This window comes from Elaeis guineensis, chromosome 3 (assembly GCF_000442705.2).
Source record: "Elaeis guineensis isolate ETL-2024a chromosome 3, EG11, whole genome shotgun sequence".
Classification (NCBI taxonomy): Eukaryota; Viridiplantae; Streptophyta; class Magnoliopsida; order Arecales; family Arecaceae; genus Elaeis; species Elaeis guineensis.
The window spans coordinates 6,802,586-6,874,674 of record NC_025995.2 but is presented as its reverse complement, the minus strand read 5'-3'; the positions used below and the strand labels follow the sequence as shown (position 1 = coordinate 6,874,674).

Sequence of the window (72,089 nt, the reverse complement as noted above, 5' to 3'; positions counted from 1 at the left end):
TAGATTTTAATAGATCCATGTTAACTTGTTCTTTATATTTTATTGTGTTACATATTCAAAATAAACATAAGAGGACTGAGTTATATACCGGGAGGTTAGAGAGTAGATGCTCTCTAAGTTAATTGTATAAAATGCTGAATGCAAAAGAAAAAGGTAAAAAAAGTGTAAAGAAATCAATTTCAGATGTCCAAATAAAGCTTCTACAGAAGACAATTTGCACACTTTCTTGATATCCCAGAGTTGTTTGGCTATTCGATAAGCAAAGAAGTGCATTCATCGCCGACGACGGCTTAGAGCCGAAGCTTGAAAAGGATAAACTCATCGTAATGCTTAGCCTCCCTCTTACCGGCCTATCGATGGAACTTGATGAGGGGGCACCCCCGAAAGGCAAAACATATAATGACTTACTTGGGGGTTCTCGAGATAGGGGACATAGAAATAATCTTGAGAATCTATTAAAGCTTTATGTTGGCTCTAAAAGAGAGAAAGAAGTGAAAGCTTTTGTTCGTATCTTCATTTTGGCTATGTAGAACACGATACTCGTCTCCTTGTGTATAAAAGGGATGCCACGATCCGTACACCAATATGTTGACCATGTTGACAAGTTGGGTGACTTCGACTGGAGAATGGCTGTTTATATATTGTTCATGGAGAACATCATATCTAGTCATCAAACGATATATAATTGAAAAAATAAGGCAAAGCCATCATCCGATTACTTAAATGGTTGTGCTATCGATTTATTGGTAAGTATCAAGTGCAATTATATTGTATTAATTTTATATTTTATAATGAATAACTTTATAGTAACAATAAGCTTGCTAATATCTTTTATTATTATTTGATGCAGGCTTGGTTTCTAGGGAGGGTTCCCTCCATCTTGACATCCTTAGGAGATAGAGCAGCAAGATCCTGTCTCTTCAAGTGGAAGGTAAAATGGTTGAAATGTATTAATAAAATTGAAGAGAAGATCAGCAAGATTACCATCGATAAGGTAATATTATCATATATTATTTTGTACTGAAAAACTCTGATATTATACTACCTTATAATATAATAATACTGCCTTATTGATATTTTATATTTCCATCAGATTAAAGAGTATCGGCTTACCTCCTTCGAGCATAAGTACCTTCAAAGTGGACATCTATTGATGCAAATGTTATTCAGGTGTATGCTGATAGGACTGCTAATATTGAGAGGGAGAAAAAGAAGAAACAAATGAATGTTGCTGGCACATCTTATGATGTGGATTTTCAGAATCTTGTGCGGAAGATTGAGATGCTTGAACAAAGCAATAAGAAAAAAGATGAAAAGATCTTGACTTTGAAAGCAAAAGTCAAGTCAATGAGAGGAATTGCAAAAAATTTTGCTGCATTCTGGAAAGAAAGAATCGTAGAGTGATGTTTTATGGTTTTGACTTATACGACTCTGGGTCTGAATCATATGCATCTATATCTGACATTGAGGATGATGATGATACCAAATCCAAGAAAAAATTTGGAGGAGAAGGAGAAGGGACAAAGGACAATGAGAAGAACGAGGGACAAGAAAAAAAACAAGAAGAAGAAGAAGAAAAAGAAGAGGCAAAGAAGGGAAATAAAAATGAGGAAGAAGAAGAGGAGGAAAATGAGAGCAAAAATGATCATCATCACGATGATCATGACCTTGGTGGAGGTCATGGAGGTAATGAGGATGCCAACACTGAGGAAAAGAATGATGAAGGCCCTTCTTCAATTATCAAAAGATTGAAGGGGAGGGTGGATAAAAAATCAACTTTAACCAAGATAGTAAAAGACTATCTGATTGGCAGAAAGTACAAAAGAAGATGCAAGAATCCTACGACAATCGTTGCTACTCCTAATGATATGGTGAACATTTGCCAAAATATTTTTTGATACTGCCTGTAGTAGTTTTATATGTTTCTGATACCATCATCTGATACTTCTCTAGTAATATATTGATACTGCTTTATAGTTAGTTCATATTTTTTTTAGCTATTTAATACTTTTTAATGCTAAGTGATACTTCCTTAGTTTTAATTTTTCTGATATTATTATGGTAGTTTTCTGATACTTTTCTAGTAGTATATTGATACTATTTTGTAGTTAGTTAATACTTTAATTAAATTATCTGATACATTTTAAGTACCAACTGATACTTCGTTGTATACAGAATGTTATGGTAATAGATGTGATACAGCTCAAAATAGTACGTATGAACGGTTGCAAGGTTTTATACTAATGATAAATATATTTGAAATTATTATTTTTTTTAGTATTTATAAATGAATTATCATTATTTTTAGAGATCTTATATGAAAGGAGCATACCACATATGACTCTATATGGGTTGAAGACTTAAGCCTATGCAAATTATTATCTTCAGAGATAATATCTCATGATGTAAGTGAATTATATTGTATGACAATTGTAAAATCTTCTTTTTAAAGTTTGTAAATTCTATTTATATGAATGAATAGATAATCAATTGTTGGATGCGCATAATGAAAACTATGCCCAATGAAAAAGGCTCCAATAGACAATGCAACATCTCCTACATGTACACAGAGTCCACGGTATGTATTATGTATTTTTTATTCTCAGTGTCACGTCTAAACTTTGTAAAATGATATTGAGCTACTAATATATTTTTCTTTTCAATTATTGGCAGTATGAAATGTTAAACCATTTCTAAAAACCAGGTGAACATCCAGATAAATATGCTATGAAAAAAATATAGAAGGAATGACAAACACCATGCATTTATCTTTCGACCATATTTCTCCTTACATACTTGCCATATGCGGCTACATAATGCTTCAGCTTAATACCACTGATAAGTGACACTGGCACCTTTTGGTATTTAATACCAAACATGAAAAATTTTTGCATCACGACTCTAAAAAGTTCAGTAGCAAAAAAAACTACCGAAACTATTATAAGTACAAAATCTCAATTTCATTAATCACTCTTTAATGTTTATGGCAATTCTGATAAGGGACACTGGCACCTTTTGATGTTTATGGTAATTAGCTGATTGGATTGCTCTTGTTCGCTTATTTTATGGTGCTGGCATCATTTTATCCCATAAAATATCTCAAGCTATGTGGATAGTAATAGAAGTTGGTTGATTTTTTCTTGAATCCTTTGCCGTACCGATGTTTTTTAAAAAAAAATTTATCTATTTGATGCAGATTTCAACTTATTTATCAAAATAATATAAAAATTAAAAAATATCATTTGAAATAATATTTTTTTTGAAAAAATATCATTCCAAATGACGCTTCTTTGATTCAGTCACCAATCCCCCAATCTACGTAGAATCCCACCAAAAAAAAAAAAATCAAAAAATACCATTCTAAATGACGCTTTTGAAAGCACTATTCTAAATGACAATTTTGAAAACACCATTCCAAATAACATTTCTAAAATAATTTTTTTTATTTCCTCCACCTTAACCTTTGATGCATGATATATCTTATTTATATTTTTTAAATCAATTTTTTTTAAATATGTGATATGTTTTTTTTTTTTATTTATATTTTTTTATGCATGATATTATTTTTTTAAACTAATTTCAATAGCTCTTTTAACGTGACATTTTTTTTTCCAACTTTTCAAGACACATTTGATAATCATTACAAAACATATAGCATCCTAAAACTTGAAATTAAACAAGCAAAATATATAAAATTTTGATAAAAATAATAATTAATAACATAAGATAGAATAAAAATATAAAGTTTACAAAAAAATCTCATAGTACTACAAATCCAAAAAATACTAAGTTCCACAAAAATGTCGTGATGCTCATGACCACTTGGACTTTCTCAAAAAAGTCCTCAACGATCCCTCCTGCTCCTGTGTCATCTATGATGGCCCCTCTTCTATATCAGTGGACGTCTCCTGAGCATACATATCAGGAATAACAGATACTACTAGAGCATCTACGAGATGAGTGACCCTCTCAACCCCTTCATCTGGATCCAATGATAGACCTGTAACAAAAATATCAGACCATTCAGATGAAGACTCATGATGCCAACTCAAATCCGATACCGACATCTAGAACATATACAAAGATGAAGTCCCTGACATCTGTGGATCAAAAAATAATGATATATATGCAGTATATGACAATGATATCTGTAGAATACATAATGATGACATATCTGAAACATGTGGTGATGGTATATATCTCACATTTGGTACATAGGATACTTCAATCACTGTCAATGACTCTAACATGATTTCTCCATCTTCCGCAGTATCTGGATCCACTCGTCCTCATCAATCGTAAATAAAGCTCGATGAATGTTCAACATAAGATCCAACAAACGATCAATCTACATAACAAAAAAAAATTAGCAATATATTATAAATCATAAAATAAAAATATAATATAATTATATAAAATATTTTACATTAACGATGAAAAATAAAATAAAGATTTAATGAATTAAAATTCAATATGAAATTAACATAAAACATACCAACATGTGCACAGTAAAATTCACTTTCATATCTTAAAACTGCATATCGAGATTGCCTGACAATCGATACTATAATGCTAAGAAATCAAAACATGTAGTCCTCGATACATAGATGACCTTCCAATATGTCATCATCATGAACTATATGATCTCGCTGTGCATTTCAAATGCTGATATACTCTGCATATCTGATACACCAATCAATATGAGCTCTTCCCCATCGATCAACACGATGAAGTCGCTTACTAGTATCAAACTACTATAGGATGTCCCGAATCCAACCAAACTGCTATAGCACACGATCTAAAAAGTATCACTCCGCCATATCAAAATAAATAAGTGACATCCTAACAGTCTATATATCATATCCATCCGTACAAATCTGTAGTAATATGAATAATTTCTATCTATGTATGACTCCTACAAAAACTGATAGAGTTAAGAATAAAATCGTATTAGTAAACTTATTTTTCAATAAATTATGAATATTATAAAATAATATTTATACATAAATTAAAATTATCCATTCACGTGCATCAATCAATATATCCAGCTGACATCTATAAATTCATACCATCTTTATCGACATACGGTGAACATTGAATGAAACATTTCATCTGCTTAACAGTATGTTCATATTAATTAAATTTTATTTGATTAAAAATATTAATAAATTATAAATAATAAAATTAATATTTGTATACCTATATCCCAATATGCGTTTAATCTGAATGAAACATCGAGATCATGCTGCTCTAATGGCATCTCAAACAACTGTCTCCGTAATAGACTGATAGTTAGCATCCTCTCCTATATTCATACCTATAAATTTTAAAAAAATCATATATGATATGTCCAATCAGAGCTACAATAAAATATAAAAAATTAAAATTTATATATCACATATTTTCAATAATACAAGATAATCATCGATTTCTAACTGATCGGCTGCAATATCCCGATACATAGCCCTATATAGGCAAACTAATACTGCACTGCCCCAACTGAATCTATAAGTAAAATTTAAATCCTCTAATAATGATAAAAACATCAACTTTACCTTATTAGATGAAGTATCAGATAAAAAAATTCCCTCTAGTAATCGCAATACATAACCTCTGACATATTGTTGCACAATCTCCTTTGATGCATCATCTTCAATGTGCAAATATCGATAATGATCATCCAAACACTCTATCCTCAATCATGAATGATCAAAGAACTGCGTCTCGAATTGAAATCCTAATAATCGGTAGCACATAGTCTGCCACTTTGGAATGTTAAAAATGAGATCAGCTCCTGTAACTGCCTTACCATGAATTGATAGTCTGATGAGAACACTAACATCCTACAACATGCTGATTGCCTCACCGAATGAAAGATGAAATATGTCTTTGAACACCATTTCTCAAATAAAACAGTAATAAAATTAACGTCCATTTATATCTGCCCAATTCAATACACTTTATAAAACTTCAGATATCGTAAATAATCTATAACTCTATCTGTGATGTCCTTCATCCTTCATATGTCAGCATCGACTCGTAATCGAAGGTGCCTAAGCTCCTACAATAAGATAAAATAATTAAATAATGTATATCTCTCAAATAAAATTCTCTTTACAAAAATATAAATAGTAAGACTAAGAATAGAATGCTTACATTGCCATCTAAGATAGCCTGTGAGCGATGAATTTTCTGTAATGTAAGAATACTACGGTCTCAAAGATCCGGATGCCATCCCTCGTAAGCCATAATACACTAATGACTCCAAAACAGTGACATACATCCCAAATATATTAGATCATGAAAAATATGATACTAATTTATTTCATAAGAAATATAACTCTACAATCATACACAGAATAATGGATAAAATAATATACAACTCTGGACATAAATTACACAACAGTTCAACTATCAAAAATATATAAAATAATATATAACTCTAAAAATACATAAAGCAATATATCTACTGCCTTTAATGTCTTCCACTACTTGAAGTTGGTGTGTATAGAAGTAACCTAGGACAGCGACGACGATCATGATCTTATTCTCTACAAATGTCACAATGATTCTTGCTTCTTATTTGCCTATCATCCATCTCATTTTGCAGCCTTATTGACTTTGACCTGCCTTTCTACTTATATCTCAAATGATGATGATCAGAAATATATGTGAATATATATGTAGACATCCAATAGTCTTCATGTGGTAATGGATAAAATTCGCCACTCCAAGCATTCATGTATGCTGTAACTATGTATGCATCATCCACGAATCTACTATAATGTACAATAATTTTTTGACAAAGCTAAAATGTGGGAATAAGGATATCTATAGATCCTCCACTTTTCATAAAAATATTTTTTGTTATTTAAAGTCACAGTTTGAGAATTTTCTCCACCTCTTAACCCTGCACTTGCTCTCCTCGTAAATACTTCATATATATACCTTGTTGGATATTAAATGTTGTAACAGTATGCTGGTTAGCTTTAACTTGATCTTCTGCAATCTTAATTACAACATGAGTAAAAAGACTATTTGAATTCTTCTGCATATATCTTAAAGATTGGACATGTCCCGTATTAAAATATTTCACAAGATGGTAAAAATCACTTGAACATAAGCTAAAATTGATATATTTCTAGCTCCTCGTACGATACTATTAAAATCTTTGATAAATTTATAGTTAAAACACCATAGTGCATACCGATATCATGTGCCAATATCCACTTTTCTAGTTCTAACTCAGACAACCAACTCTAAGCTTCTACATTCACTATCTTGATCCTACCCATGATACAATCGAGCTTGCGAACTTGATGTATGCTCCCGACTTGCCATACTACTTTTTTAAGCTGTGCATTTTTAAAATGTATTGAAATTACTGCAAATATGTCTGAAACAGTAACGATGATAAGTATGTGACAGATTTCATCCAATAGACTCATCTGTAATGACATTTAATATACCTGAATATCTGTCAAAAATTAGATATATTTCATTTCTATCTTGTGCGATATGTATTCTGAGTCGAAAAAGAAACCAACTCCAACTAGCAGTCATCTCCTCATCCATAATTGCATATGCTAAGGGATAAATCCCAATCTCTGCATCAATTTCTGTTGCAATTAGCATTCTATCTTTAAACTTTTTATACAAGTGCATGCCATCGATGCTTATCACAAGACGACAGTGCCTCCAATCCTGAATGGATGGTTGGAAAGTCAAAAAAATATAATTTAAAATTCGTACATCGAAATTTTCAGTAAGAAAAAAAATTTCATAAAATAACGGTGTCAGAATTTGCATTTTGAAGTGCAGTCATATAATAGAATAATTTTGCATAAGACGACTCCCATTCTTCATAAATATCAACCAATACTTTCTGTTTTCCATACCATGCTTTCCTATATGATATTGTGTATTGAAATTGCTCATTAACGATTGCCACAATAGCTTCAATTTTAACATCTAGATTTTTTTCAATCAAATATAAGACTAATATGCCAATCATCCTTCTACTGACATGTTTATGGTCTCGACTCAATCCCATAAATAAACAAGTGTAAGAACCCTCATATCTTATGATCTAAAAATATCCATACTTTTTCAAAATTGCACACAATCTTCATTTATATTTTTGTTCAATATATGATGATGCACATCATATGACCCATAATTTTGAATATAACTGAACTACATTATATATCTGATGCTTCCGAATATGATAAAGATCAACAGTTCTTTTTAGCTCATTTTTACTCTGAAACATCATATCTATAAAAAATTCAATCATCGAAAAATTTCAAAATTGATGTTAGAGTTCAATCTTCGACCAGCACTAACACCACCATCATAATCTAAATTTAAGTTACTAAAAAATTATGAAGGTTCATGCAAACGAAGTTCAAATTCTCCTACATTATCATCTTCATATAAACGAGATTCAAGTTCTCCTATAATATCAAGCTGATTATCTTCATCACCATCTTCATATTCATCATTGTTACTATCCTCATCAAGCCATTCTTCATCAACCTCATTCTCATTTGAATTAAAACTTCGATTATTAGAATTTGTTTCAGTACTGATCCAATCATCGTCCTCCCAATTGAGTGTCGTATCCTACACTTACTGCTACTTCCAACATAAGAGAAGTCACCATAGGAGAAATCACTATAGGAGAAGTCACTATAGGACTTTGAATAATTGGACAATTCGAGCCAATAGTATTATAATGCTGTTCTGCAAACATGACCTCAACACCAACGTTTCGCACCATTGGACTTGTGAAAGATAAAGAAGGTCCAGGAGTATTACCTCCTTGAATTAAAAGCCTACTAAAGTATCCAAACTTCGGTACCATCATTTGAGTAGTGTTTTCAGTAGAGGATATATTTTTTTTCAATATATAATTCAATATATTGATATTCTAAAAATTTTAAAAAAAATATCCGTACTTTTTAAGCATCTTCATCATCATCAATTGAAGCTAAGATATACTTGCTCTGCATTAACTATCCCGATAAATTAGAAGATCACCACCTCAATTTGATTTTATATTTTTCTATCTATAGGAATACCACTATATAGATGGTCTAATAATTTTTGACATGATAATGATGAAAACAATCTAACTATCCTGCTTGTAGGCTGACTGTACTGTACGCCATCTTTGTCATTTTCGATTGTGCTATTATAATACAATAGACGAACCCGAGCATTGGTATTATTTTAATAAATAAGTTGAAACCTGTACTAAATTGGTAAAAAAAAATTTTAAATACATAATACGGTAAAGGACTCATTTTTTTTCTTGCTCTGTCACTCTGTTCATAATAATTCACTGGTTTGACACTAACGAATATAAAATGATTTGACATAAGCAAGCTTCTTCAAGCTATGGTTGAAACATTGTCAGGATATTGTGCTTGAAAACTACTCTGTGGAGCACATATCAGATTATCAAGATCAAAAAGGAGACATTAATTATGGGGTCTATGTTTGCCTATGAGTTGAGTCCTCCAAGAGTAAGTGAAAAATTTTGGACAGCAGCGAAGACATACAATATGGATTGGTACAGGACTCATATGGCACACCATATTCTGATGGATCACAGAAGCATTCGAAGGGAGAGCATTGAGAAATACATAGCTGAGCAACATAAGGATTAAGCATTATTTTATTATCAAACATTTTGGACATTTGATGTGTGGATATTATTTTGGACATATTCAATTACTTCGGTACTACTTTAAGTTACAATACTATGATACGTTCTTTTGGATATGTAATAATTTGATTTTTGATGAATTTGAAAAAATTATCATTTTTCATACCATTGCAATATTGCTTTAGCACAATACGGTACTATTTTATCATAGTAAAATATTACTTTACTATATTAAAATATTATTTTATACTAATGTGGTATTGTACGAAACATAAAATTATTTCGTATAAAAATATTTGAGCAATCGCAAGTTCAAATATTACTCGAGCACGCTCAACTCACTTAATGATCTTTCTAATTCAACATATTTGCTCCTAGTAATTTTAAATTGAAATGAAGAGTTGCCTTATCATAGTGCATCACAATATTATTTTATCATAGTATGATATTATTTTATCATAATAAAATATTATTTGATTATATTAAAATATTATTTTATATTAGTACGATATTATATGGAGCATACCATACTTTCGTATAAAAATAATGTATCTGAAGCCTCTCCACCCACCTCTTCATCTTCCATATCAGCTGAAGCCTCAAACTTAGCATAATTAATCCATACCTTCAAGTGCTTTATTCGATTAAATAATCTCTCATAAAGTTATCTTGTTTTATTGTATTCACCCTATGATATCTTGAAATCAATGTAAGCCTTTCACAATGACTTTGACATGTCCAATGCAAATTGAGCAATCGTAAGTTTAAATATTACTCGAGCATACTCTCTCACTTAATGATCTTTCCAATTCAGTATACTTGCTCCAAGCATAACAATTTTAAACTCAAATAGAGAATTGCTTTATCATAGTACATCGCAGTATTCTTTTATCATAGCACGATATTATTTTATCATAATAAAGTATTGCTTGATTATATGAAAGTATTATTTTATACTAGTGCGGTATTGTATGGAGCATACCATACATTCGTATAAGAATACTGTATCTGGAGCCTCCCCATCCACCTCTTCATTCTATACCAGCTGAAGTTTCAAACTTGACATAACTAATCTATACCTCAAGTACTTTGTTCAATCAAATAACCTCTCACAGAGTTGCCTTGTTCAGTCGTATTCACCTCCTGATATCTCAAAATCAATATAAATCTTCTATAACAGCTCTGACATATCTAATGCAAATTTAGCAATCGCAAGTTCAAATATTACTGAAGCATGCCCTCATTTAATGATCTTTTCAAATCAGCATACTTGCTCCAAGCATAGCAATTTTAAACTCAAGTAAAAAGTTGTTTTATTATAGTATAGCATGGTATTATTTTATCACAGTGCGGTATTATTTTATCATAATAAAATATTACTTTATTATATTAAAATATTATTTTATATTAGTGCGGTATTGTACGGAGCATAGCATACTCTTCACGCATATTCTTCTACAATAAAATATTATTAGTGGTACAACAGTATCATAAAATAATTATTGATACATAGTGCTACAGCCATATTCAAAAAGTGATCCTAGCCTTTTTTTATTGCTTTGTATACTCTTGACGTCCTACCCCTCTTCAGTTTATTACACTCGTCATGGTTGTAGGACAATGAAATACTTGAAAAAAATATCGATCAGATAAATAAAACAATAACTAGAGGTCATAACACAAAATGATAAATAATTCACTAAAATAGTATCAAATGCCTTCATTATAATAAAATAAAACAATAATATAATATCAAATGCTTTTATTGCGGTATAATAAAACAACACAAAATTGATTTTGATGAGCAGACCAAAATAGCAATTTCATCGAGTTGGAGGTCAAAACAATGCATTTTTTAAGCCTCAAGTGTTTTAGAAAAGAATTCAGGATCTTTGGAGGCCATTTGAAAAGTTTTGGAAGTCAAAAAAAAGAAAAAAAGAAAAATGAGTTTGGGCAAAAAAGGTCGATCCCTTTTGAAACGGACTAACAGGCACGCTATTTTTGTGTGGCACGCACAAAAGAATCGACCCCTAATATGGGTCGACCTCTGTGGACTTGCCATTCAGCCAAATATCATAACGCAATAACATAGTATCAATATCATTCAGACAAGTATCAAATGCTTATATTGTAGTACCAAGTGTATATAATAAAGTATCCAAAAGTAACACAGTATCAGAACACTAAGGACAGTATTAATAACCCAAAATATGATCCATCAATAAAATAAAAACTTCAAGCTCTTAAGAGATTCTCTTCGTGCATGTGCACCAATTGTGATCGATTTGGTGACAATGCGTGCATTTATTTGAACGTGTCAACTTGAGATGAAAACCTTCTAGCTTTAGGATGGTCTGTCCGCGATGCAGTCACAAGTGGCATGATATTGATCACTTGCACTAGAAAGACAGTAGATGGCATCTCAATCGTGGGGATAGGATTGATAATTTTTCTATATGCGAGTTGGTGTAAAAAATTCATCACAATAAGAGTGAAAAGTGCCATCCTTTTTCTCAATAGATGCACAAGCATGCTTGCAAGGGATCATTTTCAATTGTCATTGCTTGAAAGTGCATGTTCTATCCGATAAATCAACTGCATGTCGTTCTTTTCCGTCCAACACCTCATACCTTGTTCTATTCAACACATGAAGACTTAAAGTGCAGCCCTCTCGATGATTCTTTTGAAGCCTTCTCTGTTGTCTAGGGCAAAGATGACCATGCCATTTTGCTTCTTGCTCGTACTTCTAATGATGCGTTTTCAAAATCTACGATCTTATATGGTCTATCAAAGATGTGATAGAAAGGAACCTAACAGCTAAGATCCATCGGTTAAAAGACTCTGTCAAGTTGTTGTCCATCACTCCCCACCTACAACCTTGAAAAAATGCATTAGTCCATTATGCAGGCTGAGTACTTGAGATCCAATCCTGACTAATAATATCTTAAAGGCTATGTCATAAAAATATCGTTCGAACTCCATTTGCATTGTAGCATATGCGAGAGACTTGAAAACTATACATTAATATTTTTTGTGTAATGCTGGATATTTGATCAACACCTGAAAGTGATACCAACAAATATATATTAGAAACATCTCCCACATGCCTATGGTGCGTGTCATTTTCTATTGTGCAGTATTAAGTGCACCAATAAAGTATTCATAACATCCCAAAGACTTATCAAAAACTCATATTATGTTACTAAATATGCTTCTGATGTGCCAACGGTGTGTGCCATTTTTTATGTGCATACAATAAAATATCCAGAACACCTATGAACGTATCAATAATTTATATTATAGTACTAAATGAATACAACAAAATATCCAGAACATCTAAGGATGTATCAATAACTCATATTATAGTACTAAGTGAATATAATAAAATATCCAAAATATCTAAGGACGTATCAATAACTTATATTATAGTACTAAATTTGTCTTCTATGTGCCAATAATGTGTAATTTTCTATTGTGCAGTACTAAATTATAATGTCAATTCCTCCTATGTAGTATTAGAGGCAAGCAAGGATGTAGAAAGAACATCTAATCTAGTATGAAAGATATCTAATGCACTATAGAACAATGAGTACCTACTTTCTAAAGTTATCCATAAGATGTTGTAGGTAATAAGTATGGTGACAATTCGAAAATCAATTCTCAATCACTTTGATACATCCAAGTTAACGGTCAGAGCAAAAAATATATTGCTTGCTCAATGAGCCAAGCGAATAGAAGAGAACACACCATAACTTTCCACAAAACCACCACCAACTCTCGTCATTCTTTTGTTGGACAATAGTGAAGGTGATGGTTAAAATATCATTGTTCGCATCTTTTACGATGGCACTCAGGAGACATCCTTGGTACTTTTATTTGATGTGAGTGTCATCCATAAAAATCATAGGCCTGTATCCAGCATGAAATCCAATGATGCACTCTAAAGCTGATGAAAACATGATGAAATTTTTGTATCATCAAAAATCTCATAATCTGCGATGATGTCTAGATTCACTGATTTAAGGGCTCTACAATAAGGCCGAAGCTTATCATACAATAGATGATCGAGACCATGAACTCACGCATGATCGTTTCCTTCCCGTGCCATGCTTGATAGTACTTGAGCAACACGCTATAATTTTCATGAATATCGATTACAATTTCGATAGATCGATAGCGAGGCATAGATCATAACTTCATCTTGACTTTCTCAGCAACTCAAAAAGATATAACCTTAGGATGACTCCTAGTACCGAAACTATTGTCACATTTAACAGCATAGACATGCCAAAGACAAGATTCCATCGGGCACTTAACTATAATCTTCACAGAATCATTCTTCTTGAAAATATAATCATATGTGTGTGCAATGCAATAATCTTTAACAGCTACCCTAAAGTGTTCAGCATTGCGAAAATGCTGATGCTCCTTTGATCAACCTCTTCTATGTAATTATTGTCTCGACGTCAACGGTATTATCATCGAGATCATCCAAATTGTCATAATCCTCATTTCTAATTGGTAGCAACCTACGGAGAAAATGATGAAATAACATTTGTGAATACCACTTGTGCTCATTCTTCGCATCAATTTGCATCTTTTTGATCGAAAGGATTACAAACAATTAATGATAGATTTACAATGTAGAAAAAGCCATCGCAGTATCAAAAGTAACTAATGTAGTATAAAAAAAAATAAATTACAGTATCAAAAGCAAATAATGCAGTACCAAAAAGAGACATCGTAGTATCAAAAGCGATTAATGCATAATTAACAGAGGTAATGCAGTATAGTTACTTAACTAAGAAATATATAAATAAGCTTGCGTGGTGTTAGAATCATGTAATGTAGTACAATAAATAAGTAATCCGATATAAAATTCTATTTCAGATGTAGTATGGAGATTGACTTTCTTAATAATAGTATGGAGATTGACTTTCTTAGTATCTAAAAAGATTAAACCAATAGGAAATATTGTATTCTAAATCTTGTAAATAAAAAAACCTTCTTAGTATCAAACAAATTAACTAGATATACTTCACATTTCTTATCCGGTATGTATATGTCATAGTGAAGTATGATATCATATTACTGCAGTATGGATAATTTATAGTGTAGTACCATATGATGTAACATGAAACCATGATATAAAAAGATTCGTGGGAGTACCTTAACGTGCCTATCCTTGGATCCTCTCTAACATCCTCTCTCGACTAAACCTTGCTCTCTAAAATCATATTGATGACTTCCTTCTTCATTACATAGTGGATATGACACATACTAACCACATTGCTATCCTTAATTAAACTCACTTGCATCCTTGTGAAAGACGTAAGATACTTAACGATGATATTTTCGAATGTTATATGACTCCGTCTGTGCGAGAGGATGTTGTAGATGTCCAAGAGCTTCACTAATTTATTCACACCAAAGACATGATAAGTGGTGTTATATTATCGCACATGATAGAAAATTCAGCATCCGCACTTATGTTAGCGACAAAAAATAAAACCATTAAAATTTAAAACACGGATGTTGAGGGTTGGTCAAGGATCTTTGAGATTTAAGACCGTAAATTGGGATCCTTGCGATGTAGACATTGGAGGCTGTGGAGAGAGTCACATAGAAGTGGTAGGAAGAGAACTTTGGTTAAAGCTGTAACGCAATTGAACTATGGAGTCAAAAAGGGAGTGGGCAAGAGCAAAACCGCCTCCTCCTTTTGGTGAGAAGAAGACAGCTGGATGGAGGGAGGAAACTATGATATGTAGTTACCCATAGTAAGGATAGAAAAATAATTTTATTCCTATAGATAGTCCCTTTTAACTTATGTTTCCCACGGAGAGTAGCTTTTATTTAAAACTGAAATTGAGAGTTCCTTTTAACTTTAAACTTAAACGAAGATTTTTTTTAATTTTTCTAGTAATCCACCATTTATTTTTTAAAAAAAATTTAGTTTTTCACCGATAATTTGCGATGAAAAATTTTCATCACATAAATTAATATTTATAATGAAAATAAATTTTACGTCGCTAATAAAATTATTTACGATGAAATATTTTCATCGTAGATAATCTATCATTTATTTTTTTAAATTTTTAATTTTTCATCGATTATTTGTGACAAAAAAAATTATCAAAAAAAATTAATATTTATGATGAAAAATAAATTTTCATCATAAATATATTTTATTTACGATTAAAAATTTTAATCATAAATAATCTGTCATTTATTTTTTTAAAAAAAATAATTTTTCATCGATTATTTACAATAAAATTTTTTAATCACAAATAATTTATATTTGCAACAGAAATATTTTTTCATCACAAATATTCTATTATTTACGATAAAAAAATATTTTTCTTCATAAATAATATATTATTCACAACAAAAATATTTTTTCATCGTAAATATAGATATTTACGATAAAAATATTTTCATAACAAATAATTTTATCACAAAAATTATATTTTCTTGTAGTATTCTAACATGGACAAGCACATAATGAATAGTATAAAATAAAATAATAAATATGAAGAAGAATAAAGAAACAAAATTAAACTCATTTTTACGATGCAAGTGTAAGATTCCTTTTATCCATTTGATAAAGATACTAGATTTAGAGATAATGAAGTCCAAAAAATGGGCCGCAACTTCATCAAATAGATGGCCAATAGAAATAGGACAAGGTGCTCTTTGAATGACGACAGATGGATCGAAATAATACTCCAAATAGAGGAAAGATATGCTCCGAAAAATCAAGCCAACGAGGAACAACCCACCTAAGAATAACAATTTACCTAAGAATAACAATCTACTTAAAAAAATCAATCCGATCAAGCCATGCCATCATTGTCACATGCCACCGACAAACATCAATAAGAAAATGTCACAATCTCATTCTCCATAACCATCAACAAACACCAACAATAAAATCAAAGTTAGTCATCTTAAAACTAGATCCATAGCGATACTATTCTATTACTATGGTACAAGACAATATACTAAATATCAATACAACACAAGATAACATTTTGACATGAAATCGATATGGTACGCTCTCTATCAGATGATACAAGACGATATGGAATGATACGATAGATCATGAATGAAATGCCATGATCTCATCCTTCATAACTTTTCTTCCATGCTTCTCGATGCATAAAAATGAAAAAGCACGAACTCCATCATCATAAAACAAATTAAAAATTAAAAAATAAGACTTTAAAAATGTCTTTAAAATTTTAAAATTTTATCGCAATAATGATAATTCTAGATTATGAAAAACTCACATGCATCTGTCACAATCAAAATCGACTACAAGCAGCTATTCCTTAAGCATTCTTTTTAAATTTTTTTTAAAAAAATAATGATATTATTGACAACTACTTTTTGTTTAAATGAAAATGATGATTTTACATTTTAAGAGCACTATCACAAATATCATTAATTTGTCTTATTATTTTATTTTATAATTTAATTATTTTTATCCATTTAAATAAAATAAAAAATAAATTCAAAAAAATCGTATGTGAATAAGAAATTGTATATCTTGTTTCTCACTCCTCCCAAACCTAACAAAATCAGCTCACGCATTTGAAGTTTCCATATGACGGTGGACCTGCCAACATCCAGATTCACACTCTTGACACTGACATCATACCTTGGGCTTAAAAGTAAGAATAGGGTGCAGAGAGAAGTGGGGTGGAATACAGGAGGAAAAGTAGAGGAGGCTGGCTAGATGATGAGGACCCTTCTTGCATTAATTTAGCGAAAGGCACAGAATCTTTCTCAAATCAGATATCTTATCCAGTAAAAGAATTAGGGCGTTGAAGCGTTGAGATAAAGGACATGGGGAATGCGAAGAAGGCCAACTAAAAATTAGGCAGAGAGAGAAGACTAAGGTCTTTTGGAGGTTGAGGTCGAGAGGATGGTAGAGATTAATGGCTTGCCTGGCGGAGCATCGGAAGGAAGCGAAACCAAGACTCCGAGAGAGTTATGAAGAGGCCAGTGGAAATTGAAGGGTTGGGAAGGTGGAAGATGTATTTATACATATGCCATGGTGTGCCGTGCGCGTAGCCGAAAATCCTTTGGTTCCGGAGGGACAAGGTGAGGAAAGGAGATGCTGCCGACCAGCTTCGGTTACTGAAATCCGATTACCGGTTCCAGAGGGAGAAGGAGAGCTCTTTTTCTAAATAATACAAAAAAAAAATTATTTATATAAATAATATAAAATTTAATTTATTTATGAAAATAATGTAAAAGAGAAAAACGTCATTTTGAATGACGTTTTCTCTCTGCCACGTCACTCATTTTTTTCCACGTAGGCATCGTCTGAAAAAAAAAAAAAAAAATCATTTAAAATGATATTTTTAAAAACACCATTTCGAATGATATTTTTAAAAATGCCATTCAAAATGGCGTTTTCTATTTTTCCAAAAAAAAAAAATCGAAAAAAAATGAAAAAAATAAATTTTAAAATTTTAAATTAATAAATAAATTAAAATTTTAATTTTAAATGAAATTTAAAATATAAAAATTTGAATTTGTAATTCAAATAAAAAAGATAATTTTAGATGACTTTTTTTAAAATTAATTTTTTTTAAAAAATCCCTAAACAAAAATCTTAAAAATTTAAAAAATTAAAAATATCATAAAAAAGAAAAAAAAGAGAAAGAAATGCGAAAAAAATTTAAATTATAAATTTAAATTTAAAAAAATAAAAATTTTAAATTTAATTAAATTTATTTATTAAAAAATCATAAAAAAATAATTAAAAAAAGAAAAAAAGAAGAAAAAGAAAAAAAAAAAACGTCAAAGAGAATGACATTTTCTCCTTCCCCCTTCTTCCCTCCTTCTCCCTCTTCTCCCTTCTCCCTTCTCCGACGCCTCTCCAACGGCACGACGACATGGCGGTGAGCTGCCTCCTCTCTCTCTCCCTCTTTTTCGATGGCCGTCGACGTCAGAGGATCGATAAAAAAATATAAAGAATAATTTTGAATTTAAAAAAAATCTAATTTTAATTTAAATAAAAAATATCATTTCAATTTATTTTTTTTATTTAAAATTAATTTTTTTAAAAATATCAAAAAAATAATAAATTTAAAAAATAAAAATTACAATAAAGAAGCCAACGAGTCAACTCATGGGATCGACTCACAGAATGTGCTAGCCAAACATTTTGCGTGCCGTTCAGCCTTTTTAGCCATAAATCGATTCGCGAAGTCGACTCAAAAATATAAATCTATTTTTCTTACAAAATACACTTTCAAAAATATTAAAATTATGTCCAATAGATTACACATCTTTTGTTCTTGCACTTGAAGCTTCCGAATCAGATCTGATAAAATTACAATTTTACCTCTGAAATACAATAAATTTTTTTTCAAATCAAAATCATTAATAATCTCTCCAAATGCTTTGTAATCATCAAAATCAATTCAAAGAGCAACATTCGATATATTATTATTTACGTTATAATTTTTATAATCATTTTAATATAATCTTTTCTCTCCTGAGACACATCCGAGTATGTATATCCATATGCACAAAACATAATATCCGATCACTTGAAATTAAATAATATAAAATAAAATCAATATTTAATATTATTAAATAAAATAAAAATATCAAACATACAAAAAATAATACAATAAAAATATAAAAAATACTAAATACAAATATAACAAAGACTAAATCCCACAAGGATGTCGCGGTATCCGTGGTCGCTTGGATCTTCTCAGAAAGATCCTCGCCGGCTGCTCCTGCTGTGATGGCTCCTCTCCTATATCAGTGGAGGAGTACTGTTGATCATGCTGCTAAGAAATAACTGATATTGTCGGATCATCTACGAACTGAGAGATCCGTTCAACCCTCTCATCTGGATACACGGATGGATCTGAAAAGAAAGTACCATACTCATGTGACCAACTGATATCCGATGATATCATCTGAAGGATGTAGGAAGAAGAAAGCACTGTCATCTATGGATCAAAAGGCGATGGCATCTATGCAACATCTAATGATGACATCTGCGAAATATGCGGTGATAGCATATTTGAAACATATGGTGACGGCATATATCTCATATCTGACGTCGGAGCTGCTCCATACCAAAATGCACAGCTATATGGATCAACACCAATCGCCACCAATATTCCAAAACTTGATCTCTCTATCTCCCGCAGTATCCGAATCCGTTCGTCCTCATCAGTCGTAGATAAAGTATAACGAGCGTCCAATACGAGATCCGACATAGAATCAATCTACAAAACAAAAATAAAACAGTCAGTATAATGTAAAATATAAAATAAAAATATAACACAAATAACATAAAGTAATTTTCGTAATTTTACCAAAAGACGCACAGTAGAACTCTCGCCCTCGTATCCAGGAACTGCATACCGAGACTGTCCAATGACTCGCACCGTAATGCTAAAAATCAAGCCATATAGTCATCGATATATGAACGACCTCTCAAAATAAGATCACCATGAACAATGTGATCTCGACGTGCATCCCAAATATCGATATACTCTGCATGTCTGATACGCCAGTCAATACGAGCTCTCTCTCATCGATCAATACGATGAAGTCCCTGACTGATATCAAACTGCTCTGGAATGCCCTGAATGTGATCAAACAGACGCAGGACACAATCAAAAAAATACCACTCTACCACATCAAAACAAATAAGTGACACCCTAACAGTCCATATGCCGTGTCCAACTGTACACATTTACAGCAGTATAGCCAATATTTCATCTATATATGGCTCTCACAAAAACTGATATAGTTAAAATAAAAAAAAATAATAAGCTAAAATTTTAATAGATTATGAATACTGTAAAATGATATTTATAAAAAATTCAAAATTTATCCGTCTATATGTATCAACTAATGTATCCAACTGACACCTATAAATCCGTACCTCTCGTCGATACGTGATGAACGTTCCATCTGTTTCATAATGTATTAATATTAAATAAATTTTATCAAATTTAAAATAATAAATTTAAAATAAAAAAATAATATTTTGATACCTATATCCCAATGATCCGTCTAGTCTGAATGGAACATCAGGATCCTGTTGCTCTGATGGCATCTCGAGCAACTGTCATCGTAATGGACTGATAGTCGGCATATGCTCCCATACCTAAATCTGTAAATTTCAAAAATTAAATAAATGATATATTTAATATAAAATATAATTAAATATTAAAAATAAAAATTTTTAATTTAAATACCTGTAATAATACAAGATAACCATCAATCTCACTCTAATCAGCATAAGAATCCTGACACATAGCTCTGTATAGGCAAGCTAGTACTGCACTGCCCCAACTGAATCGACGAGCGAAGTCTAAATCATCTAATAATGATAAAAACATCAACTTCATCTTATTTGATAAAGTATCGAGTAACAGGACACTACCTAACAACCGCAGCACCTGACCCATAACATACTGCTGCACCATCTCCTCTGATGCATCATCCGCAATATGAAAATGTCGATAACGATCATCCAAACACTCAAACCCTAGCAATCGCAAGCACAAAACCTGCCACTCCGGAATGATAAGCGTGGAATCAACTCCAGTAACTGGATCATCATCAACTGATAGTCCAGTAAGGATACTGACATCCTGTAAAGTGATGGTCGCCTTACCAAATGGAAGATGAAATGTGTCTCTGGACGCCATCTCTCGAGCAAAACAGTAATAAGATCAACATTCATCTGTATACGATCAATCCGATATACTCCATAAAATCTCAGATATCGTAAATAATTTAACACTCTATGTGGGATGTCCTCTGTCCTTCAGAAGTCAGCATCGAATCATCGTAGACAAAAGTGTCTGGACTCCTACAATAAAATATAATAATTAGATAACGTACATGACTTTTAAAATAAAAATTTAAATAGTAAATAAGATTGTAATGCTTATGCCGCCATCTAAAATAGTCTGTAATCGATGGTGCTCCTGCAATGTAAGAATACTGCTGTTTCGAAGATCGAGATACCACAGATCGTAAGCCATAATACGCTAATAAATCTAAAATAACGATATTATCACAGATATATTAAAAAATAAAATAATATATTTTTAAAAAAAAATTTAAACACAATATTATCACACAATACAACTTAAACACAAAATCCAGTTAAGCACGTAAATTTAAATACAATCTCATAGAAATACATAAAACAATGACGAAAATAAATCTTCGAAGCCTTTAATTTCTTCCACTGCTTGAAGTTGAAGTATGTTGAAGTATCCTAAGATAGCAACGGCGGTCATGACCCTATTCCCTACAAATGCCACAATGGTTCTTACTTCTTATTTGTCTATCATCCATCTCATTTCGCAGTCTCGTTGATTTTGGTCTACCTTTCTGCTTGGGTCTCAAACGATAATGATCAAAAATACATTTGAACATACGTATATGCATCCAATAATCTTCATGTGGTAATGAATTAAAATCACCGCTCCAAGCATTCATATATGATGTAATTGTATATACATCATCCACAAAATCACTAAAATGTACAGCAATTTTTTGACACAGCTAAAACATGTGAACATGAATATTTGTACATGCTCCACTTTTCACAAGAACATTTTCTTTCAGCTAAACAGTATAAAAATTTTCTCCACCTCGTAACCCTCCGCTTGCTCTCCTCGTAAGCACTTCATATATACCTATTTGAAGATTAAATGCTGTTACTCGATGCTGCTTAGCTTTAATTTGAGAGCTCTTTTACAGAATAATATAAAAAAAAAACTTAAATATCAAAATATATCAAAACCAAACTTATTTACCAAACTAATGCAAAAGGAAAAAACGCCATTTTGAATAGTATTTTTTCCCCTTCCACGTCACCCTGCTTTTCCACGATGGCATCATCCCAAAAAAAAAAAAAAGAAGAAGAAACGCCAATTGGAATGGCGTCTTTAAAAACGCCATTTTGAATGACGTTTTCAATTTTTTCCATAAAAAAAAAGAAAAAAATCGTGAAATAATGGAAAATTTTTTTTTTAAAATTTGAAATTAATAAATAAATTAAAATTTTAATTTTGATTGAAATTTAAAATATAAAGATTTGAATTTGTAATTCATTAAAAAAATAAATTTAGATTTTTTATTTCAATTTTTTTTTTAAAAATGTCAAAAAGAATGTTAAGAAATAAAAAAAATTTATCATAGAAAATGAAAAAAAAGAGAAAGAAATATGAAAGAAATAAAAATTTAAAATTTAATTGAAAAACATCATTCGAAATACTTGTCCTAAAAATTTAAAAAAAAAAATTAAATTTTTAAATTTTTAAATAATCAAAAAAAAATTATAATTTAAAATTTAAAAAAAATAAAATTTTAAAGATTAATTGAAATAAAAATATTATTTCAAATTACTTTCTCAAATTAAAATTAATTTATTTTAAAAAGATTCAAAAAAATTTTAAAAATAGGCTAAAAAAATTTTATAAAAACATAAAGAATTGAAAAAAAAATAGAAATTATAATTGTAATTGAAGAACAAAGTTTATAATTTTTAATTTTAAGAAATAAGAATTATAATTGCAATTGAAATTAAAAATTACATTTTAAATAACTAAATTAATTTAAATATAAATTTTTAAGAAATATTTTAAATAAAAGAAAAAAATACGTAATAGAATATCAAAAAGATAAAAATGGAAGAAAACTCAAATGAAAATTTAAAATTATAAAAATTATAAATTAGATTAGAAAAAATATATCATAAAAGAATAAAATTAAATTAAATTAATTACAATTTATTTTTTAGGGTATTTTATAAATGTGACTTAAAAAAATTTAATTTGAATTAAATTTTGATAAAAAAAGAAATACATTAAAAAATTAAAAAATGAGGAAAAGTTAAAAAGTGAAAAAGTTAAAATATTTAAAAAATATTTTAAATAAAGAAAAAAAATACGTAATAGAATGTCAAAAAGATAAAAATGGAAGAAAATTAAAAATATAAAAATTATAAAAAAAATATTTCATAAAAGAATAAAATTAAATTAAATTAATTACAATTTTTTTTAGGATATTTTATAAATGTGACTTAAAAAATTTTAATTTGAATTAAATTTTGATCAAAAAATAAATACATTAAAAAGTTAAAAAATGTGAAAAAAAAATTTATAAATTGAACTTTAGAAAAAATAATATTTTTTTAACTAAAGGAAAAGAATACGTAATAGAATGCTAAAAAGATAAAAATGGAAGAAAACTGAAATTATAATTTCAAATGATAAAAATTTTAAAAAAAATTTAAAAAAAATATCATAAAAAAAATTAAAAAATAATAATAAAATAGGAATTATAATCATAAATTTTAAAAAAATTTAATTTTAATTTAAATTAAAAATTATCATTTAAATTATTATTTTTATTATTTAATTAAATTTATTTATTAAAAGATTACAAATAGGTAATTAAAGAAATTAAAAAAAAAAAAAGAGAAAACGCCATAGAGAATGGTGTTTTTCCCTCCCCAAACTCCTTTTTCCCCTCCTCCTTTCTCCCTTCTCGATCTTCTCCTTCTTCCTTTACAAATTTAAGTAAAGAAAAAGAATACGTAATAGAATGCTAAAAAGATAAAAATGGAAGAAAACTGAAATTATAATTTCAAATGATAAAAATTTTAAAATAAATTATAAATAAATAATAAATAAATAAATAAATAAATAATAATAAAATAAAAATTATAATTATAAATTAATAAATAAATTTTAATTTTAATTTTGATTGAAATTTAAAATATAAAGTTTTAAAATTTAATAAAAAATATATTTTTTTTTCAAATTTTATTTTAAAAGAATGTGTAAAAAAAATTTTAAAAAATAAAAATGAGGAAAAAGTTTGAAAAAAAGAAATTTGTAAATTAAATTTCCAAAAAAATAAAAATTTTAATTATAATTTAAATAAAAAATATAATTTTAAATTACGTTGTCCATTTCAAAATACTTTTTAAAAAATAATCTCAAGAAAAAAAAATATTGTAAATAAATAAAAATATCTTTAAAAAAAAAATAGAATTGAAAAAGAATAGAAATTATAATTGTAATTTAAGAACAAATTTTATAATTTTTAATTTTAAAAAATAAAAATTTTAATTTTAATTGAAATAAAAAAATATTTTAAATAACTAAATAAATTTAAAAATAAATATTTAAAAAATATTTTAAATAAAAAAAAGAATTACGTATCAGAGTGTGGCACTCAAAAATTTTATGTGCCGTTAAGCTCTTTTAATCATGAGTCGATTCATAGAATCGACTCAAAAATATAAATCTATTTTTCTTACAAAATACGCTTTCAAAAATATTAAAACTGCCTCAAATAGATTACACATCTTTTGTTCTTGCTTTTGAGACTTCAAAATCATATCCGATAAAATTACAATTTTATCTCTGAAATATAATAAAATTTTTTTCAAACCAAAATCATTAGTAATCTCTTCAAATGCTTTATAACCATCAAAATCAATTTAAAGAACAACATTCGATATATTATTATTTACGTTATAAATTTTATAATCCTTTCAGCATAACATTTTCTCTCCTAATGTTCTGAGACACGTTCGAATATGTGTATCCATATGCACAAGTCATAATATCCAATAATTTAAAATTAAATAATATAAAATAAAATCAACATTTAATATTATTCAATAGAATAAAAATATCAAACATACAAAAAAAAAAATAATACAACAAAATTATAAAAATACTAAATACAAATACAACAAAAACTAAATTCCACGAGGACGTCGCGGCGCCCGTGGTCGCTTGGACCTTCTGAGGAAGATCCTCGCCGACTGCTCCTGCTGTGATGGCTCCTCCCCTACATCAGTGGAAGAAATCTGCTGATCATGCTGCTCAGGAATAACTGATGCTGTCGGATCATCTACGGACTGAAAGATCCGTTCAACTCTCATCTGAATACACGGATGGACCTGAAAAAAATATCATACTCGTGGCCAACTGATACCCGACTGGTACCCGATGATGGCATCTGGAAGATGTAGGAAGAAGAAGACGCTGCCATCTGTGGATAAAAAGACGATAGCATCTGTGCAGCATCGAATGATGACATATTCGGAATATGCGATATGACCTTCTGAGGAAAATCCTCGCCGGCTGCTCCTGCTGTGATAGCTCCTCCCCTATATCAGTGGAGGAGATCTGCTGATCATGCTGCTCAGGAATAACTGATGCTGTCGGATCATCTACGGACTGAAAAACCCGTTCAACTCTCATCTGGATACACGGATGGACCTGAAAAAAAATCATACTCATGTAGCCAACTGATATCCGACTGGTATCCGATGATGGCATCTGGAGATGTAGAAAGAAAAAGATGCTGCCATCTGTGGATGAAAAGACGGTGGCATCTGTGCAGCATCGAATGATGACATATGCGAAATATGCGGTGATGACATATGTGAAACATATGATGACAGCATATAACTCATATCTGACGCCCGAACTGCTCCATACTAAGACGCACAGGTATGTGGATCAACACCAATCACCACCAATATTCTGAAACTTATTCTCTCCATCTCCCGCAGTATCTGAATCCGCTCGTCCTCATCAGTCGTAGATAAAGCACGACGAACGTCCAACACGAGATCCGACATAGAATCAGCCTATAAAATAAAAATAGAACAGTTAACATAAAACAGTCAGTATAGTATAAAATATAAAACAAAAATATAACACAAATAACATGAAGTAATTTTCGTAATCTTACCAAAAAACGTACAGTAGAACTCTCACCTTCATATCCAAAAACTGCATACTGAGACTGTCCAATGACTCGCACCGTAATACTAAAAAATCGAATCATGTAGTCATCAGTATATGAATGACCTCTCAAAATAGGATCACCATGAACAATGTGATCTCGACGTATATTCCAAATATCGATGTATTGTGCATATCTGATACACTAGTCAATACGAGCTCTCCCTCGTCGATCAATACGATGAAATCCCTGTCTGATATCAAACTGCTCTGGGATGCCCTGAGTCTGACCAAACTGCCGCAGGACACGATCGAAAAAATGCCACTCTACCACATCAAAACAAGTGGCACCCTAGCAATCCATATGTCGTGTCCAACTGTATACATCTATGGCAGTATAGCCAATATACCATCTGGCTCCCACAAAAACTGATATAATATAATTTAAATAAAAAAAATTAATAAAAAATTCTAATAGATTATGAATACTGTAAATTGATATTTGTAAAAAATTCAAAATTTATCCGTCTAAATGTATCAACTAATGTATCCAACTGGCACCTATAAACCCGTGCCACTCTTATCGATACGTGATGAACGTTGAATGCAACGTTCCATCTGTTTCACAATATACTAATATTAAATAAATTTAAAATAATAAAATTTAAATAAAAAAAATAATATTTCGATACCTGTATCCTAATGGTCCGTTTAGTCTGAATGGAACATCAGGATCCTGCTGCTCTGATGGCATCTCGAGCAACTATCGTCGTAATGGACTGATAGTCGGAATACGCTCCCATACCCAAATCTATAAATTTCAAAAATTAAATAAATGATATATCCAATATAAAATATAATTAAATATTAAAAATAAAAAATTTTAATTCACATACCTGTAATAATACAAGATAACCGCCAATCTCGCTCTAATCAGCATAGGAACCCCGACACATAGCTCGATATAGACAAGCTAGTACTGGACTGCCCCAACTGAGTCGACGAGCGAAGTCTAAATCCTTTAATAATGACAAAAATATCAACTTCATCTTATTCGATGAAGTATCAGGTAACAGGACACCATCTAACAACCGCAGTACCTGACCCCTAACATACTGCTGCACCATCTCCTCTGGTGCATCATCCGCAATATGAAAATGGCGATAACGATCATCCAAACATTCAATTCTCAGTCGTGAATGATCGAAAAAATGTGCGTCGAGCTCAAACCCTAACAATCGCAAGCACAAAGCCTGCCACTCTGGAATGGTAAGTGTGGGATCAACTCCGGTAACTGGATCTCCATCAACTGGTAGTCCAGTAAGGATGCTGACATCCTGTAAACTGATGATCGCCTCACCAAATGGAAGATGAAATGTGTCTCTGGATGCCATCTCTCCAACAAAGCAGTAATAAGACCAACGTCCATCTGTATATGACCGATCCGATATACTCCATAAAATTCCAAATATCGAAAATAATCTAACACTCTATCTGGGATGTCCTCTGTCCTCCAAAAATCTGCATCGGATCGTCGTAGACGAAAATATCTGGACTCCTATAATAAAATATAATAATTAGATAACGTACATATTTTTTAAAATAAAATTTTAAAGAGTAAAAAAGATTGTAATGCTTATGCTGCCATTCCTGCAATGTAAGAATGCTGCTGTCTCGAGGACCGGAATATCATAGATCATAAACCATAATACACTGTCTCAAGCAATATTCAGTTGAAAGATGTATTAAAAAAATAAGACAATATATTTTAAATTTTTTTTTTAAATATAATATTATCACACAATACAACTTAAACACAAAATTCAGTTCATCCCAACATATTAAACACGTAAATTCAAATGCAATCTCACAGTAATTCATAAAACAATGACAAAAATAAATTTTCGAAACTTTCAATTTCTTCCACTGCTTGAAGTTGAAATACGTTGAAATATCCTAGGATAGCGACGACGATCGTGACCCTGTTCCTTACAAATACCACAGTGGTTCTTATTTCTTATTTGCCTATCATCCATCTTATTTCGTAATCTCGTTGACTTTGGTCTATCTTTCTGCTTCGGTCTCAAATGATGATGATCAGACATACATTTGAACATACGTGTATGCATCCAATAATCTTCATGTAGTAGTGGATTGAAATTACCGCTCGAAACATTCATATATGCTGTAATTGTATATGCATCATCCACAAAACCACTAAAATGTACAGCAATTTCTTGACACACAGCTAAAACATGTGAACATGGATATTTATACGTGCTCCACTTTCCACAAGAACATTTTCTTTCAGCTAATGTAACAGTATGAGAATTTTCTCCACCTCATAATCCTCCGCTTGCTCTTCTCGTAAGCACTTCATATATACCTTTTTGAAGGTTGAATGCTGTTACTCGATGCTGGTTAGCTTTAACTTGATCTTCAGCAATTTTAATTGCAACATGAGTAAAAAGATTATTTGAATTCTCCTCTACATATCTCAAGACTTGGACATGCCTCGTATTGAAATATTTGACAAGACGATAAAATGTCAGTTGAACACAAGCTGTAATTGGCACATTTCTAACTCTTCGTAAAACACTGTTAAAAACCTCAGACAAATTTGTAGTTAAAACATCATAGCGTAGACCATCATCATGTGCCAATGTCCACTTCTCCTTTTCTATCTCGGACAACCAGCTCCAAGCTTCTTTATTCACCGTTCTAATCCTACCCATGATAAAATTGAATTTACGAACTTGATGAGCACTTCCTGCTTGCCATACTGCTCTTTTCAGCTGCACATTTTTAAAATGAGTGTTGAAATTACTGCAGATATGTCTTAAACAGTATCGATGATAGACACGTGATGGACTCCATCCAATAGACTCATCTGCGATAGCATTTAATATACCTGAATGCCTGTCAGAAATTAAGCATATTCCATTTCTATCTTTAACGATATATGTTTTGAGCTGGAAAAAAAACCAACTCCAACTTGCAATCGTTTTCTCATCGACAATTGCATATGCTAATGAAAATATCTCATTCTCTGCATCAATGCCTGTTGCAATTAACATCTTACCTTTAAATTTTTCATACAAGTGCGTGCCATCAATACTAATTACAAGACGGCAATGCATAAAACCCTGAATAGATGGTTCGAAAGCCCAAAAAATATAATTTAAAACGTGAACATTGAAATTCACAGCTTGAAAAAAATTTCATGAAACAACTGTACCAAAATTTGCATATTGAAGTGCAGCAATATAATAAGATAATTTAGCATAACTTCCATTCTTCATAAATATCAACCAATACCTTATGCTTTCCACACCATACTTTTCTGTATGATACTGTATATTGAAATTGATCATTAACGGCTGCCACAATAGCTTCAACTTTAACACCAGGATCTTTCTCAACAATATGTCAGACTAATGTGCTAATCATCTTTTCGTTGACATGTTTGTGGTCTCGACTCAATCCCGTAAACAAACAAGTGTGAAGACCCTCATATTTTGTGATTTGAAAATATCCATGTTTTTTCAACAATGCAGCACGAAGCCTCCATTTACAATGCTGAACATTATCTGATGATGCGCATCATACAGACCATAATTTCGAATGCGACTAAACTACATTGTATGTCCGATGCTTCGTAATGTGATAAAGATCAACAGCTCTCCTTACATCATCTTTACTCTCAAACATTAAACCTTTAGAAAATTCAGTCATCGAAGAGTCCCAAAATTGATTTTCAGAATTCAATCTTCGACCAGCAGTAACACAACCACCATCATCTAAATTTATATCATTAAAATATTGTTGAGGTTCGCGCAAACGAGATTGAGATTCTTCCACATTAATATTAGCTTGAACATCTTCATCATCATTCTCATCTTCATCATCATCATTACTGTTACTGTCCTCATCCATCTAACTGTCTTCATCTTCATTTTCATCTAACTCAAAACCCAGACTATCAGAATTTATTCCACCGACTACCCAATCATCATTTCCTATATGAGTATCGTCTCCCGCACTTACCACTACTTGTACCAAAGGAGAAATCACCATAGCAGAAGACACAGGAGAAGTCACCACAGCACTTGGAATAATTGAACAGCTAGAACCGACAGTAATGGAATGTTGTTCTGCAAAACCGGCCTCAACACTATCGGTTTGTATCATAGGAGTTACGAAAAGTGAGGAAGGCCCAACATTATTTCCGCTTGAGTTAAAAACCGACTATGGTATCCAAAGCTTGGTACATCTTTTTTTTCAATATATAATTCTAAAAATCGACATTCTGAATATTTCAAAGGAAAGATCAGTATTTCTTCGACATCATCATCATCATCAATTGGAACCAAGATATATTTACTCTGCATTAACTGTCCCGACAGATTAGAAGATCTCCATTTCAATTTTATTTCATATTTTTCTATCTACAGGAATACTGCTGTATAAATGATCAAATAATTTTTGACGTAATAATGATGAAGATATTCTAATCATCCGATTTGCAGAGTGACTATACTACGCACCAGTTTGATCATTCTGCATCATACCATCATAATACAATAATACACGAAGTCGAGTACTGACCATTTTCTCAAAAAAACCTACAATAAAATTAAGATTAAAATATTTAATATTATTAATTATTTTATCATTACAAAAGATTTACATGATACATGCATCATATCATCAACAAATAGGTACAGATAGATCCTATCCCATTCGAAAATTGCATTAATTCTATAGATTAATTACATTAATCAAACGATACGCAAAAAGGATCGAAAGAAATTTCGACAGCATTTCCCTTTAGTTCTCCCCACACGACTCAAAATGTGTGAGGAGAACTAAAAAAAAATACTGTCCGAAATTTCTCTCGAACCCTCCGCATATCATTCGAATAATGTAATTATCTATAGAATTAAATACAATTCCCAAACTGTCCAAACTGGACAATCAATTGACCAATGTATATATTTTACGATATCCATACAAAAATATATATTTCATATATATTTTATACGAATAACGTGAAATATTATAGATTGATCAATTGACGGATCTACGTTTTCATGAAATGCAATATATTTAAAAATTTAAAATACAACTGAATCTAATTAGATAAAGATAAAAATAAAAAAAATTAATGAGATAAAAAAAACAAACGCCGGAGCTCGTGGGCCCCACCGTCATCGCAGTCCATCACATCGAGGCCATCGCCACGCGGGGCCCGCCGTTAGGGCATCGGCCCAACCGACCATCTGGGGCCCACCGTCGAGACGCGGAGCCCACCACCGGGAGAGGGGGCCGAGGACCGCTGTCGGGGCACGAGGCCCGCCGCCAACCGTATGTGGCCGGCGACCGAGGAGAAGGGAGAGAGAGAAGAAAAGAGAAGAGGGGGCGGGGCCCACCGCCGGCCGTTTGTGACCGGCCAAGGAAAAGGGAGAAAGAAAGGAAGAGAGAGAGAGGAGGGGCCGGGGCCCACCGCCGGGACGCGGGGCCCGCCGCCGGCCGTCTGTGGCCGGCGACCAAGGAGAAGGGAGAGAGAGGAAGAGAGAGAGAGGAGGCCGCGGCCCACCGTCGGGATGCGGGACCCGCCGTCGGGGCCCGCGACCCACCGTCAGAATGTGGGGCCCACCGCCGGCCGTCTGTGGCCGACGGCTAAGGAGAAGGGAGAGAGAGAGGAAGAGAGAGAGGAAGAGAGAGAGGAGGGGGCCTCGACCCACCGCAGGGACGCGGGGCCCGCACCCCGCCGCCGGCCATCTATGGCCGACGGCCAAGGAGAAGGGAGAGAGAGGAGGGGGCCGGGGGCCACCGTCGGGACGCGGGACCCACCGCCGGGACGCGCGGCCCGCCGCAGGCCGTCTGTGGCCGACGGCCAAGGAGAAGGGAGAGAGAGAGGAAGAGAGAGAGGAGGGGGCCGGGGGCCACCGTCGGGATGCGGGACCCGCCGCCGGGACGCGCGGCCCGCCGCCGGCCGTCTGTGGCCGACGACCAAGGAGAAGGGGGAGAGAGAGAGGAAGAGAGAGAGGAGGGGGCCAGGGGGATGGGGGACCCGCCGTCGGGACGCGCGGCCTGCCGCCAGCCGTCTGTGGCCGACGGCCAAGGAGAAGGGAGAGAGAGGAAGAGAGAGAGAGAGGAAGAGAGAGAGGAGGGGGCCGGGGGCCACCGTCAGGATGCGGGACCCGCCGTCGGGATGCGCGGCCCGCCGCCGGGACGCGCGGCCCGCCGCCGGCCGTCTGTGGCCGGCGACCAAGGAGAAGGGAGAGAGAGAGGAAGAGAGAGAGAGGAGGGGGTCGGGGGCCACCGTCGGGACGCACGGTCCGCCGCCGGCATGAGACTAAGAGAAAAAGAGAGAGGGGAAGAGGGAGAGAGAAAGAAGAATAGGGAGAGAGAGGTGGGAAGAGCTCACCGCCGCCGAGACCTCGCCGCCGTGCCGCCAGAGAAGATCGAGAAGGGAGAAGAGAGAAGGAAGGAGGGGAAAAAGGGGTTTGGGGAGGGAAAAACGCCATTCTCTATGACGTTTTCCCTTTTTTTTATTTCTTTAATTACCTATTTGTAATCTTTTAATAAATAAATTTAATTAAATAATAAAAATAATAATTTAAATGATAATTTTTAATTTAAATTAAAATTAAATTTTTTTAAAATTTATAATTATAATTCTTATTTTATTATTATTTTATTATTTTTTTATGATACTTTTTTTAAATTTATTTTAAAATTTTTATCGTTTGAAATTATAATTTCAATTTTCTTCCATTTTTATCTTTTTAGCATTCTATTACGTATTCTTTTCCTTTAGTTAAAAAAATATTATTTTTTCTAAAGTTCAATTTATAAATTTTTTTTCACATTTTTCTTCATTTTTTAACTTTTTAATGTATTTATTTTTTGATCAAAACTTAATTCAAATTAAAATTTTTTATGTCGCATTTATAAAATACCCTAAAAAAGAAATTGTAATTAATTTAATTTCATTTTATTCTTTTATGAAATATTTTTTTTATAATTTTTATAATTTTAATTTTCTTCCATTTTTATCTTTTTGACATTCTATTACGTATTTTTTTTATTTAAAATATTTTTTAAATAATAATATTTTTTAAATATTATTTAAAAATTTTAACCTTTTCACTTTTTAACTTTTTAATGTATTTCTTTTTTTATCAAAATTTAATTCAAATTAATTTTTTTTAAGTCACATTTATAAAATACCCTAAAAAATAAATTGTAATTAATTTAATTTAATTTAATTCTTTTATGATATATTTTTTCTAATTTAATTTATAATTTTTATAATTTTAAATTTTCATTTTAGTTTTCTTCCATTTTTATCTTTTTGATATTCTATTAAGTATTTTTTTTCTTTTATTTAAAATATTTTTTAAAAATTTATATTTAAATTAATTTAGTTATTTAAAATATAATTTTTAATTTCAATTACAATTATAATTCTTATTTCTTAAAATTAAAAATTATAAACTTTGTTCTTCAATTACAATTATAATTTCTATTTTTTTCAATTCTTTATGTTTTTATAAAATTTTTTTAACCTATTTTTAAATTTTTTTTGAATCTTTTTAAAATAAATTAATTTTAATTTGAGAAAGTAATTTGAAATAATATTTTTATTTCAATTAATCTTTAAAATTTTATTTTTTTTAATTTTAAATTATAATTTTTTTTATTATTTAAAAATTTTATATTTTAAATTTTTTTTAAAAATTTTTAGGAAAAGTATTTCGAATGATGTTTTTCAATTAAATTTTAAATTTTTATTTCTTTCGTATTTCTTTCTCTTTTTTTTCATTTTTTATGATAATTTTTTTTTTATTTCTTAACATTCTTTTTGACATTTTTTAAAAAAAATTTGAAATAAAAAATCTAAATTTATTTTTTAATAAATTACAAATTCAAATCTTTATATTTTAAATTTCAATCAAAATTAAAATTTTAATTTATTTATTAATTTTAAATTTTTTTAAAAAAAATTTCCATTATTTCATGATTTTTTTCTTTTTTTTTTGTGAGAAAAATTGAAAACGCCATTTTAAATGACGTTCGTTTCTTTTTTTTTTTTTTTTTTGGGATGATGCCATCGTGGAAAAGCAAGGTGACGTGGAAGGGGAAAAAACACCATTCAAAATCACGTTTTTCCCTTTTGCATTAGTTTGATAAATAAGTTTGATTTTGATATATTTTGATATTTAAATTTTTTTTTATATTATTCAGGAAAAGAGCTCTTTAATTTGATCTTCAACAATCTTAATTGCAACATGAGTAAAAAAATTATTTAAATTCTTCTCTACATATCTCAAGACTTGGACATGCCTCGTATTGAAATATTTCACAAGACGATAAAATATCATTTGAACACAAGCTGTAATTGGCATATTTCTATCTTCTCGTAAAACACTGTTAAAAATCTTCAATAAATTTGTAGTTAAGACACCATAACGCAGACCATCATCATGTGCCAACGTCCACTTCTCCTTTTCTATCTCAGACAACCAACTCTAAACCTCTTCATTCACTGTTCTGATCCTACCCATGATAAAGTTAAACTTGCAAACTTGATGAACGCCTCCTGCTTGCCATACTGCTCTTTTCAACTGCACATTTTTGAAATAAATGTTAAAATTACTGCAAATATATCTTAAACGGTATCGATGATAGACACGTGATGAACTCCATCCAATAGACTCATCTGCGATGGTATTTAATATACCTGAATGCCTGTCATAAATTAAGCATATTTCATTTCTATCTTTAACGATATGTGTTCTGAACTAGAAAAAAAACCAACTCCAACTCACAGTCGTCTCCTCATCTACAGTTGCATATGCTAATGGAAATATTCCATTCTCTGCATCAATTCCTACTGCAATTAACATCTTACCTTTAAATTTTCTATACAAGTACGTGCCATCAATGCTGATTACAGGACGGCAGTGCGTAAAACTCTGGATGGATGATTTAAAAACCCAAAAAATATAATTTAAAACTCGAACATTAAAATTCACAGCTTGAAAAACATTCTATGAAATAACTGTACCGAAATTTGCATGTTGAAATGCAGCCATATAATAGGATAATTTAGCATAAGACGGCTCCTATTCTTCATAAATATCAACCAATACCTTCTGCTTTTCGCACCATGCTTTTCTGTATGACACTGTATATTGAAATTAATCAATAACGACTGCCACAATAGCTTCAACTTTAACACCGAAATCTTTCTCAACAATATGTCGGACTAATATGCTAATCATCCTTCCACTGACATGTTTGTGGTTTCGACTCAATCCCATAAATAAACAAGTGTGAGGACTCTTATATTTTGTGATTCAAAAATATTCATATTTTTTCAACAATGCAGCACGAAGCCTCCATTTACAATGTTGAACATTATCTGATGATGCGCATCGTACGGACAATAATTTCGAATGCGATTAAACTACATTGTATGTCCGATGCTTCATAATGTGATAAAGATCAACAGCTCTCCTTACATAATCTTTACTCTCAAACATTATACCTTTAGAAAATTCAATCGAGTCCCAAAACTGATTGTCAAAGTTCAATCTTCGACCAGCACTAACACAACCACCATCATCTAAATTTATATCGCTAAAATATTATGGAGATCCGTGCAAACGAAATTGAGATTCTTCCACATTAATATTAGTCTGAACATCTTCATCATCATTCTCATCTTCACCATCATCATCATTACTGCTACTGTCCTCATCCATCCAACAATCTTCATCTTCATTTTCATCTGACTCAAAATCTAGACTATCAAAATTTATTCCACCGACTATCCGGTCCTCGTTTCCTATATGAGTGTCGTCTCCCACACTTACCACTACTTCTAGCAAAGGAGAAGTCACCATAGTAGAAGACACAAGAGAAGTCACAATAGGACTTGGAATAATTGGACAACTAGGACCGACAGTAGTGAAATATTGTTCTGCAAAAACGACCTCAACACTATCAGTTTGCACCATAGAAGTTACAAAAGATGAGAAAGACCCAACATTATTGTCCGCTTGAGTTAAAAGCCGACTATGATATCCAAAACTTGGTACATTTTTCTTTTCAATATATAATTCTAAAAATCGACATTCTGAAAATTTCAAAAAAAAGATCAGCATTTCTTCGATATCTTCATCACCATCAATTGGAACCAAGATATATTTACTCTGCATTAACTGTCCCGACAGATTAGGAAAATTTTATTTCAATTTTATTTCATATTTTTCTTTGTCTACAGAAATACTGCTATATAAATGATCCAATAATTCTTGATATGATAATGATGAAGATACTCTAATCATCCGATTTGTAGAGTGACTGTACTGCACACCAGTTTCATCATTCTGTATCATACAATCATAATACAATAGTATACGAACTCGAATACTGACCATTTTCTCAGAGAAACCTACGATAAAATCAAAATCAAAATATTTAATATTATTAATTATTTTATCATTTCAAAAAATTTACATGATACATGCATCATATCATCAACAAATAAATATCCTATCCCATTCAAAAATTACATTAATTCTATAGATTAATTACATTAATCAAACGATACGCAAAAAGGACCGAAAGAAATTTCGACAGCATTTTCCTTTAGTTCTCCCCACACGACTCAAAATGTGTGAGGAGAACTAAAGAAAAATACTGTCCGAAATTTCTCTCGAATCCTCCGTATATCATTCGAATAATATAATTATTTATAAAATTAAATGCAATTTCCAAACTGTCCAATCAATTGATCAATGTATATATTTTACGATATCCGTACAAAATATATATTTAAATATATATTTTATATAAATAACGTAGAATATTCTACATTGGTCAATTGACGGATCTACATTTTCATAAATTATAATATATTTTCAAATTTTTAAAATACGATCGAATTGAATTTTAAAATACACCTAAATCTAATGAGATAAAAATAAAAATAAAAATAAAAAATAATGAGATAAAAAAAAGATTTAAATAGACGGCCCGTCGCGGGGGCCATCGCGGAGCCACCGTCGGGAACCATCACAGAGCGACCGCTGGAGCCCGATGGGGCCCACCGCCATCACGGCCCATCGCGTGGGACCTGCCGTATCCCACTACCGAAGAAGGGGAGGGTCGAGGCCCGCCACAGGGGGCCGCCGCCGCGCCCCGATGGGGCCCGCCACCCTGATCCCCCCGATGGGGCCCGCCACCCGACCCCCAAAGGGCACCGCCGGAGAAGGGGAGGGTCGGGGCCTGCCACAGGGGCCGCCGCCCGACCCCCGCGGGGCCCGCCCGCGGCCGCATGGGCCGCCGCCATCGTCGGGGCCCATCGCCGGCCGTCTGTCGCCGACGGCCAAGGAAAAAGAGAGAGGAAGAGAGAGGAAGAGGGAGAGAAGGGGGCCGAGGCCCGCCGTCGGGATGCGCAGCTCACCGCCGGCCATCTGTCGCTGGTGGCCCAAAAAAAAGGAGAGAGAGAGGAAGAGAGAGGAAGAGGAGGGGGCTGGGGCCCGCCGCCGACCCTCTGACGCCGGCGGCCAAGGAAAAAAGGGAGAGAGAGGAAGAGGTATTTTTTTATTTAAAATATTTTTTAAAAAAATAAATTTAAATTAATTTAGTTATTTGAAATGATATTTTTTATTTGAATTATAATTAAAATTTTTATTTCTTAAAATTCAAAATTATAAATTTTATTTTTGAATTAGAATTACAATTCCTATTTTTTTTCAATTCTATTCTTTTCCCTTTTTTTTCTTTTTTTATGATGTTTTTTATTTCTTTACACCAATTTTTTTCTTTTATTCAAATATTTTTTTTAAAAAATAATTTAAAATGAAGAAAATAATTTGAAATGATATTTTTTATTTGAATTAAAGTTAAAATTCTTATTTTTTTAAATTTTTAATTTACAATTTTTTTTCACATTTTTCTTCTTTTTTTCACTTTTTATGGCATTTTTTTTCTTTTATCAAAATTGAATTCAAATTAAAATTTTAATTTTTTTTTAATTTAAAATTATAATTATAAAATTTTTTTTATTTTTTTTCATTTTTTCTGTTTTTATGAAATTTTTTTAGGGTATTTTTTTATTTGTTTGGAATATTTTTTAAATAAATTAATTTGAAATGAAAAAAATAATTTGAAATGATATTTTTTATTTTAATTAAAATTAAAAATTTTATTTTTTTAAATTTCAAATTATAATTTTCAATTTTTTTAATTTTTAACTTTTTATGGCACTTTTATTTTTTTAATTTTTTATTTTTTTGAATATTTTTTTTAAATTAATTTGAAATGGGGAAGAATTTGAAATGATGTTTTTTATTTGAATTAAAATTTTTATTTTTTTAAATTTAAAATTATAATTTTTATTTTTTTCACATTTCTTTCTCATTTTTTTTCTATTATATTTTAAATTTTTAAATTTTTAAGATTTTTGTTTATATATTTTTTTTAAAAAATTAATTTGAAAAGAAAAAAATAATTTAAAATTATCTTTTTATTTGAATTAAAAATTTAAATTTTTATATTTTAAAATTCATTCAAAATTATAATTTTTATTTATTTATAAATTTTTATTTATAAATTTAAAATTATAAATTTTATTTTTTTCCATTTTTTCATTTTTTTGAGAAAAAATTAAAAAATACTATTTAACATGATATTTTTTTAATTTTTTTTTTGGATGACGTCTGCATGAAAAATGGAGGATAATATAGCCATGATAAAATACCATTCAAAATGACGTTTTATAATTTTTATATTAAATTAATAAATAAATTAAAATTTAAATTATTTATATAAATAAATTTCTTTTTTGTATTGCTTAGGAAAAGAACTCGGAGAAAGTGCTCCTTGAACAATGGATGGATCAAAATAATGCTCCAAATAGAAAAAAGATATGCCCCCCAAAAATCAAGCCAACGAGAAACAAGAGTTTTTTATTTAAATAATATTAAAAAAAATTTAAAATTAATATATCTTTTAACTTATTTACAAAAATTTTTTAATTTATTTAGAGAAATAATGTAAAATCATATAATATTATTTTAAATAATATTTTTTTAATAAAAAATATTAATTAAAATGATATTTTTTTTTGTTCCACATCATCTCCTCCCTATGTCGTGAAATCAAAAGGTCAAAAAAAAATTATTTATAATGACATTTTTGAACGCTATTTCAAATGACGTTTTCAAAAAACGACATTTCAAATGATGCTTTCAAAGGCATCATAACAAATAATATTTTTTTGATTACACCCTCCTTTCATTCAAAAAAATCTCAAAAAAATCTATCCAATGGCTCAAAAAAAAAATAAAAAATTAATCCATATTATCTCTATACCACTCCGTACCAATGCTGTACCGATCTATATCGAATCACATCATATCGAACAGTTGGTGCACGTACCATATCGTACCAAATCGATATGATCTAATTCATATCATTTATCAAAAAATTGATCCAAACCGTGTCAATTTTCTACCGAAAAATCCATCCAGCCAAGGTTTGCAATATTGGTACCACACACCATACCGTTTGCCAGCCGATACGATATACGATATCAAAGGATAAAAATTAAAAAAAATCCATACAATGGCCAAAAAAATAGAAAATCAATCCGTACCGACGTCGTAACGATCCATACTGATGAGTACAGATGTCGTACCGATCTGTACCGATCCATACCGCATCATACATAGTGATTCGTGCCCGTACCATACCGTACCGGTACGGTTCGATTCATCTCATTTGCCAAAAAATCGATCTGAACCGTACCGATTCCCCACCGATACGATACGATATGGGATGTACCGATCGATTCGGACCAGTACAGAATGCAATGCATTCAACTATAGCCCTAGTAGATTTGGGTCCGTCACAATCATTCCATCATCCCTTATCAACTTGAAATCCTCATCTTCACCATGATTCAGAATGCTCTTTTCATCGAAATCACCGTAGTCTTTCATCATCCGATTGTCAAGTTTCAAGTCTTCATCGAAATAAGCTCTCATCATCTGCTCCGAAATACACATGTAAAACTGTATCATACCCTCAATGAAAGAAGATGACGAGAGAGCAAACGAAAGCAAGCATACATATGCAGAAAAACATATGAATATCAGATGCCATTCTATCGCAATACTCCTTCATAAATAATTGATTTATCTGATTTAACTTATTTTTGACTATTTCAAGAGATGTAATTAAATTACTCGATATATTATTATTATTTATATTATAATTTTTATGACCCTTTTAGCATAACTTTTTCTCTGATAATCTAACACATGAGACTACGTATATGCATGTCTATAAAACATAACATCCGATCACTTGAAATTAAACTAATCTTTGATAAAAATAATAATTAATAATATAAAATAAAATAAAAATATCAAATATATAAAAAATAATATAATAAAAATCTCAAAAATACTAAATACAAATCTAAAAAATATTAAATCCCATAAAAACATCGTAGTGGCCATGATCGCTTGAACCTTCTCATGAAAGTCCTCAACAACCGCTCCTATTCTTGTATCTACTGTAATAACTCCTCTCTCATATCAGTAGACGTCTGTTAGTCATGCTGCTCAGGAATAACTGATGCTGTCAAAATATCTATACACTGACTAACCCCCTCAATCTCCTCATCTAAATATAAGGATGGGTCTGGAAAGAAAATGTCATACTTATATGACCAATTGAGATCCGATGATATCATCTGAAACATGTAGGAAGAAGAAAGTCCTGCCATTGGTGGATCAAAAGATAGTGATGTGCAGCATAAAATGATGACATCAACGAAATATACGATGATGGCAAATGTAGAACATTTGATGACAGCATATATCTCATATCTAACACATCGACTACTCTATGCCAAGATGCACAACTATCTGGATTAACGCCAATCGCCATCAATATTCCCGAACATGATCTCTCCATCTCACGCAGTATCCAGATCCGTTCCTCCTCATCAATCGTAGATAAAGCACGACGAATATCCAACATAAGATCTGACATAGAATCAATCTATATAATAAAAATAAAATTAATAATATATTATAAAATATAAAATAAAAATATAACAAAATTACATAACATATTTTATAATTTTAATTATTAAAAATAAAGACATTGATATAAAGTATAATTTTCATGATCTTATCAAAAAATGCACAGTAGAACTTTTACTCTCGTATTCTGAAACTACATACCGAGACTGTCCAATGACTCACACTGTAATGCTAAAAAATCAAATCATATAATCTTCAATATATAGACGGCCTCTCAAAATATGATCATCATGAATTATGTGATCTCAACGTGTGCATTACAAATGATGTACTCTGCATGTCTGATACGTCAGTCAATACAAACTCTCCCTCACAATCAATACGAACTCTCTCTCATCGATCAATACGATGAAATTTCTGACTGATATCAAACTGCTCTAAAATACCCTGAATCTGACCAAACTACCACAACACACGATCGAAAAAATACTACTCCACTACATCAAAATAAATAAATAATATCCTAACAGTCCATATGTCAAGTCCAACCGTACACATCTACGGTGATATAGCCAATATCTCATCTTTATATGACTCCCATAAAAACTAATAAAATTAAAAATAAAAATAAATTAATAAATTAAATTTTTAATAAATTATGAATACTGTAAAATAATATTTGTAAATAAATCAAATTTATCCGTCTATGTGTATCAACTATCCGTCTATGTGTATCAACTAATGTATCCAACTGGCACCTATAAATCCATATCTCTCATCGATACATGATAAACGTTGAATACAACGTTTTATCTGCTTGACAGTGTATTCATGTTAAATAAATTTTATCAAATTAAAAATAATACTAAATTTTAAATAAAAAAATAATATTTTTATACCTATATCTCAACAATCCGTTTAGTTTGAATGGAACATCAGGATTATACTCCTCTAGTATCATTTCAAGCAACTGTCGCCGTAATAGACTGATAATTGATATCCTCTCCCATATCCAAATCTGTAAATTTCAAAAAAATCATACATGATATACCCAATCAAAATTATAATAAAATATTAAAAATATAAATTTTTTATTTATATATCCATAATAATACAAGATAACCATCAATCTCTCTCTGATCAACATAAAAACTCCGATACATAACCATGTACATACAAACTAATACTGCACTGCCCCAACTGAGCCTACGAACGAACTCTAAATCATCCAATAATAATAAAAACATCAACTTCATCTTGTTCAATGAAGTATCAAATACTAGAACACCACTTAGCAACCACAGCACCTGACTCCTAACATATTGCTGCACCATTTCGTTTGGTGTATCATCTTTAATGTACAAATATCGATAACGATCATCCAAACATTCTATCCTCAATTATGAATGATCAAAAAACTGAACATCAAACTCAAATCCTAGCAATCGTAAGCACAAAGCCTGCCACTCCGGAATGATAAACATGGGATCAACTGCGATAACTGAATCATCATCAACTAATAGTCCGATAAAGATGTTAACATCCTGTAACGTGATGATCACCTCACCGAATGAAAGATGAAATGCATATTTCTGAACGCCATCTCTCAAGCAAGACAGTAGTAAGACCAACATCTATCTGTATGCGATCAATTCGATACACTCTATAAAATTTCAAATATCATAAATAATCTAGCACTCTAAATGTGATGTATTCTGTCTTTCAAAAATCAGTATCGGATCGTCGTAATCGAAGATATCTGAACTCCTATAATAAGATGTAATAATTAGATAACGTATATAATTTTAATAAAAAAATTTATAAAAAATATAAATAGTAGGAATAAAATTGAAATGCTTATACCACCCTTTAAAATAATCTGTGATCGATGATACTTTTGCAATGTAAGAATATTCTAGATCAAAAAGGAGAGCAAGGATGCCGCCAGTCGGGGGCCGAGGGGACGATCGCCATCGGGCCAAAGGGAAGGGCAGGGCTGCCACCGAGCCAAAAGGGGGGCAAGTGGAGAGGGAGGTGGCTGCCGTCAGGAGGCCACCGTCGGGCCAAAGGGGGGGCGGGGCTGCCATCGGCCAGAGGCCAAGGGGGTGGGGGGCAGCCGCCACCGACAGAGAGAGAGAAGAGGGGGAAAAAAGACTTACCGATACGGAGAAAAAAAGAGCTCGTCAGAGATCGATCCCCCGATCGGAGATCACCGACACGATAAGCTTACGAGGCTTGCCAGATATTTTTTTATATATATAAAAGAATAAACATCATTTAAAATGATATTTTTGAAACATACCATTTAAAATTATATTTTTTTTATGATCCTTTGATTTCATGAGAGATGAAAGAAAAAAAAAAAAAAGATGATAAGGAGCGAAGAAACGCCATTTTAAATGATATTTTTTTTAAAAAAAATATCATTTGAAATGATGTTTTATGATTTTACATCAATTTTGTAAATAAATTGAAAGATATATTAATTTTATTTGAATAAAAAATTTCTTAAAAATAACAACCCATCTAAAAACCAATCCAATCAAGCCATGCCATCGTTGCCACATGCCACCGACAAATATCAATTAGAAAATATCACAATCTCATTCTCCATAACCATCAACGAACACCAACAATAAAATCAAAGTTAGTCATCTTAATACTAGATCCATACCGATACTATTCTATTACTATGATATAAGATAATATACTGAATATCAATACAACACAAGACAACATTTTGACATGAAATCAATATGATATGCTCTCTATCAGATGATACAAGATGATATGAAATAATACGATAAATCGTGAATGAAATGCCATGATCTCATCCTTCATGACTTTTCTTCCATGCTTCTTGATGCATAGAGATGAAAAAACATGAACTCCATCATTAAAAAAACAAATTAAAAATTAAAAAATAAGATTTTAAAAATATCCTTAAAGTTTAAAAATTTTATCACAGCAATGATAGTTCTAGAGTATGAAAAACTTACATGCATCTGTCACAATCAAAATCGGCTACAAGCGGCTATTCCTCAAGCATTCTTTTTTATTTTTTTTTTAAATAATGATATTATTGACAATTACTTTTTGTTTAAATGAAAATAATGATTTTACATTTTAAGAGCACTATCACAAATACCATTAATTTTTATCTTATTATTTTATTTTATAATTTAATTATTTTTTATCCATTTAAATAAAATAAATAAATAAATTCAAAAAAATCGTATGTGAATGAGAAATTGTATACCTTGTTTCCAATACCTCCCAGACCAAACAAAATCAGCTCACGCATTTGAAGTTTCCATATGACGGTGGACCTGCCAACATTCATATTCACACTCTTAACACTGACATCATACCTTGGGCTTAAGAGTAAGAATGGGATTCAGAGAGAAGTGGGGTGGAGTACAGGAGGAAAGGCAAAGGAGGCTGGCTAGATGATGAGGATCCATCTTGCGTTAATTTAGCGAAAGGCACAGAGTCTTTCTCAAATCAGATATCTGATCCGCTAAAAGAATTAGGGCGTTGAAGCGTTGAGATAGAGGACATGGGGTTTGCGAAGAAGGCCATCTAAGAATTAGGCAGAGAGAGAAGATTAAGGTTTTTTGTAGGTTGAGGTCGAGAGGATGGTAGAGATTAATGGCTCGCCTGGCGGAGCATTGGAAGGAAGCGAAACCAAGACTCCGAGAGAGTGATGAAGAGGCCAGTGGAAATTAAAGGGTTGGGAAGGTGGAAGATGTACCTATAAATGTGTGCCATGGTGTGCCGTGCGCGTAGCCGGAAATCCTTTGGTTCCAGAGGGAGAAGGTGAGGAAAGGAGATGCTGCTGAGCAGCTCCGGTTATTGGTTCCAGAGGGAGAAGGAGCAGGATTTATTCGGACGGTGCGTGAGGATGTCGACATCCATCAGGATTTATTTTTATTTTTATTTTTTTCTCGATAAGAATTTTATGTTATCCTTCTTTATTTATTTATTTATTTACTCATTTATTTTATATAAATATATTTTTTGGGATTCGTGTGCGGAAGGAATGTCGACATCCACTGTAATCGGTAGCGAATGACTTATTTATTTATTTTACTTATTTTTTTGTTAAGTGCCAGCTTTGGCGCATGATAAAATCACAAGTTATATAGCCGTTCAATGTTACTCGCATTCTATAACTTAAAAAACACTGCCGCGGGAACAATAGCGACGTGGTTCGGATGGTATTTTCAAAACAAGTACATCGGAGGGATCGTTTGCCCTCAAATGCTGTAAATGAATCGGATTAATCGGTAACCAATCTAATTTATTTTAATTTAATTTAATTTATTTTAAAAAATTTAAAAAATTAAATTAAATTTTAAAATTAAATTTATTTAATATTTTGGATCAGAATTTGTTGAATTTTGATCCGATCCAATCCAATTCGATCCAAATTTAATATTAAATCTAACATATAAATTATAAAATAAACAAAAAAAAATTGAAATTTTAAATATTTTTTTAGTATCGTTATTTTTTATATAATTTTATTCAATTTAATTTTAAAATTATAAAAATTATTTATAAATTAATAATCAAAATAAACTTCACATATGTTGGTTTATTATATGAACCGAATCCAATCAAAATTTGGGCTCAAATCGAATCTAAAATTTTTACATTGGGATCGAATTATATATGGACCCGGTCCGACCTAAATGATCCAATGAAGTAAATTTTTTTAACATGAATCCGATCTGATCCGATCCGATTTTCAATTGGATTGAATTTAGAGTTATCAATTTGGATTGGATCTGTTGGATTGGCCCGTCCTGCTATGTAAATAGAGCAAGTTGGATTCATATTTTAGCAATCTATTTAAAAGTGGGTTAAATGATCTATCTCGTTTGGATTGGCGGGGTCGGAGTGAATTGGGGTGGGTTGGGGCAGGCTAACCCATCTTTTTTTTGGAGTATTCCATCTTCTTTTTATAAACCTGCTCCTCCCTATTGTCCCATCCCCCAACCAATTAAAAATAGCAACAAAAGGAAGAAGAAGAAAAGAGATCAAGAGAGCACAGCTTACCCGATTGTAGAAAGAAAAAGAAATGGTTGTCGGTTTCTGCCGTTCTTTATCCCTTCAGGTGCCAAATCCCAGTAGCCCCGCTTGCAAAGGCCGAACGTTGCCGGAAAAGGCCTACCATGTCCGATCCATCAACCTCCCGTGCCACTCCCACCCAGCCATCGCCTTGCTCAAAGATGAGATCTGCACCCTTCGGGCCTGGCAGACTCGTCCGAAGCCAGAGTCTGGCTCCCCAATCTAGCTCTGCACCGGCCTTGCCTGAATCGACCTCCTCCATGCCTCTTTTAACAATCTCCTCCATTAATTGCCATTTCCTCCCATCTCTTTCTTACTCATTCTTTTTGCTCGATTCTCTCCCTTCGAACACTCCTTCGCTTCCCAAAAAATAAAATTAAAAATAAAATAAATGGTCAACTGTGAGCACTCCTCTCCTCCATCCTCTTCCGTCATCACCACTGACGCCAGATAGCCATTGCCACAATCAGTCTGCTGTGCCTGTGGCGAACCCATTGTCTCCATGGCCTACCCGGCCCCATGGACCGATGCCTCTCCACCACTAACCTATCGCCCAATATGCGCCCCAGCAATCAACACCCCCTCCCAGACCAACGCCATCATCTTTGCACCTGTCCCGTGGCCCCTCATCCCCCTCACCTCCCCCCTGACCACTTCGAAACCCCCTCCAAGCGCATCTCTCTTGACGACATTCACCCACCTCGATCTCATTTGGGAGAAGGACCACCTTGTCGGTCGCTGTCGTCACCAGGGTTCCTTTTTTTTTGTTGAAAATTTAGTGAGTTGGCCCATTTAACCCACAGCCTATAACGAGTTGGGTCGGATTGAAGTTTTCCCAACTCATTAGTTAAATGAGCCAGCCCGCCCCATTCCGTTTAGAGATGGGTTGTGGCAGGTCGAGGCAGACTGGCCCGTCTTGATAGTTCTAGTTGGGTCTGGATCCAATATCAGGATCCGATTAAGAAATCGAATCGAATCAGGATCACTCATGATCCAATCCGATCCGATCCATTTGCATCCCTAGTCATCTTGGTTTCATATATTAAAACATAAAAATATTCTCTCGGGAGACAAAGTAACGTTCATAAGATCCTTTTCAAATCCATAACATGAAGTCTTGTATATTAGGCTCTCCTCTTCTATGAATAAATGCATTAGGATGATCGAAAACTCCAAGCTAGTAATTCATTAGCTAATTAGAAGCTACAAATATACTAATAAAGCTATCATGCATGCATTATGATGATCGAAAACTCCTAGCTGGTAATTCATTAGCTAATTAGAAGCTACAAATGTACTAATAAAGCTATCATGCTTTTACTTCAGACAGCTTTATACATTCTCGATTGATTCAAGAAAATCTGAGTCAAACATATCTTGCAAATCATCAATAATAAATTAATGTCATGGCATGAACTGCATTTGGTATGCAGATAATCCCATAATCAAAAGAAAATAGCGGTGCAACTTGAGTTAAGCTCAATCTAAATATACTTGCTTAATCTACTAATTAAGTAATTTTTTTGGATGAGGTTTTACATTGTTATAAATGGCATCCAAATAGATTTATCCTATTATCTATATGAATCAAAGAATACTACAGCATAGGCCCATCAGGCTAACCATGAGCTAAACCTAATATTTGTGATTGATTTGTAGTGTTTGTGATTTAATTTAAATAGATTTAGTTTTTTGACTTGACAAGTATGCCAAGACTTACATATGAAGGATATATGAGAATCCATGCATCTTACATATCTTTATAAAACCCAAAAATCTAAATAATATATCTAGAGTAAATTTTTTGGATGATGTTCTATAGTTGTCACGTCCCCGATCTGAGATTGTGAATCGAAGATCATGACAACCGCCGTATACTCAAAGAAAACTCTTCCCATAAGCATGTAAGGCATCTTATCATGCTATCCTAAAACAACAGCAGAATAATTAGTCAATAATTTAAATCCAAAACATAACGATCTAAATTTTTTTCTTTAATATCTCAATAATTTTAATAATGATTCATAAGCCTTATATCAAATTCAATAATACTTTTAACCTAAAATAAAAGTACGAAGATTCTACTTCTGATCACTCTTCCATTTATATCTTATATCATCTTAATTCCTCAACATCTGTAAAAATAGTAAAATAGGAGGTAATGAGCTAGACAGCTCAGTAAGCAATGATCACTTTCAACAGATTTCATCAGACATTTAAGTAAATAATCATTTATAGAAAATAAACATATCGAGTTCATCAATTTAAAATTAATTTCGATTATACAATATAGTTTATGTCAAATTTATTTTTTTTTCAAAATTCGAGTTTCTTTTGAGATTTCAATTTCTTTCATTCTTAAATTATTTTCGTCAACCATGAGCTATGATCATATTTTTCTTGTGGCAGGATCATAACACAGCGTATCTTCTTGCGGTGAGCTGCGAATCATCTAGCAGTAAAGTCTTTCGGAACCGCTGGTCTCTCTGGCGGTTTGTCGCTGGTCTCTCTGGCGATTTGTCGCTGGTCTCTCTAGCGACATAAACTCTCAGGATAAATCAATTGCCAACGTATATGCCCCTATTGGTGGGGTCCTTTACATAGTCAGGTTGTCAATTCATATTGTTCTTATATCAAAATTCTTCATAAATTATGTTTCATATTCTAATTTCAATAAGAAAATATATAATAATGTAGTATCGAAATCAATCAATATAATGCATCATGAAATCAATATGTTTAATCATGTTTCATCATAACATTTCAAATAAGATATTTTTATAATAAAATATCATTTCATCCAATTCATGCATTATTTCTCAAATCATATCAGAAAAATATATTATAATTTACTGATAAATCTAAAAAAAATGAAACATTACTTACCTCGAACGTATTCCAATAAATCCACATAATTCTATAAATTTTCTTCCAAAATTCTTCAGTTCATAAACTATATCACAATATCCGATTATCAAGTGTCAATGATACCTATACGAGATCAAATTCAATAATCAGAAAGAATATGAATATCATATTTCAATGGTTTAGATTGGGTCTGATCATCTAATTTCATCTAATCAAGATCTAATTAGGACATAAATGATCCAAAGTTTGACTATCGGATCAAATCGGATTTGAAGTGATAAGATCGAGATTTCTTCATTGATTTCATAAAAATCAAGTGAAAAGAGAAAATCAGAGGAGAGAGAATTTATGAGGTACAATTTGAATTGATCAGGTGACACAATCCAACATTATGATTGGTCCAATATTTTGATTGATGAAATCAACATGATCAAATCAAATCATGGCTAGATCAGGATCATGGATGATCCAATTTAAATATTCATGGTCTGATCAAGGTGAGTGTTAACACACTGTCCAACAATCATAGATCAAGATTCTTTATCAGATCAGAAATATTAAAAAAAAAAATTCATTGATAAATCGATCAAGAGAGAAAAATCGATCGAGAGAGAAATACTTTAGAGAGAGAAAATTTTTAAGAGAGAAAATTCATCTTGAACTTCTCAGACGATATGATTCAACAAATCTGATCAATCAGATCAAATCATGCTAAGATTATCATGTGGATAATTCAATAAAATCATGAAAAATAAAATCTTAAAAATATCTAATTTGATCAAAGTGGGTGTCGGTGTACCGTCCGACGATCGCAGATCAAAAATTCATCACTAGGATCATTTAAATTCATCATCATTCTTCTCAAAATTTTAGAAAATCTTAAGAGAAAAAAATAATCTAAAGAGAGAAAGTAGAGAGAGAAAGTCCAATTCTAGAGAGAGAAAATACTAGTTCAGGCTGAAGGGAGAGAGGAAAGTTAGAGAAACTCTCTTTTTCATATTTTATTATTTATATCATTATTTATTTTTTTTTTCTTCTTCTTCTTTTTTCTTCACAAGAGAGAGAGGTGAGAGAGTCCTATTATTTTATATAATTTTTTTTATTTTTTTTTAATTTTTTAATTTTTCTACTTTTTTTTCTTCTTCTTCTTCTTTTTTATTTCTTTTTCTTTTTCTTCTTCTTTTCTTTTTTCTTTTTCCTTCTTCTTCTTTTTCTTTTCTTTTTTTCTTTTTCTTTTCCTTCTTCTTCTTCTTTTTCTTTTCTTCTTCCCAGGCTTTCTTTGGGCCGAAACAGGGACCTCACAATCCCCTGTTGGCTGGCCGACCGATAGCGCAACCGGCAAGGGAGTGGCCATCGACAGAAGGGTGGCGACCCACCATCCAAGAAAATACAAATTCGGTGGCCAGCGGTGACCACCGATGCTAAAACCCAATTGAAATCAAAATTTCTTTCTCAAAGAAATTCGATGACTTCGATCGCCGACGAGCATGCACACTGGCACAGAAAGAAAGGAGGAGAAGAGAGGAAGGGGAGGAGGCTTACCTTCGATGCCGGCGAAGCTTTCCGGCATGAAAATTAGACGGGCACGGAGCCGGTCTTCCGTGATGATTTTCCGACGATTGCCGCCGATGAACTTCGGGATTTTCAGTGGAAGAGAGAGAGGAGGGATCTCCTCCGTAAATAGAGCCAGAGGGGGACTCTTTCTGACTCTGGTTAACAGTTGGTGAGAGGAGGAAGAAGACTCCCTTTGGGAGTTTTCTCCTCTGTTTTTTCTTCTTCTTATTTTTTTTTGTTTGGGCTGGATTTGTTACATGGGTCGGATCATCACAGTAGTTTTAGAGGACACGCAAAACTTAAACGGTGAAAAGCTAAAAATAGAAAGAGAAGTGGTGAACCCCATGCTATGTATGTTCGGGAGACTAGTCTTGCTTGCTTTACCATGATTACATATTTGGTCATGAAAGTTATCCATCTTTCCTTAAATATGTTGTTACATTCTGTTGCGGCCAATCCCCTCGTCGCCTGATCGCCAGGAGCGAGCGTCTGCAAAAGAAGTCTGCACTGATCGGAGGTGGCTCCAGCGGGGACCCTCCGACGGTCAAGTCAGAGAGAAGACTAGGCAACAGTAGAAAAGAATCAAGGAGCTCAGCGAGAGAGAGTGAGAGAGCGAGAGCTAGAGAGGAAGAGTTCAGGGGTTTCGAAAGGAACCTCCTTCAGCACTATTGCCTTCTCCATTTTATAGTAGAGCGCGGCATGATGCCGTCATTAATGGCGGAGACAATGGGAGAGTTGTCAAATCGTCAGAGACTGTCAGAGTCACCGTAGGGCTGTCAAGTCACTGTGGGGCTATCAAATCACTAGAGTTGAACCATGCCTTAGGTGGGACAATATCCCAGGGTGGCTACTCCACACGCCTTTCTCAGGGTGGCGGCCCACAGCAGTCGTACGGTATTTGGGGGAACCGACCGACTGTATGTCGGTGTCTGGCTGAGAAATGTCGGGTGAAAGCTCAGGGACCCTCCGACGGATAGTCGGAGGTGTTGCGGGAGTCGGATATCGGACTCCACAGTTCGGCCAGTCGGGAATGGAGAGGGTCAGCCCGACCGACATATATTCGATCAGACAGCGTCGGCAGTCGTCGGTCGGTGTGGTCGGTAGAGTCGGGTGCCGATCAGGTGGGCTCGACGGTGAGTCAGCGTGAGAGGGACCGATCGGCATATCCCAACAGTTGCCCCCCCACTCTTGAGTCGGATGGTGTGCTGGCCAGCGTCCTTGCGCGGACGATGGCATTGGAAGAAAGGAGTGGATATCCATCGCATTAAGTCCTCACTCTGACGACCGTACCGTTGGTTGGTCCGGTGTCAAGCATCTTACGAGTGTCAGACATCTCGTCCCGTCGGTGTCGGATGTCCCGTCCCATCGGTGTCAGGCATCTCGTCCCGTCGGTGTCGGACGTCCCGTCGGAAATGGAAACCGTCGTTTCCACCGTCTCTTCGGGAACGCGAAACGCCATGACCTTTCCACCGCATGGCAGGTGGCCATTGGGTCGGGTCCGCTCAAGCGGATGGAGGTGACGTGGCCCGATCTGAGGGTAGGTGCGTCGAACCGTCGGGCCGAAGGAAGGCCCAGATGTCGCCACATGTCACGATCTGGGAGATCCTCGCTGGTCGTGCTTTCATCTCGATCGTCGGGGGGTGCTATATATACAGGGTCACCTGCATCCGGATTTTTACTTTTCAAATTTGTTGTCGAAACTCTGGTTGAGCGGTCCCTTGCCTCAGGTAACTGTCTCCGTTTTCCCCCCTCAGGAAATCTTTTTCCCTAGGAGCCTTCATCGTTGTCCTTCGTCTTCTTCCTTGCTTCCTCATGGTCCTCTTCCTTCTTCTTCTTATTCTCTGACTTTTGTTCCAGCGTAATGGCTAGAACATCTCCACGAGGAAGTCGGTCGGAGAATCCGACTGACGATTCTCGATCGACCCCGGAGGTGGAGGTCTCTTCACTTTTGGGGCCGAACGTTGATCGACTCCGGGAGCAGTACTGCATCCTGGAGCAGTTTCAGCTGTTCGCCCCTGGAGCCAATGGTCGGGTTAACAGCCCGCCTGAGGGCCAGGTGGCCTTCTACGTCGAGGACCTCCGGGTCGGTCTTCGCTTTCCGATTTTGAAGTTCATCCAGAATATGCTGGACTACTACGGGCTATGTCCGGCGTAACTTGCACCCAACTCAGTCCTGCTGGTAGTCAGCTTCGTCCTGTTGTGTCGGCTTTTGCCGACCAACCCTCGGATTTCACTCTTTCGAGCTTTTTTTGTTCTCCGACCCCACCCTAAAGCCCGAGGGTGGTGGTATTTCAATCCTCGGAAGGGTCTCTCCTTTATCACCGATCTTCCATCGTCAATTCATGGATGGAAGAACCAGTTCTTCTTCGTCTCTTCTTCCGTTCCTTGGGGGTTCCCTACCCGTTGGGGGGACCCCCGAACCTAACCAAACGAGAATAGTTGGGTGGAGGTCGGGGACCGGGAAGACTTCCACCATCTGAAGGATATCTCGGTGTCGAAGCAGAAGGAGCTCGTTACCGAGCAGGCCTTGTACGACACCAGCCTCAGCTCGGTTCCTCGCCTAGGTCTGTGTCTTTGCTGTTGTTGTATTTTTTTTTTCGATGTTGATCGCCTGTTTTCGTTGCAAATTTGCCACCAAGGACGAGGTTGACGGCAGCCGACATCCGACAGCATGCGGCACGCAAGAGGCCGGCGCAAGGGGCCGAACCATCGTGGCCTCCCAAGAGGCCTCAGGTAGCTCTGTCGAGCGAGCCGACTGGGGCGGAGGCGGGGCCCGACTCTGAACGCGCATTGGATCGGGAGCCCGTCATTGCACTGTCGGTGCCAACGGTGCCCGTTGAAGTCCCGTCCGAGGAACCATCGGTCGAGGGAGCAGCCTCGCCCGAGGGACAGGCGATCGAGGAATCGATCGAGGGTGTGCCGACTGCTCAGCCGGTAGAATAGGTTCGGGAAGAGGCGTACGAGCCCGAACAACCTGCGTCAGTGACTGCCGCACCTTCGGGAGGGACCCAGTCAGGCTCGAGCATGCCCTCCTTTTCCGACGTCAGGGCCTGGGTGTCCGCACGGGGGAAGGCCCCGATGGCATCCGATGACGACAGGAGGTCGGCCGGGGGCGGAGCGTCGACCGACTCCCTGTTTTTTGAAGGGACATCGGCCCTGGCCAACCATGACTTGGCCAGGAGGCTATGCCAGGCACTCATCCTTCCGGCCGACATCGAGGCTATGAAGAATCAGTGGATATCCGACATGCTATCCTCCTTCTACCCGACTATGATCCGGGTAAGACTTCCTCTTTTTCATTTTTGTTATCGTTTTTCGTAAGTTCGGTCTTCTGATGGTCGGCTTCATCTTTTGTAGCTGATTTATAACATATCCGAGCTGGAGGCCAGATATTGAAGATTCGGCGATCTACGCGCGGCCTGGAAGGATAAGACCATGGCTGTCGAGGTTGATAAGGTCATATTGGTCGACCAGCTGCAGCAGTCGGTCGATCGGGAGGCCCGGCTTGAGGGGGAGATCTCCCGCCTCACCGAGGAGGTCTCCCGACTCACAGGCGCTCTGGTCGCTTCAGAGACCGAGTTGCAGTCGGCCCGGGATGACGCCAAGCGGAAGTCCCGCACCATTCGCCGGCTGTGCCACGAGCAGGATGACTTCGCCAAGGAACACAAGGCCGAACGCGAGCAGCTCCGAATAAGCCTAGGAAACCTCGCTAAGGCTGAAGAGAACCTGTCCACCGCTAAGGCTGAAGAGAACCTGTCCACCGCTCAGGCTGATGCAGACATAGCAAGGGTGGAGGCGGAGTCGGCAAAAGAAGCCATGGGTCGGGCCGTGGAGGACTTCCACGACTCCGAGTACCGGGAGGAACTTCTGGAAGGCGGTTTCCTCTCGTACCGAGTAGGGTACGAGGATGCTCGGGAAGTCGTCCGGAGCTTGTATCCGGAGCTCGACCTTAGTAGCATCATCCCACCAGAGTCGGAAGCCCAAGCTGTGGAGGAGATGGCTGACCCATCGTCGGGAGATCGCACCACCATGGTGGAGGCCGACGCAGACCAGTCTACCGAAGGCCAGGCGGCTCCGACTCCCGAAGCAGCCCCGACCCCTGAAGCCCGAGTGGATGCACCGACCGCCCCCAATCTTCGCCTGATGGAGGAAGCCGACTCCGAGGATTAGTCGGTCTTTTGTTTTTACTTTTGTTCGGTATACTTGTAATCGGGCTTCGACCTAATTTTGTAAGCTTAGCTCGAGCTCCAATGAAATCAAAATCTTTTTAACTTTGACTTTTTCCCTCTGTCTCTATGTATTCTGAGATATGTCTTGTGTGATTCGCCGAAATGCTTTTGAACGCATAAGTCATGAACCCGACGTATTAGTTAGGACATCCGGTAGGACCCTAGGTAACGATCCGGAATAGTCGGTAGTGCATGCCATGGCAAAGGCAGAGCGAACTCTGACTTTAGATCAGCCTCCCGATTGTCGTATGACCCGACAGTCGAAGGCTTAAGTCAAACGCCCGTCGCTCGGGCGTGAGTCGGGCGTGTTCGTCGAGTCGTAGGTCGACCGACCTCCGGACATAGCTTGATGGCTGGATCATTCCGTAGGGCTCGGTAGTCGAATGTCGTCCGATGCGTTCAGCCGGATGGCATCCGATGCGTCCAGTCGAAAAAATGATGACAAGTCGAGTTCCCATTATCCAGACCTAGGTCAGGTACATACGTCGCACCGTGTGATAAACGGTGGTAAGTCGAATATCCTTCGATCGATCGTGACCTGGTCGGTAAGTCGCGAACGTGACATTGGTCGCGTTGGCGCTTTGCCTTTCTTGGCTGGGGCCAAGTCGGCAAGTTAGTTGGTCATTTCGTCTGAGAGTTTGACTGTAGAAGGAGTGCGACTCCCGTCGTTATGGATACATCGGTCCTTGTAAGTATCCAATGCGTCATTGGCGATCGGGCCGTTGATTTCTGATGGAACGTCGGGCCCAAGTCAGGGCTCGTACTTTTGGCGAGCACCAACCCTCAGTCGAAGAGTCAAGATTCCGGACTCCGAAATTTTGAAACTGAATTTGTATTCTGAATGAGGGGATACAAAGTTCACTGGTAGTACAACCTCAGATTGTCGGCATTCCAAGTCCGGAGGATGGCCGTTCCTTCTAGGGTCTCTAGTCGGTAGGCTCCCGGTCGGTAAGTGTCGACTATCTTGTAAGGTCCTTCTCAGTTCGGAGATAACTTCCCCTGGTCCAGGGGCTTCGAGACTTCCGCCTTCCTTAAGACCAAGTCTTCGGGTCGAAAAAGCTTCAGCTTAACCCTAGCATTGTAGTACCGGGCCACCTTCTGTCGGTAGGAAACCATACGGAGCTGCGCCTCACACCGAAGTTTGGGCAAGAGGTCCAAGTCGGCCCTCCGACACTCGGAGTTGCCTGGCTCACTATACTGCTCGACTCTGATCGACGGTAGCCCAATCTCTAGCGGGATCATTGCTTCCATCCCGTAGGCCAAGTTGAAGGGAGATTCTCCGATTGGGACACGGGGCATCGTTCGATATGCCCACAGAACAGAGGGCAGTTCCTCAACCCAGAGGCTCCTGGCTTCATTCAGTCTGGTCTTCAGTCCATGTAGAATGGTTCGGTTGGTTACTTTTACTTCGCCGTTGGACTGTAGATGTCCGACTGAGGTCAGCTTGTGCGCAATATGAAATCTTGTACAGAAGTCTCTGAAGTCCTGGTTGTCGAATTACCGTCCATTGTCGGTGATAATGGTGTGCGGCAATCCGAACCTGAAGATGATGGACTTCTGGATGAAGTCTTCCATCTTTCGCTCGGTGATTTGCGCCAGAGGTTCGGCTTCCACCCACTTAGTGAAGTAGTCAATTACGATGACTATGAACTTCCTCTGGCCAGATGCCGGAGGAAAAGGATCGAGTATGTCGATCTCCCACTAGGCGAAGGGCCACGGGGCGATAATAGGGATGATTTGGCTGGCTGGTCGGTGTTGTATGTTGGCATACCTCTGGCACGACTCACACCTCCGAACCAACTTAGCTGCATCCTTCCTCATAGTAGGCCAGTAGTAACCCTGCCGTAAGACTTTGTAGGCCAAGGATTTGCCCCCCAAGTGATTTTCGCAGATCCCTTCGTGTACTTCTCTGAGCGCGTAAGCCGCGTCGGTCGGTCCCAAGCATCTGAGCAAGGGGAGGGAGAATGATCTTTTGTAGAGTCGGCCATCCATTATCACGTATTGGGAGGTCGACCATCGGAGCCGTTTGGCCTCCGCTGGGTCTTCAGGGCTAATTCCGTCGGTCAGGTACCGAACAATCGGATCCATCCAGCTTGGTTTGGTCGCTAGTTGTAGCACCTCCTCGGCCCTGTCGATGCTTGACTGCTCGAGATTCTCCACGAACGTCCGACCCAAGGCATCGTAAGCTGAAGTCGCAAGCCTGGAGAGTGCATCGGCCCGAGCGTTCTCCGTCCTAGGGATGTGGGAGATCTCGAAATATTCGAGGTATGACACGAGATCTTTCATCTTTTGGAGATATTTTGCCATAGTCAGGTCTCGTGCCTTGAATTCGCCTTTGACTTGCCCCACGATCAGCTGGGAGTCGGAGAAGACCCTGAGGCTGTCGATCCCAAGCTCCTTCGCCATCCTCAAGCCAGCGAGGAGTGCCTCATACTCGGCTTGATTGTTGGAGGCTTTAAAGTCGAATCGGAGGGCGTACTCAGTGACCACCCCCTCCGAGTTGGTGAGCAGGAACCCGACCCCGCTCCCTCGAGCATTGGTAGCTCCATCGATGTGCAGCACCCAGGTAGACCCGGGGTCAGGCTCTGAGATTGCAACTTCTCCGGGGCTCCTACCTTCCGATCCTTGGTCGGTTGTCGGGCACTCCACAATAAAGTCGGCCAGGACCTGGACTTTCAAGGCAGGTCACGGTTGGTACTGAATGTCGAACTCACTGAGCCTCATTGCCCATTTCGCCAGTCGTCCCGATGTGTCGGGGCAGCGCAATATCGCCCTCAGGGGCTGGTCGGTGAGGACCACGATGGCGTGTGCTTGAAAATACGGATGGAGTCGTTGTGCAGACACGATCAGGGCGAATATCATCTTCTCCATCTTTGAGTACCGAGCCTCAGCATCGTGGAGTACTTTGCTGGTGTAGTATATAGGTTGATGGATTCGACTCTCGTTCTCTCGGACGATCACCGAGCTAACCACCTCAGGAGAAGTGGCCAAATAGAGGTACAGCATCTCTCCGACTTCCGACTTCACAAGCAGTGGCGGGGAGGTCAGGTACCTTTTCAGATCCTCAAAGGTCTGCCGGCACTCATCCGACCAAGAGAAGTCTTTCACCTGTCTCAGGGTTTTGAAGAATGGGAGGCATCTTTCAACCGATCGAGAGATGAATCGGTTGAGTGCGATGATTCTTCCGTTCAACTGTTGGATCTCCTTCTTGGTATCCGGGTGCCGCATGTCGATGATCGCCTTTATTTTCTCAGGGTTAGCCTCGATTCCTCGTTGAAAAATGAGGAACCCGAGGAACTTCCTCGAAGTCACCCCAAAGGCGCACTTAGTCTGATTCAGCTTCATCTGGTGTTGTTGCAGAGTGTGAAAAGTTTCTTCAAGATCTTGAACATGATCTGTAGTCTGCGTGCTCTTTACCAGCATGTCATCCACATACACCTCCATGTTGCGCCCGATTTGATCTTTGAAGACCTTATTGACGAGTCACTAGTAAGTGGCTCCGACGTTCTTCAGTTCGAAGGGCATTACTCTGTAGCAGTAAAGGCCCTTGGTGGTCATGAAGGCTGTGTGCTCCTCGTCTTCGGACGCCATCCGGATCTGATTATATCCGATAAAAGCATCCATGAAGCTGAGCAGTCGATGACCGGACGTCGCATCTACCAGCTGGTCGATTTTCGAGAGTGGAAAGCTGTCCTTCGGGCAGGCGCGGTTCAGGTCGGTATAATCGATGCAGATCCTCCAGCTCCCGTTGGCTTTTTTCACCATGGCAACATTGGCGAGCCAATCGGGGTATGCAGTTTCTCTAATGAAGCCTGCCTCGAGTAGCTTGTCCACTTCTTCGTCAATGGCCTTCTGTCTTTCGAGAGCAAAAGACCACTTCTTCTGCCACACCGGCCTCATTGCTGGGTCGATGTTGAGTCAGTGAGTCATCGTCTCCGAGGAGATGCCCGACATATCCACTGCTGACCAAGCGAATACGTCGGCATTGACCTTCAGCAGCTCCACTAGCTGTCATTGCTTGGGGTCGGATAACTGAGACCCGACCTAGACCACTCGTTCGGGATTCTCCATTATCAGGATGGGAATAAGCTATTCGGTCGGTTCACCCCGTTCTTCCTCTTCCCGTTGGTCCAACTTGTCGACCGTCAGGGAGCCCCTCAGTTCGTTGCTTTGAGCAGAGATCTGAAAGCATCAGCGAGCGAGCTATTGATCCCCGTGCATCTCCCCGACTCCATTTTTGGTTGGAACCCGAACCAGCAGATGATACGTCGAGACTATCGCCCTGAGGGCGTTTAGTCCGGGCCTTCCAAGTATGGTGTTGTAGGCCGAAGGTACTTGGACGACCACAAAGATCAAGTGGACTGTGCTTTGTCGTGGTTTAGTTCCAACTGTCATGGGCAAAGTAACTTCCCCTTCCACCATGACAGCATCTCCAACAAAGCCTACCAGGGGTGTAGAGACTCTCTTGAGCCGGTCAGCCGACAGTCACATTCGGGAGAAGGTCGAGTAAAACAAAACATTCGTCGAACTTTCATTATCAACAAAGGTCTTTCTTACATCATAATTGGCTATTATTGCCGAGACAACAACAGCATCGTCATGGGGAGTTTGGATACCCCGAACATCTTCATCTGTAAAAGTAATTACATCATCTTGGTACAGCTTCTTCATCGATTCTCCTCCAGCAGTCGTCCCCAGGCCCAGTCATTTGGAGATCATGTTGATGACCCCAGTCGTGGGCTGGTTATTCGTCGTTTCTTCAGTCGGTTGGGGTCGTCGATCGGAGACGGGTCGAGTCGGTGGGTTCCTCCGAAACTTGCCGAGATACCCTCGGCGTATGAGGGCCTCGATCTCATCCTTGAGTTGGATGCACTGCTCGATGTTGTGGCCATGGCCCCGATAAAATTGGCAGTACTTTCATCGATCGAGGCCCTTTGCCTTCAAAGGCGGAGGCCATCGCAGATATTCTTCCCCTTCGATCTCCATCAAAATCTGTGCACGAGGAGCAGAGAAAGGGGTATAGGAGTCATACCTGGGATGAGTCGGCATCGGACTTCGCCGTCGCTGTGTTGAGACCCGTTTGTCGGTCGGGGGCCTGCTAAGCTCGACAGGGGCCCGACCCTTCCTTCGCTTCTCCTTCGGGCCCTTGGCCTCAGTCAGGCGCCAATCGAAAGCTCTGTCGTTCGCGCGCATGTACTTGTATGCGCGCTCCAGCAGTTCGGCGTATGTCCGGGGGAGGGTCTTGTCTAAGGAGTAGGTAAATCGGGACCCCCTGAGCCCCCTCTTCATGGCTGAGATGGCCATGTCTTCGTTGAGGTCCCGGACCTCGAGCGTGGCTGCGTTGAATCGCATCACAAAGTGTCAGAATGTCTCATTTTCTTCCTGTTTGAGGGAAAAGAGGCTGTCCGAGGTTCGTGGCGGCTTCCGGCTGGTGCTGAAGTGGGCCACGAAAGAATGCTCAAACTGCCCAAAGGAGTGAATACTTCCTGAGCGAAGGCCGGAGTACCAGGCCCTGGCAGCTTTGCGAAGTGTGGTGGAGAAGCCGATGCAGAGAAGAGCATCGATTGCCTCTTGGATCGTCATGAGAGCCTTGTAGCTCTCCAGGTGGTCAATCGGATCAGTGGAGCCATCGTAGGGCTCCACATGGGGCATTTTGAACCGACTAGGGATCGGCTCATCGAGGATGAGTCGGGAGAGAGGTTGGGCGGTCTGAAAGTTGACGTCGTTCGAGGACTTCTGTCCGTCCACCTGTAGCTGGGCGAGTCGACGGTCGATTTCTTTGAACCTACGTTCGTAGTCGTCGGCCCGTCGGTGCTGAGAGACCCCGAGAGTGGAGTCTCCCGACGAATCTGAGAGGGAGGCGGACGGTGTACGCGGCCGCTTCTCCTTCCTTGCTCGTTCTAGTTGGGAAGGAGACGGTCGTCGGGACCGGTGGGCATCATGCCGTGGCCGCCTCTCTCCCTCTCGGTGGGAGTGTTGCGACAGCTACTCTTGAGGGGGAGATGGCGACCGATGCGGGCACCGGCGGCTGCTCCTGGAGGGCATCGGATGCGCCGTCGGTTGCCTCGCCGGTGAGTGCGGCAATCGGATTGGTTGTTGTTGAAGGCTCTTGACCGCGTCCGTCAGTACGATCATCTGCCTCACGATCGTCGCGATCTGTGCCTCCGTGGTCACCACAGGGTGTGGAGAGCTGGGTTCCGCCATAGAGGGTGGAGGAGAGGCCTCTTCCCGGCGGGAAGAGTACCTCGCCGATCCGGTGGCCCTCGACCGCTAAGCTCTGGTTCTTGTCATCTCGAAAGAATATTTCGAGTTCTGTGGAGGTCGTAATCCCTGTCGAGCTCCCCTTACCTGGCGCGCCAAATCTGTTGCGGCCAATCCCCTCGTCGTCTGGTCGCCGGGAGCGAGTGCCTGCAAAAAAAATCCGTATTGACCGAAGGTGGCTCCGACGGGGACCCTCCGGCGGTCAAGTCAGAAAGAAGACTAGGCAACAGTAGAAAAGAATCAAGGAGCTCAGCGAGAGAGAGTGAGAGAGCGAGAGCTAGAGAGGAAGAGTTCAGGGGTTTCGAAAGGAACCTCCTTCAGCACTATTGCCTTCCCCGTTTTATAGTAGAGCGCGGCATGATGCTGTCATTAATGGCGTAGACAATGGGAGAGTTGTCAAATCGTCGGAGACTGTCAGAGTCATCGTGGGGCTGTCAAGTCACCGTGGGGCTGTCAAATCATTAGGGTTGATCCATGCCTTAGGTAGGACAATGTCCTAGGGCGGCTACTCCGCACGCCTTTGTCAGGGTGGCTGCCCATAGCAGTCGTACGGCATTCGGGGGAACCAACCGACTGTACGTCGGCGTCTGGCTGAGGAATGTCGGGTGAAAGCCCAGGGACCTCCGACGGATAGTCGGAGGTGTTGCGGGAGTCGGATATCAGACTCCACAGTTCGGCCAGTCGGGAACGGAGAGGGTCTGCCCGACCGACATATATTCGATCGGGCAGCGTCGGCAGTCGTCGGTCGGTGCGGTCGGTAGAGTCGGGTGCCGGTCAGACGGGCCCGACAGTGAGTCGGCATGAGAGAGACCGATCGGCATATCCCAACACATTCAGTTGTCCAAAGCCAGAGAAGTTCCCTTTCCATAATCAGCATGCCAATAACAAAAGACTACAATGGGTTGGATGGTTTAAATTAAGAGGAGAGTACTAGTCATTCATCAAAACCCATTCAGTTCATCCTTTGTAGCGGGATCCATTAATTAAGCATATCTAGTCCTTGTCTTTCTTGTAGGGAATTTCCTGAAGAACATCTGAATGCTATGGGAGGTACGATCCTGTGCTTCTTCAGTTTATAATATTGGGTCGGTTACACCATTCTATATATCTTTGTTCTTACTTTCTAAGAGCAATTCTTGCCCCCTTAGGCATTTCATGGTGCCGTGGCTGCTCCATGTTCAAAAATGTGCAGGTTCCGTAAAAAAGTTCATTGGATCAAGAAAGTTCATTGAGGCCTACAATTTTTTTTTTGGTACATTTTGTCCCCTTCCTTTGCATTTACCATTAAACAATACAATGTGATCATTTCTATATTTTAAACATATATTCCACAAAATGTAGCTTATAAGATGATTTTTTTGCATGGTAGAATGCATTTACAATCAAGCACAGTAAATATTTGGTGGGTGCAAGGCTTTGCAGAAGTGGACCAGGTCACTTCCCAAAGTGGACTTACAGGTCCACTCGTGCTGGTTGGCCCAAGAAAGCCGTAGGCGGTGAAAGCGTGAAGCCGACGTTGCATTTGACCATAAGTACACCTTTCCCCGGCTTTGACTAATTTGTACAGAAAGAGCTACTTTTGGATGCCTGCAACTGGGTATGGGGTTATGGGTGAAAGAACCACAGTTGCAAGATCTGGAACCTGTTGTAGGTGAACTAATTCAGGAGCATGTTTATGATGGATTTAAAAACCAACACATTCACTTCTCGTAAAGATATAATTAATATTAATCGATAATGCAACTAAAAATAGTTACAGTTCTAATTTACAAGCAAAAAAATTAGAGTGTGCACGTGTTTGACCGGATTGATTTTGGAATAAAATTGAAACCAAATCGATTTAATATGGTTTCCTAAAACTGAGGCTGAAATTGAACTGATAATTTATAAAATTCAAATGAAATTAATTTGAGAAATTTGATTTGGTTTCCTTCACCGGGTTAAAAAGATTCAATATTATATAGGTTTGTCGTATTAGGTTGAAAAGATTTGGATATTGTCAGTGCATAATAGTTTTTTTGAAGATTTTATTTGAAAAATCTATATAAAAGAACTATAAATCTCTAAGGCGCAGGGAGAAAGAAGAAAATAAAACTTACCATCAAGATAGACCAACGAAAGGTTTTGGATGACTTCCAATTCCTCATAGATATTTGATTTTAAAAGCTCTATTCAGCGTATTTCCCATTCCAAGAATCAAAAGAAAGGCATCATGATGAGAAATGAAGGGATCAACTAAAAAAATGAGAAAACATGAAAAAAATAAAGAGGAACGGAAGCGGTGAGGAAATGATGAGGAGGTTCCTAGTGCCAAGCTTCATGAGTAGTTAACGGGGTTTGAAAGAGATGACACATCTCACAAGGCACGAGAGACTGTCTTTCTTGCGCATCACGACCACTCCAACATCTAAGCAATGACACCATTGGCTTATTGTCCTTGGATTCAAGGTAAAGGGTCTCTAGAGATTGGTGGTGAGGAGGAGAAGAGATGAGGCAATATGAGATTTGATGAGAGAAGAATTGCAATGGCCTGACAAAATGAGGGTTCCAATGGCTTTGGTAGGGAGGAGAAGAAAAGATTGTAGAGAAGAGGGTGGGGCTGAACAATAAGAATGTTAGGGTGAAGAATAATAATATTGTTGGGTATAAAATAATCCCAGCCGAAGTTCGTAAAAGGCCGACCCTTCCAGGGCCCTTCCGGCTTCCGACCTTATGTGGCGTCTTTCCGAACTCTCCCGACCGTCCGAGCATCCATAATACCATCCGGACTTCTCCAATAATGGGCTCCTCCATTCATCTACCGGACTGCTCCAAACGCTCTCTGGACTTCACTTTCAGTCGATTCTCTACAGTGATCGACTACTCTCCGAATCTCTTCCAGACTTCTCCCAGCCACGATCGACTTTACTCTGAACTTCTTCCGGACTTCGTCAATGACCAAGCTTCTTCAGCAGCAGGACTTCTACGGTAATCAGACTCCATCCAAGTTTCTACGGTGGTCGATCGCCTTCCAAATTTCAGCCGAACTTCTACCGCAAGCAGTCTACTCCGAACTTCTACTACAAGCGGTCTACTCCGGATCTCTACTGTAAGCGAATTCCATCCGAGCTTCTACTATAAGTGAATTCCTTCCGAACTTCTATTACAAGCGGACTTCAGTCGAGCTTCTTCAATAAACGGTCTCCATCCGAGCTTCTACAAGAACCAGACTCCGTCTGAACTTCCATAGTGGATGAATTTCGGACGAACTTCTACAACGGACGGGCTCCAGCAGCTGAATTTCTACAATGACCGATCGCCTCCAGTGTCTTCCCTACCTCTCCAGCCATCAACCTTCAATAGCATCAGCCGGACTTCAACAGCACTAACCAGACTTCAACAATATCAACCAGACTTCCACAGGATCCTCTAGACTCCTCCAGCGGATGAACTTCCACAATACCTTTCGGACTCTTCTGTCGGTCGACCCTCTGCTGGATTCCTCATGAAATCAGACTTCTCCAACAGAAAGTCCCTGTCTGAGTTTCTACAGCAGATGACTTCCGCCTGCAGCATCAGCGCTCTAGGCATCCAACAACAGTGGACTCATCAGCAACCTCAAAAACATCCGAGCCTCTCTTAGATTGTTGGGACAAAGAGTCATTCCGCTCCATCAGACATCCCAGCCGAGCTTCAGCCGTTAGGCCCGAACTCTCTGGCAAGTCACGATAATGGCCACTACCCCACTTCACTCTCTGTAACAGATTTCACGTGGCCCCACCACTCTCTGACAAGTCGTGACAACGGACACCACTCCACTCTCCATAACAAACTCCACGTGGCTCTGAACGGTCCACTGACGCCACTACTCTCCGCAACAAACTTTGCGTGGCCACGAACGGCCCACTACCAGGTGGTTACAGACGTCGCTGTCGATCAGTTACGCTCTCCATCTATAAAAAGGGACCTCCAGATATGTTCTTCTCTAAGCTAAAAACTCTATTTCGAAATTCTGCTAAAATTTCATTTGAGTGCTCCATTTCTGTTGAGGCAGAGTACTGACTTGAACGTCGGAGGGTCTTGCCAGAGCACCCCCAACTCCGGTTTAGACTTCTCTTGCAGGTTCTGGCGACGAACGCGATCCCCTCGACTTCAGTTTCTCCGACATCGGTGGAATTCTTCACCAACAGAATTGGTGCTAGAGGAAGGGGGCTGTGTCTTCACAGTACCCTTGTTCTTAAAGAAGTACTCAGTGGGATTGTCTTCGGTCATCTTCTTCGATATTTTCTCCTTCTTCTCCTGCCAGATCTCCACCTGATGCCTCCCCGAAAGGCATCCACTAGGCAATCTATGACCTCCGTGGCCAGATCTCAGCGAGATCCACAAGCTCCGGCCTCGTCTCCAGTTTCTCAGGCTCCTCTTTCTCCGACAATGACAGTCGGCATGGAGCAGTTCGACTTTCTAGTTCAGCAGGTCAGAGGCCTCACCGAAGCAGTGCAGGCCATGCAGCAGCAGCCACAACGGCCGCAGGCATCAGTGCGGCTGGAAAGAGCATCGTCGGAGTTCCAGAATCCGACGATTGGATGGGCCACTTGGGCCAGTCATCCTGTCATCCCCGAAAAGGGGAAGCAGAAGGCAGAGAGCCCTCCGTCCGATCATGATTCCACCCCCGGAGGATCCCTACCTCCGTTTCACCAGAAGACCCTCGAGACTCACAGTCGAGAGGACCTCCTGAATCAAAGATTCTAGGAGATGAACTAATAGATCGAAGAGCTCCGTCATGCTCCCACTGCTTACGGTGAGGACATTTGTACTGACCATCCTTTCTCTCAAATGATCATGCAGGAACCAATCCCACCGAACTTCAAGCTCCGTCAATTCGAAAGCTACGATGGGATCTCGGATCTGATTGACCATCCGGAGGCCTTTCGGACAATGATGCTGCTTCATGGTGCACCAGACGCCATCCTGTATCGAGCTTTTCCATCCATCTTGAAGGGAGCAGCAAGAAATTGATACTCGATACTGAAGTCGGGTACTATCTTCTTCTTTGATCAGATGAACCACCAGTTTGTGGCTCATTTTGTTAGCAGTCGGCGTCCCCGAAGAGGTTCGGAGTCCCTCATCAACATCAAGCAAAAGGAGGGAGAATCCATCCGAACTTACGTCAACCATTTTAACATCGCCGCATTGAAGGTCGGAGTCCCTCATCAACATCAAGCAAAAGAAGGGAGAATCCATCCGAACTTACGTCAACCATTTTAACGTCGCCGCATTGAAGGTCCGAAATCTGGATCAATCAGTTGCAATGGCCACCTTGAAGAGCGATCTTCAAAAGAACGATCTTCTGTTCTCCTTGAAAAAGAAGTATCCCAGGGACTTCGCTGATTTGCTGGCTCGGGCCGAAGGATATGCCCGAGCAGAGGAAGCCTTCAAGCTGAAAGATGAGGAGGCTGCAAAGGAGCGGCAGGCGGGTGACTCCAGCAAACTCGTAGTTGAAAAAGGGGTGAGTGAAGCTCGGCCATGTTCTCGAACTTCCTCCGGACACAAGCGTGTCCGAACTCCCCCCCGAGCTCGTAGGTAGAGGAGCCCGGACTGTAGGGTTCGGCGGAGCTCTCCTCCGGAAAGATTCCACAGCTACACCTCCCTCAATGCTCCAAAAGCTCAAGTGCTGATGGAGGTCAGGGAGCAGCTGCCAAGGCCGGAAAGGATGCACACACACCTCGAAAAGTACAATCCTAACAAGTTCTGTCTCTATCATCGTGACCACAGCCATGACACGGAGGAGTGTATTCAGCTCCGGGACGAGATCGAGGAGCTCATCAGACGAGGTCAGCTCGACAGATTCATTCGACGTCTGTCTGAAAGTAGGAAAGATCGGTCGAGGGCCCTACCACAATTGGAGCCGCCAAGGAGGGAGGAACAGCCTGAAGATCGACCTCCAATCGGGATCATCAACACTATCTCTGAAGGACTCCGACGGGGAGCAGACCTTCCTCGACTATGGGATTCAAAAAATCTATGAATATATTACCAATAACTTTGCCTTAAATAAAAATTTCTTTCATATTCGCATCTCATTTCTTTTAGCATAAGCTTGTAACGACAGAAAGTGGCTCTTTCAGACAATCAAAATTAAGCATGTCAGGAACAGGAGAAAAACCTCATCCTGACACGAATGAAGGCCCGATTATTTAGAGATCGGATGGAGGGAGAGGCCCTTGCAACGGCCCTTATGTGCCCCCACAGCCATGTTAAAAATAGGAGGAGAACCTCGTCCTAACATGAGTAAAGTCGAAGGTCCGATTATTTAGAGACCGGATGGGGAGAAAGGCCCTTGCAACGGCCCTTGTGTGCCCCCACAGCCATGTTAGGAACAGGAGGAGAACCTCATCCTAACATGAGCAAAGTCGAAGGCCCGATTATTTAAAGATTGGATTGGGGGAGAGGTCCTTGCAACGGCCCTTATATGTTCCCACAGTCATGTTAGGAACAGGAGGAGAACCTCGTCCTAACATGAGCAAAGTCGAAGACCCAATTATTTAGAGATCGGATGAGGGGAGAGGCCCTTGCAACGGCCCTTATGCGCCCCCATAGCCATGTTAGGAACAGGAGGAGAACCTCATCCTAACATGAGCAAAGTCGAAGGTCCGATTATTTAGAGATCGGATGGAGAGAGAGGCCCTTGCAATGGCCCTTATGCGCCCCCACAGCCCTGTTAGGAACAGGAGGAGAACCTCATCCTAACATGAGCAAAGTCAAAGGCTCGATTATTTAGAGATCGAATGGAGGAAGAGGCCCTTGCAACGGTCCTTATGTGCCCTCGCAGCCCAAATATGAGCTGAAATTGACTATGTCAGGAACAAGAGGAGAACCTCATCCTGACACAAATGAAGACCTGGTCGTTCAAGATCAGATGAGGGGGGAAGTCTCCTCAACAGCTTCTCTACACCCCTACAACCCGGTTAAGAGCAGAGGAAAAACCCTCACTCGAACACAAAAAAAGGGGGGAAGAGAAAAGGAAAAAGCGACGAGCTACATCGGTGATAAGAAAAAAACAAACTACATCAAAGACACAAGGAACCTCATCTCAATGAGGAAGGAGACCCTTGTCAAAAATCCTCGATCTTTAAGAGGGAACCCGACACTGGTAGGAGAAAATCGACCTCCTCAAGGTAACGAGAAGTTCGGGCCCCCAAGCTCGAGCACTGAGAGAAAGTGTCAAACTCGAGTGGCCTCGAAAAGACCTTCCGTCATGAACAAAAAAGGGTAAATCAACACGACGACGATCAGGAACATTCAAACAACATCAACATCGAACAAGATAAAAGATGAAAGAAGCTCGGTAAGCAACAACTCAAAGCAAGAATAGACAAGATAATGAGAAAATTCTTTTTTATTTCATTAGTAAAGGGTGCATTACAAAGCCTTTGAAGGTCAGAAAAGAAAAACGATAAGAAAAGAAAATAATACATGGAAGAACAAAAGGTAAAAGAAGCTCTAAGGAAGCTCGACTTCTTCCGACTTTGAGCTCTCGATTTCAGTCATTGTCAGGGATTGCTTTAAGTTTTTGACTTTTTCTTCCAGTTCCTTCTTTCTTAACAACATCTTTCGATACATTTGATGGAACCGTCGGCTTTCGCCCTCCGACTCCCGAAGTCTCCTCCTCAGAACCTCAGACTCTGTCTCGGCATCCTTGACCGTCTGTTGCTCGTAGGCCAGCTGGATCTTCAGCCACTGCAGTTCGACCTTCTCCTATCCAAGGGCCACGGACAGTTCTTCCATGGTCCCCCTCAAGGAGCGAAGCTCATCGGAGCCTTGTGCAGAGACGGCCTGGACTCTCTCAGACAACTACCTCTGAAGGTGGGCAACTTCGTCGGTCGCCATCTTGAGCTTCCTTTGGTAGTCATCTATTTGCCCGCACCAGCCGACTCGGTAGGCGTTGTAGTTCGCCTCGGTGTCCTGCAGCTGCTTGTGATGGTCGGAGAATTTCTTCGATCAGTCTCGATCATGGTCGGCCTGAGTTGCGAGCCAGGACGAGCTCTCTTCCAACTGGCCGATCTTCTCTTGTGCAGCCGCTAGCTCGACTTCAAGGGAGCTGATCTTAGAAGCCTGAGTCCAAGATCGATCACTGGCATGTTTTCGGAGTTCTTCAAGCTCCGTCATGAAGTCAGCCTTTCTTCGGGTGTAGTCCATGAAACCCTTTTTATGGAGGTTCCGAAAGCGAGTAGCCTTCGCAGTGACTTTCGAATGGCTCTTCCTCAGCCAGTGAAGTTCGTCATCCAGCTTCTTTGATTTTTTCATCAAGTGATGAACTTTTCTTCTGAGGTTTCAGATCATTGACTTAATAAAAATTCTCTGTGGTAGGGGAAGAGCTTCGACAGGGCACTGTCGTTGGAAGACAAGAGCGCCACAACACAAATTAGTGCCAGAAAATAAAAGAGAAGAAAAAGAAAGCAGAGTAAGACAAAGGAGCTCTCTGTAAAGGAGAATCCGATTTTATTGATTAAATAGTTCTTAAGTACAAGAGAATGAGAAAAAGTTACAACAAAAAAAAAGAAGAAGAAAAGAATACAAAATTAGAGGTTTCGGACCTCTGGGGCAGAAGTGGGGGAGCTCGGCACCCCCGGAAGGTCAGCCGCTGTAGCCGCAGCAGTCGAGGAAGTCTCGATTAGAGAAAGACCAGCAGCAGCTTCAGAAGGCCCGGCTTCACCATCGGACGCCTCATCTAAGAAGCCGAGGTCCAACTCAGAAAACTTCCCGACCACCTTCTCTTGGCAAAGTTCGAAGCCTTTGATGAAGGCAGCCTGGCCGAACTCGACCTTCAGATCCCTTATCTCGGAGGAGATTTTGAATTTCTCCACTGCCCGGACCATTGCCTCCGAGACCAGGGTCGGGATCTGCACCTTCAACTCGGAGACCTCGACCTCTGCTTTCTTTCTCTCCTCCTCCAAGGTGGCCCTCAAGTCTGCCAAGGTCTGCCCCTCCTTCTGCAGCGCCTCTTGGAGACTCGCAACTTCGGCAATCTTCTCCTTGAGGCGGGCGACCTTCCTCCGCTTGGGCGGCCTCCTTCCTAGCATCATTTATCGCCTCGATGTTGGCGATGAGCTGGTGTCTAATCTGCAAGAGCGGCCAGGGAGTCAATATAAAAGTCGAAGAATAAGCAAAGTAAAGAGGCAGGAAGAAGAAGTAAATTGATCTACATCGAGAAAGGATCCTAGAGAGTCTCAAACCCACTGCTCAGGATCGGCGTGGATGATCCTGTGGACGACCTCGGGTAGGATGCACCCGTCGACCAATTTTTTTATTAGATCCCTATTGTTGAAGGGATTCTCCCTCGGATCTTCTTCGGAGCCATCGGCCCCCTCGATGGCCGCCCTGCTGCTGCGGCTCTTGCGGGCCAATATCTTCTTTCTCCTTCTCTGTTCGGCCCCTGGTGCCTCCTCGGGTCGGGCCTCTGGAGTGGGAACCTCAGTTGGGGGGCTCCTTGAAGAGGCCCGGGGGACTGCGGGCTCGACATCGGAGGAAGCGTCGACGGCAATGGCCGCCTGGGCAGACGCGGCCGGGCCGGTCTCTTCTGCCCTTGCCCTCTTTGCCGCCCCTGAGGATGCTGCGCCTTTCCTTTTGTGGGTCTTGAGACCTTGAGCTAGCATTCGAGCCGCATCGGCATCCATATCTGCAGTGAATGAGGATCGACGCAGCTTAACCAAAGAACAAGAAGAAAGGAGAAGCAGCGAACGACAAAGAAAAAAATGTATATATATATAACAATACCGGTAGGGTTGAGAGGGCTTAGGCCGACGTTGAACAAGAGTTATTTTTTCAGGAGGTTGGAGAGAAGAGGAGCTGGATAAGCTTCGAGTTTATTGAAGGCTTCAAGGTCGTCTTATCCCAGGCTAGAAGCCCGACGGACGGAATCCCTCAGGGAGCCTCAGGGAGGCAACCCCAACTCCAAGGTCAGGCATCAGACGTAGAAGTACCTCTCCTTCTAGTTGTGGATAGAAGAAGGGGCACCTTTCAGCAACCTCTTTCTACCGAACTGAGGGGAGAAGTACCACCAGTCCTTTGCCGAGGGATGATGCTTGAAGGTATAAAAATTTTTAAACAAAGAAAGGGTTGGCCGAACTTCAACTAAACTACAGAGAAAAAAAAATCCTATCAGAAATCTAAAGGAGTTCGGTGCTACAGAAACTAAAGAAATATTTAAGAAGCGAAAGAGAGCAATAACAAAAGGTGGAAGCGAAAGTCGAAGCCTGATGTGGAAAGCTTCTTGGTATAAACAGAAGCAGCCGGGGGGAGGGGCGCTAGCTCGGTCAGTTGGCTCAGGAAGCTTCAGCTCGTACTCCGGAGGAATCTCGTACTGAATCCTAATCAGTGAGAGTTCCTCCAGAGTCAGAGAGCTGGGGATAGTATCTGGTACAAAGATCGGACGAGGTTCATGTACAGAACTGAGATTTTGGGGGGCTGGAATGGATGGACTCCTAGAGCTGCTAGAGGAGGAAGTGTTGGAGGACATTTTGAATCAAGTGAAAATTCTAAAAATTCTAAAAAAATTAAAAAAAATAAGAAATGGGATGCTCATGGAAAACCG

At 37.5% G+C, this 72,089-nt stretch overlaps 1 protein-coding gene and 1 long non-coding RNA gene across 14 annotated transcripts; both read right to left on the bottom strand.

Annotated features, from left to right (window-relative positions):
* Positions 1 to 3,718: 3,718 nt before the first annotated feature.
* LOC114913995 (uncharacterized) lies at positions 3,719 to 8,234 on the bottom strand. Its single transcript, XR_012139453.1, has 3 exons — positions 6,157 to 8,234; positions 4,206 to 6,061; positions 3,719 to 4,000 (listed from the first exon to the last, which is right to left on the bottom strand). It is a non-coding gene; the product is annotated as an uncharacterized lncRNA (long non-coding RNA).
* Positions 8,235 to 19,338: 11,104 nt separating this feature from the next.
* On the bottom strand, positions 19,339 to 45,407 carry LOC114913994 (uncharacterized). 13 transcript variants are annotated; one of them, XR_012139605.1, is made up of 7 exons: positions 45,286 to 45,407; positions 44,791 to 44,860; positions 20,917 to 21,536; positions 20,713 to 20,831; positions 20,601 to 20,629; positions 20,026 to 20,297; positions 19,339 to 19,935 (listed from the first exon to the last, which is right to left on the bottom strand). XR_012139605.1 is itself a non-coding variant. In XM_073253601.1 (3 exons), exons 1-3 carry the CDS (start codon positions 45,300 to 45,302, stop codon positions 26,202 to 26,204), a joined length of 240 nt encoding a protein of 79 aa, XP_073109702.1. In that variant the 5' UTR covers positions 45,303 to 45,407; the 3' UTR covers positions 25,389 to 26,201. The 13 variants fall into 13 exon arrangements, 2 of the variants coding, with proteins under 2 accessions (XP_073109702.1, XP_029119552.1); XR_012139606.1 differs by having other exon boundaries at positions 20,026 to 20,629; positions 20,917 to 21,013; positions 21,105 to 21,536; XR_012139604.1 differs by having other exon boundaries at positions 20,026 to 20,629.
* Between the last annotated feature and the right edge of the window lie 26,682 nt (positions 45,408 to 72,089).

Excerpts from the sequence above, each read along its gene's own strand:
- LOC114913994 (XM_029263719.2), bottom strand. Across the intron at positions 40,527-44,790 it reads TGGGAGGTATTGGAAACAAG|ATGATGAGAGCTTATTTCGA; the intron begins GTATACAATTTC and ends ATTTCGGAGCAG.